Source organism: Rosa rugosa, chromosome 6, assembly GCF_958449725.1.
Source record: "Rosa rugosa chromosome 6, drRosRugo1.1, whole genome shotgun sequence".
Taxonomy (NCBI): Eukaryota; Viridiplantae; Streptophyta; class Magnoliopsida; order Rosales; family Rosaceae; genus Rosa; species Rosa rugosa.
The window spans coordinates 47,198,970-47,264,050 of NC_084825.1; the positions used below are offsets into that span (position 1 = coordinate 47,198,970).

Genomic DNA, 65,081 nt, shown 5'->3' on the forward strand with positions numbered 1-65,081 from the left:
AAAACTCCAAGAGGCACCTTAACAAGATGCAACGTAGTTTAGATGGAGCTGTTGATTCCATTCAACCTTGGTAAAGAAATTTCAACACAGTCCATCTGCAAGAGGTATGTGTCTTGCTATTGCTCAAGTTCTTCCCTCAACGTTTTCATTTTCGTTTAGTTCCTCATACAGATTTTCTGGGACCATTACACAGATGAAAACGTACAGTTCTGGAAAACCAAGCAGAGCTGATGAAAGAAGTTAAATCTCTCCGAAAGGAAAATTAGCAGCTCCGGCATGCAATTTCTCTGAGCTGTGGTGAAGATTGTATTACTGTTGGATAATTTTGTGGATAGTGCGTGTTGTTTATTTTTACAATTGTGGAGAGAAGAACTTGGGTTTTCAGGGGTAGCTGGTAAAATAGAGGCTATATGTACAATTTTTTTTTCTCTACTTTTGGGTGTGTGGTACTCTTTTTCCCTTTGTCCAGGATTTTGTCCCACTAAGTTTTAACCGGGCAAGGTTTTAATGAGGCCACTCATTAGAAACCATCTATGTTGTAATCCTTCTAGTTTTAATGAAATTCATTTTGATCAAAAACGAAAAACTGCCTTTGTGTCTGTAATACCCGAAAAATCTAAATTAAATTCCGTGGATTTTTAGAAATGATTTCACGATAGTGAGAGCGAGTACGAGGCTTGGAGAAGTTGTGGAATTAGTTCGAACGATTAATTTTCGAAAACGAACGTTATTTAGGGGCTCGCGAAAGTTGACTTTTTATACGTTCAAAATTTGGGAAAACTTCCTTCATGAAAGTCGTAGAGCTCGTCGATACGATCGCGGGCATATGCGGAACGCAAAAATCGGAGTTCGTATGAATTAGTTATGATTTTTTGAAAAAGTTTCCAATTTAGTATAAAGCTTCCATTTTCGGAAATTTCCGAAAATATTTTCAGAATTTCCAAAAATGGAAACCGGCTGCAGATTTCCTCCCGAAGCCGGAAATCGCCTCCAAACTTCCACCGGCCATATCTTCCTCCACCGGCCACCAATCTTCACCAAACTTCTTCCCTTGGCTTCGCCTAGTCCTTGCGCACCCGTATGTGGCAGCCTTGCACGGCGGCGGGGAGCTTGAGCCGATTTGAGTTCGATTGTAGTCAACGCCGGTTTTCTCCTAGCTCCGGCCACCAAAACTCACGATCCTTAGCTCCCTGAACTCGCCTCAACCTTCTGATCATCATTCTAGAAGGATCGCACCTGGAGTGATCGGATTCACGTTCGTCGGAGCTCGCCGGATTCTGGAAATTTTCCACCACCACCGAAGCTTTTGATAGGTATATCTCGAGCTGCAGTGCATCGTTTTGATTGATTCTTGAACCAGTGAGTTCTCCTTGATGTTCTTAACAACTCTCTAGAAGGGATCGAAGCCTGAAATTGAAGTTTTAACGTCGAAATCAAGCCTTGCAGGATTCTGCAAATTTCGCCGGATTCTGGAAATTTTCCGGCCACCTCGACTGTTTTAGGTAATTTCAACCACTTCCGGTCATTTTCAGCTTACATGATAGTTATGAAAGTTGTTAAGCATGATGAGAGGAAGAGGAGCAGCCCGGCCCCGACACCATTGGCGGTGGTCGGCGGCGGCTCTGCCCTAACTCCGGCGGCCCTTTTCCGGCCACCTCCGAGGGTCAAAAATATAGTTTCTGTGCATTTTTAGATTCTATATTTCAATACGATCATTTCGATATATTATACGCAATTTTTGGATATCGTATGATTAAGTTATGAATTTTTAAGTTTCGATCGATTTCGATCGTTAGATTTGTGATCTGTGAAGTTAGGACCGTCAGATGGACTTGTAGTTTTGATATGATGATCTTATGACTGTTCCAGTGGCTTTGTGTGGTCATAGGCGAAGATCCGACCGTTGGATCTTCGTATAAATGCAAAACAGTGATTAGGGAGGCGATTCGTGAGAATCCGTCCGTCGGATTTTCGTATAAATTTGTGAAGATGTTAGTAAGGACGATTCAGGAAGATCCGACCGTTGGATCTTCGTGATGATTTTTGGAGGGTGATCCTAAGGGCGATCCGTGAGGATCCGACCGTTGGATCATCATTTAATTTCAATCCGACCGTTGGATTGTCGTTTGAATATGTTTTTGAGTTATTGGCTAAGTTAAGGTCATGTGTGATTAGGTGATTGACGGTCTCCCTTGGGTGAGCGGTTTTGGTGTGTATTGTGTTGAATTGAAGACGCAGCGGGAATATCGAGGTGAGTAAAATCGCACATGGTTCATTTACGAACCGAAATTCAGTGATTGAATTCTATAGTGATTTTGTGAAAACTGTTTTAAGAAAATCAATATTTGTTTTAAATTATATGGACTTGATCGACTACGGTCCATAGGTAAGTAAAATGTATTTAAAGTATAAAAATGAATTTATCGATTTGTAAATGCATGTGAACTATAGTTGGTATTAGTGGTCATTCTTGTGTGGGTGACTACGTATATATATTTACGTGGAATATATATTGGATGTGTGGTATTTGGTGAAGTGTGGAATTGATGCGATTGATTTACAATTCGAGCATTACTCTCTAGAAGATATAATTTATCTTATAGGTTGAGTTGAGTGTGATAAAGAGTAATTGAGTAAAGTGCTATAGTTGAGTCGTTGAGATGAGTTAAATGAGGAGTCGAGTGATTTGAGGCAAATATTTTCGTAAGGGTGAACCTTGGCCAAGGTGACACTCTACGATTCAGTTAGAGCTCTAGTCTGTCTGCCTTTGTACTGCTTGGGCGATAACCTTGAGTTATCGTATGCCCTTGAGTACACTATACTGCTAGGGGGATAACCTTGAGTTATCGTATGCCCTTGGGTATGACATACTGAATGGGGTGATTAATATAATTAATCATAAGCCTGTAAGTATGATATACTGAATGGGGTGATTAATATAATTAATCATAAGCCTGTAAGTATAATATACTGCATGGGATGATTTATATAAATAAATCATAAGCCTGTGAGTATATATTGAGTAAGAAGTTGTTTGTTTTTGAGTAGTCATTGTGAGATGTGAGTTTATTGATGCTTGAAGTGACGTTGTACACTTCAATTATGATGCAAAGAAAATACTTGAGTTGAATTTATGCTTGAGTTGATTTGGTTACTTTAAATCGTGCAATCCTTTCATTTACTCATACGAGCTTTGCAAAAAGCTTACCGGGTTTGTATTGTTGCAATCCCGGTACACTATTCAAACGGTGTAGCGGGTAATCCTACAGGTCAGGAAAATCAGGAAGGTGATCGAGCTGCGTAGAGTAGCTGCATTTGTGTGAATCTGACTTTCTTTTGTGAGGTGTGTTATGCTCATTGAGCTACATTTATATTTGGAGAGAGTGTGCTGTAATCAATAAACTCCTTGAGGATTTGGTTATGTAATATTGGGTGGTGTGAGGTGTGTTTGTTCTGAGAAAAAAAAAATTTTCAGAACGTTATTGTAATAATTATTATTCATGTTTCGGATTTGAATTTGTTATTCAAAATTCGGGGCGTGACAGTGTCCCAGCTTGTGTTCTTTCTCTTTGTAGTTTATTTTTTCTCAACTTCAAAGTACTTGTTCAACTCGTTTTCACAATCTCATTGTAATCCTTGGAAGTTTGAACAGAATGTAATAGTTAACACCAAGTTACAAGAGAGCCATGCAGTGAAAATGATTTGTTCTTGTTGAGAATATATATATCCCCACATGGGAAAACTGGGACCTTGCCTATGGGTTTATAAAGGTTTGGATCACTTCATCCATAGCCAATTGATTTTGGATGTGAATCCCAGATTACTTTTCATGATATCAGAGCGGGTTATCCTACGTGTGCATACCTCACGGCCATACGAGCTCCACGTCATCCAAAGTTGTCCACGTGTATGGCTTGAAAATTTGCCACACGTGCGGGGGCGTGTTGAGAATATATATATCCCACATGGGAAAAATGGGACCTTGCCTATGGGTTTATAAGGGTTTGGGTCACTCAATCCATAGCTAGTTAGTTTTGGATGTGAACTCCAGATTACTTTATCAGTTCTCAAGAGCAAGATTTAAATTGCAAAAATGCATGATCGCTATTTCACCAGTCCATAGGATTACTCGAAGATCACCACCAATAAACTCATTGACAGATCCTTTTTGGTGATGAAGTTGTTATGGTTTCTGAGATTAAAAGAAACTGATTGTGAAGTGTCACTGAAATACATCCTGGTTTCTCACTGAAATACCCAGACAGTGGTGAGAAAGTGAAGGATACAAATAACTATATGATTACAAAAAACAAGGCTCAAACGTATTTTGCTGTTTAGGTTTTCCTTACTGGTTTGTTATGATTGCAGAGCAGTGCAGCAGCCACATTGAAGCTCCGAGGATTTGTGATCATGATGTACAGATCAAACAAGATAATGCTGATTTCACAGTAGAGATTGGCTTCTGCGAAGGATATAGGATGGGCGGGCAAAATGATCAAGTCTCAGCTCGATCAGCTCAGCAGAACTAGTTCTGGTCTCACTCTCCTGTCCAACTTCGGAAGCCTAGATCAACAAATCAGACGAGTATACTATTGAGAATGGACCTTCACTGTTGATGGAGCCCATTAAAATAGCTTTTTCTTCTGTATGGTATTCTTCTCACCCCCTATAAGCCAACTTTATGGCTTATCATAAGGCCACAAGGAAAAACTTGAACCAGCTTCAAGAACTCACAATCATTTTCAAAACTGAAACAACTCACCATGGAGGGCTTGTGGAAGTGCATGAAGTGGGAAGGAGTGGGGGGGGGGGGGGGGGGGGGGGGGGGTGGACGAGGGAAGAGGAGGTGGATTATGAGAATGTTGTTCCGATAACAATAATGCCATGCCTTTCTTCCTTGACAATTTTTAAGTGCTATTTGCCAAAAATGGCCGCCGGACTTCCTGTGGAAAACACTACTACAGAGATTGGACATCAGCAGATCTTCATATCTCGAAGACCTTTATGGCATACAAGGAAGGGTAAGTGAGGAGAAGTGGGCCAATATGTCTCGCACCCGAAACATCAAAGTAGACGGTGTTTGGATCCAGCAACAAGATCATGAAGATGCATGAACCCTACGATCGCAATTTTCTTTCAATCACCCAACAATGGTGAATGAAATAAGGTATCATTCTCTCTTTTTAAGTTTTTAATTTGAGTTATACGTCCATCCTAGTTGTAACATGCTTGGTGATACTTTGATACTTGATACCAAATAGTGTTTGGATCACATGCGAGCCTTGTGTACATCTCTGGATTTTTAACCTACCATTGCATAATGCATATTGTAGGGATGTGCATCTCATACTAGTAGTCTAGTACAAGCTCTCTGTATAGATTGGTATTGAAACTTCATGGATGGGGTGTATAGATTGGTATTGAAACTTCATGGATGGGGTGTGATTTTTTACAAAAACACCCCTTTTTAGAATTTACTATTATTTTTTTTTTTTTTTTTGAGAATATAGAATTTACTATTACTGAATCCAAGTAAAACTAAAACATATCCAACCTTTAGCATGTTGAGCTTTGGATCCTCCTAAGTAAAACTAAAACAACAATGTTAGGCCCAAATAACACTTGAATTTGAAACTCACAGTGTTTGCTTTTCTTTTTTTTTTTGTTAGAAATTCTTTGAGCCGCCATCAAAGTATCTAGGACACCTGGTAGAGAAGAGGTAGTTTTCTTTCTTCTTATGGTAAAAAGTAAAACCTTCAGATTAGAAAAAATCAAATATTTTATAAGAACTGTAATATTTTACAAGCTTCCATCCCAAGAGGTAAAAACCGAAAAAGTAGCAAAAAGAATATGTTTTCCTTCAATGATGATATAATCCTACACAAGTCCCCGGGTCAAACCCGATTCCACAACCCGTGTCCACATCCAAATACAGTCAACCCCTACCTAGTCCTCCGCGTCCGTCTCTCCGAAACGATTTCGTGACTCAAACCGTCCCCCAGAAACGTCTTCGCGGCGTCCAAGCTCGGAAAATACGTCGGCTCCAGGAATATCTGACTCAGCGCGTCGCCGGACTCCGGGCTCACCACGACCCGGTTCCCTTTCGCCTCCAAGCTCCCCATCAACACCACCAGCACCTGCTTGTACGCGAAGAAGAAACGTTTCACCGCCGATTCTACAGTCTGCATCGCCTGAAGGAGATGGATCTTCTCCGACCCGGTTTTCTCCGAGTAGAGCCTCATCGCCGCCTCCTGGATCCTCGGCCCGCCCATCGGGTCCACCTCCACTCCCAGCACGTTCGGAACCTTGTGCTTCAAGTCCTTACACAGCCTGGTGATCTCCACCAGTCCCTTCGACCTGAAGCAAAACGACTCCGTATCGTCCACCGTCTTGATCTTCAACTGGTTCTTGAGCCGGAGAAAGTCCTCCGGGTCCATTAACAGGTGGAGGTCCTCGATTTCCGCCAGAAGCTTCCAGACGCGCTCGATCAGGTAACAGTCGGTGGCGGCCTTTTCGAAGTCGCTGGACTCGACGCGGCGGTTCACGCGCTTCAGGAGCTCGTGGCAGGCAAACACCCACGACTCCAGGACCTGGTGCGTGGTGTACACCGCCTGGTTCTCTAGGTTGTCGATGTGGCTATCGTACGGGCTCCTCTTTAGCAAATGCAGCTCCGACGGCTTGCAAACGGCGTCGTAATCCAGGTTCGGTTTTCCGGCGAGGTTCGGCTCGCCGAGTCCAAGAGTGTAAGGACAGCTCCGCATCTCGCACTCGATCGAGTACAGGATCTTCTGCGCCATCGACTCCGACTTCTGCCACGCGGAGAGCCGCGGCAGCAGGCTGGCCTCGCTGGTCCGGCTGACCACCGTGCTCTGGCCGGAGCCCCTCCACACCTCGGCCAAGCTCCCGTTGCGAGCCAACGCGCCGCCGGACGTGCTCAGATCAACGATCGGCGCCGCTCCGCGCGTCTCGCTGTCCTCCTCATCGTCCTCGATCAACAAAGCGATGAGCTCAACCTGACTAGTAATAAGCGACTCGAGGCGGCGCCGCCACTCTCTCCGGTTGGCGTAGGGCCTCGGGTCGGAGAGGACGGTGGAGACGAACCGGAAAGAGATCTCGAGAGCCTGGAGAGCGGGCTTGAGAATGGACTCGCTTTTCCAGGCGGGGAAGTCGGTGGAGCACCAGAGCTTGCGGAGCTCGGGGAGGCGGAGGTAGTGTTCGTAGGTGGAGCAGGCCTGCTCGGAGGCGGGGGAAATGTCGGACTGGATTTGGGCGGCGCGGAAGGAGCCGGGGATGGAGAGGTGGTGGAGCTTGTTGGAGAGCCTGGGGGATTTGCTGGGTATATCTGAGGAGACCATTTTTGCTTTCCAATCCAAATCAACCATATTTAGCAAGATTTAGAAATATTTTGAAATTTTGAAGAAGAAGAAATTGGATGGTGTTTTTAGGTCAAATTTGAGTTTGGGCTCAAATTGAGGAGTAATGGATTAGGGAGAGGTATTTATAGGGCAGCACTCCCACAATGCTAAAGGCGTGTAGAATGGGCAGGAAATTTTGGAACGTCGCGGTTTTCGTGAAAATTAAAAATTAAAATTTAGAAAAAGAAAAAAGAAAATGGTATTTTAGGGGAGATGAAGCTTATCCATTTGACCAAACGACTGACATATACGGTGTAACGGAGCATTTGTTTGAATTTGATTTGGGAAAGGAATAATATACGACGGGTCGAGCGGTTTAAAGAGTTGGACCGTGGTCATTGTTGGGTCGGGTTCGATGAAACGCACCTACCGCACACCGCCTTCTTTGGACTTTTTTAGTTGTCACCAACTTTGATTTTCAACCTAACAAAATTCCCTGTTTCTAATCTTATCCATAATTTTCCAATTTTCTCTATGTTTTTTCAATTTTTTGTTTGATTATTTCTCACAATGAAGAGTTTTTTAATTTTCATTTTCGCTATGAAGTAAATATATATTTAATTTATTTAATAAAATTCTGTATTAAAATTTACGGTATAAGATCCAACAGATAACTAGTCATTAATTTATAAATGTAATATGTTTTTTTTTTGATGTAAGATTATCTATAATGCAAGTCCAATTACACAACATTTCTTTTGTTAATTGAATCCCTGAGAAATCAATTTGGAAACATATTATTTTAGGGATTTATCGACCGATTAAACCAATAGGTAAATTTAAAGAAATTTATTTTTTGAGCACTTTAGATAAGGATGATAGATTTTACGAATATTAATTGCAATAAAGCTGGAGAATGGAGATGCATAGCTTCCCAATAGTGAGGAAACAATTTTATATTAGGGCTTGTGATTTTGCCAGCCATTACAGATGGATAAGTTTACATATATTGTATCGAAGATATTACATAAAATTTTATAATATGTATTTCTTGAGCACGTCAATAGTTGTAGGTTTGTAACCGAACCTTTCTGGTCAGTTTCAGATAAAATTATCCTTGTGGCTTCCTTCGTTCCTGGGATGCTTCCTGCTTTTTCTGCACGTTTTGTCCAATTTCGGATTGGGGTTTGATTCTTCTTCTGTTTTCTTCGGGGAAGAAAATGTGGTCTATTTTATATATAACTGCTGGTCAAAATCTTAAGAAGGTGACATGAGCATTAAGTGTTTTTAATCACGCACTTAAGCCATTGCTATTGAAATTAAATTGAGGCTCTGAGATAATGGCCTTTCAGTTACATTTGAAGGTGTACGTATGTAGACCAGTTTTCTAGGGTTATCCACAACCCTAAAATCAGGGGCCTAGCTCCTGGGAATTGATTGAAGACAAAAATGCCAACTGGGTGTTACAAAAGTGGAGTGATGTGGATTAGGCTTTAGCAGTCTGTTAATATTTTGCATTCACATCATCTCTATTCGAGTCTAGCTAGTGTCATTGATATTGCGAATCCATTTTGGCCGTAGTCCGTAGAATACATAAATCAAGTTGATTAGGGTTTTGTTTTCTTTTAGAATTACTTGAGTCCAGAGTCCAAAATGTAGGATTCGTTTTCCTAATTTGCTGTGAGATTATTCTTACTAAAATCATGCATGTATCTGTCAATTTTAGTGTCCAGTCTTATCGAGCAGACTATTTCTTCAATGAATCCTAAGGTTCCACGAGTTGTATTAAGATTGATTACAGACATGTGCAATTGTGCATGATGACTATTCTCAAGGGTTGATATTGTTAAGGTCAAGAGTCATAGTGACAAACATATATTAACAAATCAGTCACACAATTTAATCATGAACACTATATATCTACCAGTCAACATATATACAACCACGGATGAAAGTCACTAAAATGCAACATACGATTGTCAATGTACAATCTCAAAAGTCATCTATTAGTATTGATCCTAATAAAATATGTCGGTGAAAAAAACACCGTTGAAATTGTCATTAAATTTTCGTAGCTTCTTTACGCAGCCCTAACCAAAAATAGTAAAACTTGATGGAAAAAGCAAAGACAAAATTAAGAAGTAATAATGGAAAAAGAAGCACAATGGGTGGACTATAAGTCTATAATATCCAAAACCCTAGTGGAAAAATTCAATTCAAACTATGGGGGCACAGCTAGCCATTCTTTCCGTTGGGTTTTGGATAACCCTCCTCCTTAGTACTTGTCCCATTCCCACCACCACCACCTTTTTTCAAAGGTTGGCTTTCGCCGTTTCGAACCTTCACCTCACTTTGGCTCCTCGCTCCATTGGACTCCTTCTTCTTCCCGCGTTTACCGCTCCAAAACTCCACCGATTTTCTCCGGCCACGCGTATCGGGTCCTGATTGGTCAGCGGACTCCATCAGTGCCCTCCAACTCGGCGACTCTTGGTGGCCAACTAATCACGCGGGGGGTAGCCATGTGAGACCCGACACGTGGCGTGTCCGTCACGTGCGCCACCCACTCTGATCCACTTCACATGTCGGAAACGCACACGTGGGAGGATCACTGTTCACCGGCGGTGCCTAACAACTAGTAACAAGCCCATTCGGATGCCCGCCGCGTGGGGTAACTAGCTAGGGTTTTCATGTATAGTTGGGAAGATGGTAATAGTTAGTTGGCTTAGACGTCAATGCTCGTGTATGGTGTTGGTGTATGGATTTGGATGCCGACTTATAAAAGCAAAGCACACAAAGAGAATGCCAGATGTTCGGAGCACCTAGTTTTTAGTGGATTTGGATTCTGGGCATCCATGAGTAGTAGGGTTCATTTGCACTCAACATTTCATTTTCTTTGTTGATGGATGACTCGGTATAAATTAATAGCCATGCCCTCATCCGCAAGCAATTTAAACCGATAACATTATTCGAGTGTCAGAAAAAGAAAAAGCATGTTTATTTTAGCAAAAGAATATGTAATGAAAGTAATTTTGATAAGATGATCATCTCGCTAACTAAAGGTAGCGTATATTTAGCTCTCGTTTGAGTACTCCTAACCTAATTTAGTGCTAACTAGATCTAACCTAGTTTCGTATATTTAATGTGAAATATGATAACAAATGCTAAAACAAAAATCAAACCATTAAGTTTCATGTTAACCGTTAAAACTCATTAAGTCTCGTTAAGAAAGTAACAAAATCTTATAAACTTGGTGTAAAAAAAGAAGCGCACATAAATCTTATACACTCGGGGTTTCATTTTAAAAGTTGAGAGTTGAAGATGTTGTCATGAAAATTGAGAAATGGATTACGATGAAATTAGTGATATGCATTAGGGTTTCTAATATATATTAGATAAAGAAACTAAATTTACAAGAATATCCTTATATTAATGGTTCTTATCATGTTAACGGATTAGCACTCAGCTAAACCATTAAAATTCTTGTTCTTATCGTGGTGTATGAAACCAAACCGATCTACCTCAAACAATGGTTATAATTCCATTCGTGTTCGTGTCATGTTATTGTATTGTGTGTAATTTTATCAGATCTAATGTTAACCCAATTCTCAACCCTTACTTATGACTTAAGCTAATCTAAAGGCTTCATATATTCCTATTGATTAATATTTGTCCCTTTGGAACTTCTTTATTGATGGATAACGTAGTTGCCATTAGCTGCTAGAATATATGTTCCAGCTTACAAGAACATGTCAATGGATATCCTCCATATGGGAGAAATGATTTTTTAATTAGAGGGATTTTCTACTGGCTTTCAACAACTAGATTTTTATTTTCTTAAATTTTTTATTCTTGAAAATGTATGAGCAAAGATGACTGGGGACAAAAACGTGTGCTGCAATATTTGACTTTTAGAGGGGAAGTCAATTGTCGGCTAGGAGTGGTTTCCTAGCAAGGAAGCATGTTTTGAGGCAGAGATTGGGGCTATAATTATTAATTCCTTCCCTTCCGCAATTCTATCCAGTTACTTTCGATCTTTGCTGATAGGAATGAATCGGAATCTCAATCTGCTACAATGTTTTAGAGCTTCTGTTTCAGAAGCATCTAGCTAGCTTAGCAAGAATAGTATATGTTCCAACTTCTTGACCCAGAACCAGAAGTATAATGAAAACGATGTGAGAGGATGAGAAAATTGTACAGATGGCAATTCTGTGTGCGCTTGATCATAGTCAACTGGAGATTAAAGTATATTATAAAAGTCAGAGATGGAGATTAAGCTAACTAGGTCGACGAATTTTCTATCAGTTACTTTGCCCAGGTCCACGTTTTGTGACTTGAATTATACCAGCACCATTAAACCACTGTTACAGATCAACTTAAAGGAAAAAAAATTGACTTCCATTCATGAATGAAATGAATATGCTATATATTATTGTGGGCATTGTAGCTAGATCTACTTTGATCTGAGAGTGATAGAGATTAGGGATCGGGAGGAGAGAAAATGACCATATGATGAAAACAGATATTATCTGAAATTGATTGTTGGAGCTTTGCATCAAATGTATGAAGCACTCACGCAACGAATGCCACGTTAGGAAACACAAGTATTTGTTCTTCCATGCCTTGTTTGGATCTCTATCGATTGAATACACAATATATATGTTCATGAATTGTTCTGATCATTTTCTCTCGTGACGACATCATACAATTTAATTTAATAATTCTAATCAATTTGATAATACACAGGAAAAACTCTTAAATTCGAACCAATATAATTCAATTATTGGCTTTTGACCTGGATAGTTCTTACATGTGAGATTCATGTAAAACTTTACGATTGTTGAACCACTTACAAGAAAAGAGATCATTCTCGAAACCTCTCATTTACACGCGAACTTACTCTAATCGATAACGTCCAAAAGTGTACTCACTAAACCCATTAAACTTCTCTTACCTTATTGGTTAATTGCTCTATCAATCATCTTGTTCTGTGCAGTAGTACTGGAAGCAACCCTAAAGAATATCCCAGAAAAAAGGAGAAAAAAAACAATACGTACTATAACTTTACACTCCCGTGTAGAACTCAAACTCGATCCTCTCTTGCACATCATAAATCATTTCCCCAAGTGTCTATTTCCAATTTTCTAACGGTATAATCAATTAGATCATGTCTAATTAACCAAAGAAAAATTAATAGAATAGATAAACAAAGTTGGCCGGTTTAGTTAAGATTTCTTGTCTGTCTAGCTCAATATTTCGACGTCGGCCATTCTTGCGTCATGACCCATGAGACTTGTAAACCTCATAAAATAATCAATTATTTATGCTTAATTAAGATTCAGAAATCATGGCATGCACTGTTGCAAATTAGTTGTTGTGTGAGATAACTTCTAAGTTTAAAATATCCAAAACACCACCCCTAATTAACTAATGGCGTTGTGGCTGCACGATGTGAATGACTCTCTTCGATTTAAACAAGGAAAACAAAAAAAAGCAAGATAAAGACCAGAACACCATGGATGTTGATGATGTCCAAGTTTCTAACAGCTCGATGATGCATGTTTTAGTGGGAATGCTAGACATTACGTGCTGGGAGTGTTTTAGGGTTGCAATTGTTTTGCCTAGCTTTTGAGAGTCAAAGGGTCATAAAAATATGTATGAAAGTGTATTTGGCCGGAGGAAGAGGGAACCGATGGGACTAGGTTAAGGGAAATGCTGGGGCACAAGCCCGACCATTTTTTATGACATGGTTGTTTAGAGGATTAGGAGCTGACATCTTACAGTTCCAACAGTGTATGAACTCTTAACTCGCAATTAAGCAAAATCTTCCTATTTGCAACTCTATTGTAAAAGAAAGTCCTAACATGATATGTCTGGTTACATCCCTAGCTTTTCTAACCGAAGAAAAAAGGCCCAGGCCATAGCAAACCCATCCTATGACATGTACCATAGGAATTTCTATGTGTGGAGTAAACTAGGAATCCTTATCAAAGTAGGAATGTTTTGTCCGACATGACCGGGAAATGTGATCCAGAACAATTCAGAGTTTCGTTCTTCGGTGCAGAAGTGTGATCGAGAAATGCGATGGCATCAAAATCTGTAATCACAGAGAGACGAGAGGAGACAACGAAACTTGATAAATCATGCATTACACATTAGTTGTTTCTACTTATGAGCCAAGTTCAAAGTGCAGAGTCCGAAATGTCCAACACCCTGGTTGCTTTGAGCATAGATAGGTAGATTGAGATTTGTCACAATTCTAACCCTGGTTGCTTTGTGTGCATCATGTTAAGGCTTCCAATCTCTACACACTGATCTTCATAAACAATGAACAAGATAAAGGCCGTGCCTGCTAATCAGCCCAATGGGACAAATACACAAAAGAGCAACTAACAAGACCACTTTAAGATTGTGTTAATATTTATTCAGACACCTTACCTGCGTATTAAGTCACCGAATTGAATAATGAGGCATCAAATAAAAGAGTCATTATGAGAAAAACGAATATCATGTTCTCGTTTAATATACATGGTGATCGGGTTACAGTTGAACGGGCTAACTGATCAGTTGAAGAAACAAAGAACTAGCTAAGAGAGCCCATTGAAAAGTCACCAACTTGTGAGAGCCCAGCCCAACAACTGAGCTTCATGCACCCAGCTTATATGTTCATATGCTTTCATGTGATCACCCTTCTTCTTATGAACTCTTTCTTTCCTGCCAGTGTTGCAAATGCATTTGGAAATGAAATGGATCGCGTGGCTTTACTCAAACTCAAAAAACCCATAGCCACCGATCCAAATGTGTTCTTGAACTCATGGAATGAATCTCTTCACAGAGTAGTAGCCTTGAACCTGCTACAAGGCCATGATTTAAATGGCACTATAATACCTTTCATTGGAAGCCTCTCCTTTCTTAGGTAAATCAACCTCTAAATCAACAGCCTCTCTGGCAACATTCCACACCAAGTTTAACACTTGTCCCGACTGCGCCATCTCAATGTCAGTGAGACTATGTTGGAGGGGGAGATTCCAGGTAACTTGACCTACTGCTCTGAATTGAGCAATGAGCATCCTTAACTTTCAAACCATCTAAAGGGAAAAATTCCGCCGGAGTTTGATTAATTGTTGAAGCTAATGAGATTTAATCTTTCCACCAACAATCTGACAGGAGATTGACCAAGAAGAAGCTGAAAACTGGTGATCCATTTACTACTTTCTGATATTAACAAGGACTTCTTTCTATATGTAGTCATATGTTGCATTTCAGTAATCAGTTTGATTTATACATCCCCTGCATATCAGTCGATGTTAATCAAACCTTCCTCGTATTTATACAATCTGTAAATAATCTCATTTCCTTTTTATCTGAGTATAATGTAGAGGAACCTATTATTAAGATAACGGCGCATTTCAAAGGTGCATTTCTTGGTGCTTTTAGTTCTAATCTTGATATTTCAAGTTTAGTAACAGCTGAGATAATGACAGTTATTAAGGTAACTAAACTAGCTTGGCTTTGAGATTGGAAACATGTGTGGTTGGAGGTTGACTCAACACTAGTTCTTTATTTCCTTAAATCACCCAATTTGGTGTCTTGGCAATTTCGAGTGGAATTGAGTAATTGTTTGCACTGCATCTCTCAAATGCAATTCTGATGCTCTCGATCATATATTTCGTGAAGGGAACCAAGTTGCAAATGCTGTTGTAAAATGTGGTCTCACTTCAACTACTATGGTCTGGTGGGACTCACCCCTAAATTTTGTTGTTTCTCTTTGCAATAGGAATTTTATTAGACTTTCTCATTTTTGCTTTTGATATATTATTCTAACCCAATATTTTCTTAGATGGGCTAGCCCAGACCTATTTCGATTATTCAATCAGCCAGCCTGAGTATGGCTTGAAGCTCGGACGGACCCATTTTCCTCTAGCAATATATAATAGCCTCAATGTTCATGTACATGGAAGAAACAAGTTTCAGCTAAATTATGTGAGTGCTTGATAAATCTTAGGTATGAGTTGTTTATTCTGTGGATTTCCCCTCACAGCGGATGGAGCTAGCAATGTTGCAGCTTAGTTAAGTGCTGTACTTATGAAGGACTCATGGATTTAGTCCCTATTTATTTGAAGGCTTTGGATAACTGAAGTTAGCTAGCTACTTCATGATGTTATTAAGGGGTCACTCCTTTTGGTTGTGACTTGGAGGTCAAAGTATCCACTGAAGAAACTTTAAAGACTCCCTGAACCGTGGACGACGCTAGAAACTAGTCCAAAGTTGAAACAAATATGATTCTAAAGCTACTGCTGTCAAGTGTCAAGTATCAACAGCAACCTTGAGTAGTCTTTGCCTTAACTTGTAATTTGGGTTAAAAGAGCTCAAGTCAATTTCACTAGCTAGGCAAAGAGAGACCTTCAAACCCTTTAGAGACATGATGGTGAGATCAATCTCACAATTGCGTGAGATCAATCTAAGTTATAGTCTCTAATTTTCTCTAAGAGACTATGACTGAGAAGAACCATCTATACAACGTACCTCAAGCTCCTGGTCCTCGTCCATACGGGTTATCAACCATAATTGAACCAAAACCAGAAACTGAACTTTAGCATATAAGTCCAGCAAGTGAAACTAATATTGATCCATGTATATATGATATACAAATTTCATGAGGTGATTATTATTAGTTACTACAATTTTATTCTCTTCGTAGCCGGATAGACTTCAAAACAAGCTCTTATTTTGTATTCCGTGAAATTGGGGGCGACAGAGAAATAACAAGCTAGCAAACAATATTTCTGCGCCAGTAGGCCAAGAATAGACCATAACGCAAAGAAGATAAATATGTTCAGTCATCTTTGGTACTTGTGAACATAACTCTGTTCATATAGGTTGCAATATTCTTCTGTATATGTGGATAGACCATCGAGATAGCAGAACCACTAACTAATTTCCAATAAAATTCTTCTATCTATATCCTATTTTATACCAAAGACAAAAATACTACATTAGATTCCTGCCCTGCCTTGATCCTCAACCATATATACTTGAACCAAAACTAAACCATAGCTTGAATTTAAATAAAGATAACAGTCGGCCAGTCCATTTCAATTAAGATACAATCTTAATAGACATTACCGACCAGCTAGTCTGCAAGTGATTACTTATTTCCCAGATTTTCCCAAACCTCGAACTAATTCAAAGTCATCCTAGTCATCTGTTTTATCTAATAATATCGAATAATGCACATTGCCCAGTGCTGTTGTTAGTTTTCTCTAGAAGAAAAGTAGCACTAATTAGTGCAAGGCTGCTTCCAAGTCTCTTCCGCTACCAAAATTTGACGTCCACCATCCCAAGGCCATTTAAGTCCAAGTCTTTAGTCTCTCCCTGTTCCCTGCGTCAACAACACTGATAATAACCGATGAGCCATAGCTTAAGACTCTGCTCTATGTAAAGGATGTATTAAATACCATGCACATTTTGAAAGCCTCAACTTGATTTGCCTTGCCTACTAGCTTCCTGCTGCTTACACAAACTGAATGGAGAGTTTCAAATACCTTCATGTCCTGACCCTTCTCCTTTTCACCAACCTTCTCCAACCTAGCACTGTTGTAAGTTCATTCGGCAATGACACCGATCACTTGGCTATGCTGAAATTCAAAGATTGCATAGGCACCGATCCACATGAGTTGTTGAACTCATGGAATGACTCCGTTCACTTCTGCAAATGGCAAGGAATTACTTGTGGCAGACGGCATCAAAGAGTAACAGCGTTGAACCTAGCTACCAAACGCTGATTTGCATGGGACCATATCACCTTACATTGGCAATTAACCTCTCCTTTCTCAGGACCTTCAACCTTCTAAACAACAGATTCTCTGGCAAAATTCCGAAACAAGTTGATCGTTTGTTCCGACTGCGTCATCTCGATCTAACTCTCAACATGTTGGAGGGGGAAATTCCAGTCAATCTGACTTTCTGCATGGATTTAAGCTTCATCAGCATTGGATTAAACCACCTTACCGGCAAAATTCCTTCAGAGATTGGCTCATTTAGGAAGCTTGAGTATCTCATTCTAGAGAAAAACAATCTGACGGGACCCATCCCACCTTCCATGGGGAATCTTTCTTCACTCAAAGGATTTTCCTTCAATGAGAACAATTTGGTGGGCACTGTTCCAGAGGAGATGGGCCGATTGAGGAGCTTATCTGTTTTGGCTATTGGTCCGAATCAACTCTCTGGTATGATCCCTCCTTCCATTTTTAACATATCATCTATGACCAGCATCACAATTACTCTAAATGCGTTTAGGGGCATTATTCCACCTGCAATAGGCCTAAACATGCCTAATCTCCTAGAAATAGGCATTGCTGGAAATGAGTTCTCCGGGCCAATCCCAGCTTCTTTATCAAATGCTTCTCAGCTTCAATTAATTGATATTGCGGAAAATAACTTTGCTGGCCAACTTCCCACAAGTCTTGGATATCTTCAAAATCTCTGGCGGCTCACCATGTATAATTGTAATCTAGGAAGTGATTCGTCTAATGATTTGGAAATCATATCATCGTTGACAAATTGCAGTAATCTGAAACTTGTTGATATGAGTTATAACAATTTTGGAGGTGTTTTGCCTAAATCCATAGCCAATTTGTCAACCCAATTGACTCACCTCTGCGTGGGAGTAAATCCCATATCAGGAATGATTCCTGAAACGTTACCGAATCTCAACAACTTAATATTCTTAGCCATGGATGGTAGCCTATTCACAGGTGTAATCCCTGCTTCTCTTGGTAAATTCCAAAAGCTGCAATCATTGAATTTAAGAGGTAATAGATTATCAGGACAGATCCCATCTTCTCTCGGCAACCTCACTCAATTGTACGGAATCGACTTATCAGCAAATAAATTACAAGGAAGGATTCCTCCAAGTATTGGAAATTGCCTATATTTGCAGCTGATGGCTATGTCAGAGAATATACCATCACAGGTGATTAGTCTGTATTCCTCTATCTGGCTCAACTTATCGCAAAACTTGCTAACTGGCATTCTACCTGTAGAAGTGGGTAAGCTGAAGAATATCAATACACTGGACATCTCTGGAAACAATCTGACCGGAGAAATACCAGAAACAATTGGGAAATGTCAGAGCCTTGAATATCTTTACCTACAAGGGAATCTCTTCCACGGTATGGTACCTTCTTCTTTGGCTTCTCTGAGAGGTCTTCAGTATCTAGATCTTTCACGAAGCAACTTGTCAGGACAAATTCCAAAAGATCTACGGAGACTTACATTCTTGATATATTTGAACCTTTCGTTCAATAATCTGGAGGGTGAGGTACCGAAAGAAGGAGTTTTTCGAAACATGAGTGCAATATCACTGGATGGAAATACCAAACTTTGTGGTGGTGTTTCAGAATTGCAGCTACCAGCATGCCCCATCAATGTACCAAAGCAGAGAAAGTCACATGGTTTCAAACTAAAGTTCACAATTTCTTTAGCCGCGGGATGCTAGCTCTCTTCTGTTTGCGGTCATCTTAGCACTTCATTGGAGGAGAAAAACTCAAAAGAAGAAACCATTATCTGTAGTCTCATCCATCAGCTTTCTTTCAAAGGTTTCATACCAGACACTTCATCAAGCTACTGGCGGATTCTCTCCAAGCAATCAAATTGGATCAGGAGGTTTTGGCTCTGTATACAAAGGGATTCTTGATCAAGAAGAAAACAATGTTGTTGCTATTTGTAGAATCGTGTAAATCTTATGTAATTATGATTCCTATTTAGGTAGGTTATCATGTAATTATAGGAATATCTGTTTCCTATTAGGGTTAGACGACTCCTCTTGTCCTTGTATATATACCCCTTTGTGGATGAATAGAATTATTATTGAAAACCCTAAATCAAAGTATTCTTTTCTACTTGGTATCAGAGCAGGTTCAATCCTTTGAACTTGCCTGCATCCTTTGAATCCTGAATCCTGAATCCTGAATCCCAAAGCACACCACAAACCGCTGCGTACCACCACCATTAAAATCAAGTCATCCTTGAATTTTTTGAAACCCTAGAAAAACCAAACCTGAAAAAAAAAACCCAAATTCCTCCATGGCCGGACCTGCAATTGAAGGCGAACAGTCAAATCCCGAGACGACAATGGTGTCAGCCTCACCGATCATCCATCACCACTACACCACCCAACAAGACAATTCTGCTTTCCCCACAAGTGTTGTCTTGAATGAATCCAACTACACCATATGGGCTCCTCTTATGCGAATGCGCATTGGAGCACGAGGGAAGGTTGGTTATCTGACCGGAGTAAAGGCTGAACCCGCCATGAATTCTGCAGAGTATGAAGCTTGGGCCACAGACAATGAAAAGGTGAAAAGTTGGCTCATTGACTCCATGGAATCCTCTCTCATGAACCGGTATATTCGTCTTCCTACTGCAAAAGATATTTGGGAAGCTGTAGAGAAAACCTTTTATGATGATTCTGATGAAACCCGAATCTTTGAGTTGAACAAAAAGTGTTTTGAAGCAAAACAGAATGGAAGGCCAATCCCGACCTACTACAATGAGTTAGTGGCAATGTTCCAGGAGATTGATCAAAGGGCGGCCTCTCAACATGATAATGTTGCAGCTGTCGTTCAAGAAACTTCAGCCATGTCCCGGATGCGTGTTCACATGTTTTTGAGTGGACTTGACCAAGAGTATGATCAGGTGCGTGGAGAAATCCTGCGCAAGGAGCCTAAATTCTCCTTGGAGCAGAGCTATGCTTACATTCGCAAGGTGCAATCAGAGAAACAAGCTATGGGGCGTTCTGTGCAAACTGAATCTTCTGTGATGGCTGTTCAACGCCGACCCGGTCCTCCTCCAGGCTTCTCAGGTCCTTCTCCACGCCGTCCTCACGACAAACCAAACCCATACGCAAACAAAAAATGTGTTGTCTGTGGGGAATTAGGTCATACCAAGGAGCGGTGCTATGAAGTGATTGGCTACCCTGATTGGTGGGACTTCACCAGGAAACCGCGAAAGAATCCGGGCAAGGCGGCTATTGCTACTACAGAGGAAGAGCATCTAGACAATGCCTCCGCTAATGTAGCACAGTCAGGTATGAAGGGTAAGGTTACTTTGAATAATACATGGATAATTGATACAGGTGCATCTGATCATATGACCAATGACCCTAGTCTTGTGAAAAACCTTAGACGTTCCCCTCAAAATATTGTCTCTACTGCTGATGGTACTCCTACTCCGGTCACTAGAGAAGGCTCTATTGTTATATCTGATACCCTAACCCTGGAATCTGTCCTAGTTGTTCCCTCACTAGCCTATAATCTCCTATCTGTTGGTCAAATTATTTTGGCACTTACATGTATTGTGACCTTCTATCCATCTTTCTGTGTGTTTCAGGACATTCTGACTCGGCGGATTCTTGGTTATGGTGTTAGAAGGGGAAAATTATACTACCTGGATCTGACAGAGTCTGGAGAAAAACAGAAGCATCTTTTGGGGCAAGCTAATCAGATTAATGGGGTAGAGCATGCAAAGGAAGCTGTATGGTTATGGCATCGCCGTTTAGGTCATCTATCTTTTAGTTATCTTAAGAAACTGCAGCCTCATTTGTTTTCGGTTGTCAGTGATTTAGATTTCCATTGTGACATTTGTGAACTGGCCAAGAGCCACCGTATTTCATATTCACCAAGTCTTAATAAAAGTCCCGTTCCTTTTATGAAAATCCACTCTGATGTCTGGGGGCCTGCAAAGATTCCCTCTCTTTCTTGAGCTCGATATTATGTCACATTTATTGATGATTGTACTCGCATGACGTGGGTGTCATTACTGAAGAATAAGAGTGAAGTATTTGGGTTGTTTACTGATTTTCACAAAATGGTGACTACTCAGTATCAACAATCTATTAGAGTGTTTCAATCTGACAATGGTGGAGAGTTTGTGAATGGCCCTATGTTTGAATTTTGCCGGTCACAGGGGATTCGTCATCAAACCTCCAACTCTTATACTCCTCAACAGAATGGTTTGGCAGAACGGAAGAACAGACAGTTGATGGAAGTTGTTCGGGCTTCATTGTTTGGCATGAATGTACCTCGGTCTTATTGGGGAGAAGCGGTGAAGTCTGCAGCATACCTCATCAATCGTACTCCTTCCCGGGTAATTGAGTTTCAGAATCCCCATCAAAAGCTTCATACACTCTTGACCATCCCCTCTCTGCCTAATTTGGAACCCCGAGTGTTTGGTTGCACTGCTTATGTTCATATACCAAAGCCACACCGAAGCAAACTTGATCCCCGTGCGAAGAAGTGTATGTTTGTAGGTTATGCCGAGTTTCAGAAGGGCTACAGATGTTATGACCCGCTCACTAACACCGTACACCTCTCTCTTGATGTCTCATTCCGTGAATCTGAGCCATATTACCCATGGGGAACTTCTCGGTCTTCCCTTCAGGGGGAGAAAGGTTGTGAAGGGAATCCTATTTGTGATTTTGATGTCTTTGAAGACTTGGAAAATTTGGAGGAGCGATTTGAAGGACGAACAGCCAAAAACGATCGATCGCCAGGGACAAACGATCGATCGTTTCCAGAGACAGAAACTTCCAGTGGACAAAACGATCGATCGCCAGAGACAAACGATCGATCGTTTCCAGGGACAGACACAAACGATCGATCGTTTGGAGAGAACGATCGATCGTTACAACAAACAGGGACTGAGGCAGAAGCAGACACCACAAACGATCGATCGTTTGAAGCTAACGATCGATCGTTTCCTGATATGACGGGTTTGGAGAATTTGAATCAAAATCCAGATGTATCTGAAGCTCACACACAAGATATTTCCCCTTCTACATCACCAACTGAAGATTCCGCTCAGAATGATCCACCTCAGGTACCCCTAAACTTTAATGAGTCTTCTGGGTTAGAAAGTGTTGAGTCTAGGAAATCACAAAGGGTTACCAAGGGAATCCCAAAAAAACAATATGAACCAGATATCAAAGCCAAAGCTAAATACCCCATAGCTAACTTTATATCTAACCATAGGATTTCCGGGTCACATGCACTTGTTGTTGATCAATTATCTACTGTATCTATTCCTAGTAACGTGCAGGATGCATTGAAGGATCCGAAATGGACAAGGGCGATGAATGAAGAATTGGAGGCCCTTCAGAAGAATGCAACATGGGAGTTAGTACCTATGCCGGTTGGAAAGAAGACTGTAGGATGTCGTTGGGTGTTTACTGTGAAGCTCAATGCTGATGGAACTATTGATAGATACAAGGCTAGGTTGGTTGCCAAGGGATACACACAACGTTATGGAATTGATTATGAGGAGACTTTTGCACCTGTGGCAAAAATCAATACTGTTCGGATCCTAATCTCACTTGCAGCAAACAAAGATTGGCCCTTGCACCAGTTTGATGTGAAGAATGCGTTTCTTAATGGGAATTTAGAGGAAGAAGTGTACATGGATGTGCCTCCTGGTGTTAAGAATTATCCAAGTGAAGCTGGCAAGGTGTGTAAATTGAGGAAATCGTTGTATGGCCTGAAGCAATCTCCAAGAGCATGGTTTGGAAGATTTTCAAAGTCCATGAGAGCTTTTGGATACAAACAGAGCAATTCTGACCATACCTTGTTTATCAAGCGGAAGAATGGCAAGATTACAGCTCTTATTGTGTATGTGGATGACATGATTGTTACAGGGGATGATCCGAAAGAGATGAATGAGTTGCAAAAGTATCTGTCAAAGGAATTTGAAATGAAAGATCTGGGACAACTGAAGTATTTTCTGGGTATTGAAGTTGCGAGGTCTAAGAAGGGAATTTCTCTGTCACAGAGGAAGTATGTTCTTGACTTACTGGCTGAAACGGGGATGCTGGACTGCAGTCCAATTGAGACACCCATTGAGATGAATCACAGACTTGCCATTTGTCCTGATCAAGTTCCAACTGATAAGGGAAGGTATCAACGTCTTGTAGGAAGGTTGATTTATCTTTCACATACTAGACCTGATATTGCTTATGTTGTGAGTGTTGTCAGTCAGTTTATGCATTGTCCTAGTGAAGAACATATGGATGCAGTTTTTCGGATTTTGAGGTATTTGAAGATGGCGCCAGGTAAAGGATTACTGTTCGAGAAAAAAGATGAATTGGAAGTTGTGGGATACACAGATGCAGATTGGGCTGGTGATAAAACTGACAGGCGGTCTACATCTGGGTACTTCACGTTTGTAGGAGGGAACCTTGTCACTTGGCGTAGCAAGAAACAGAAAGTTGTTGCCAGATCAAGTGCAGAAGCTGAATTTCGAGGTATGGCACATGGAGTCTGTGAAATGTTATGGATTCGTAATGTCCTGAAAGATCTAGGTTACAAGCTTAAACAACCTATGGATTTGCATTGTGATAATAAAGCTGCAATTGAGATTGCACATAACCCAGTTCAGCATGATAGAACAAAGCATGTGGAGGTTGACCGTCACTTTATCAAAGAAAATCTTGACAGAAAGGTTATTCGGTTTCCATTTGTAAACTCAGAAGAGCAGTTAGCTGATGTTCTTACTAAATGAGTGTCCAGGAAGATATTCGACAGCTCGGTTGACAAGTTGGGCATGATAGATATCTATGCACCAACTTGAGGGGGAGTGTAGAATCGCTGTAAATCTTATGTAATTATGATTCCTATTTAGGTAGGTTATCATGTAATTATAGGAATATCTGTTTCCTATTAGGGTTAGACGACTCCTCTTGTCCTTGTATATATACCCCTTTGTGGATGAATAGAATTATTATTGAAAACCCTAAATCAAAGTATTCTTTTCTACTCTATTAAGGTCCTCAACCTTCAACTGAAAGGTGCTTCCAAGAGTTTCATGGCAGAATGCAATGCACTAAGAAATATCCGGCACATGAATCTTGTGAAAATCTTAACATGTTGCTCCAGCACAGATTACAATGGTAATGACTTCAAAGCTCTAGTTTTTGAGTATATGTTAAATGGAAGTCTAGAGGAGTGGCTGCACAGAGAAAACCAATCTAGGAGCTTGAATCTTCTTCAAAGATTGAATATTGCTGTTGATGTGGCGTCTGCGTTGTGTTATCTTCATGACCATTGTGAACCACAAATCATTCACTGCGACATGAAGCCGAGCAATGTTCTTCTTGACGATGACATGGTTGCTCGTGTGGGTGATTTTGGGTTAGCGAGACTCATCTCAACGACCGCAGACTCCTTTGACGATCAAAGTAGCACAGTCGGGATAAAGGGAACCATTGGCTATGTTGCTCCAGGTAACAATGTTCCACTACTTAAAATTCTTAAATTTTATCTACATGTTTTTTGAAGATAAATATGAACATAGACAGAATATAACGAATAGGAGCATGGCAGCTTATGTTTAAGCCCTAACAAATGTCTAAGTACATGTTGGCAAGCAATGTCTAAGATATGACATCTCAAAGACTGTAATAAGACAAGACATAAATGATCTCTTTCTCTAAGATATATAGAAAAGATATTCATGATGAAATTGATCTGTCTTTCTATCTCAACCAATTATTGAATTCATGTTGTTTAATGCATTTATACATTACTAACCATTGATAATGAAAAGGTTCTCATGCTAGTCTGATCAAGAAAAGAAACTTTGCGTACTACGGTAGTTAGGTTCCAAATTGTACACAGAGAACTGATAGACATAATTGTTTTATGAATTGCAGAGTATGCAGTTGGTGTTGAGCCATCAAAACAAGGGGATGTTTTTAGTTATGGGATCCTTGTGTTGCAATTGTTCACGGGAAGAAGACCTACCGATGAAATGTTTGTAGACGGTTGCACTATCCATACTTTTGTGAAGACGGCCATACAAGGAAGACTTATGCAAATTGTGGATCCTACTCTTATTGTCACTCTAGAAGAGACTGCAACTTTAACAACAAACAATGAAGTGACCAGCATCTGTGGTTACAACAATGAAATCGAAGCAGATGAAGACAACATTGACAATGAGAATTTAAGCAAGATGAACACTTACGTGTGGAAGTGCATACTTCCAACCCTTAAGATTGGACTTGCATGCTCGGAAGAATCACCAAGGAATAGGATGTCTATGGAGGAGGTCCACAGGGAGCTACACCATATTAAAAATGCTTACACTAGTGTTGACAGCCGTCGAGAGAGGCCAAGAAGAAGCTAATTAAACAAGAGGTGCTGTTATTTTCTTCTTTATGATATGTGCAACAAAATGATATTTTTTGACTTTTTTCATTTCTTTTCTTATTCATCCATTCTTTCATTTCTTCTTTATCACTGCATAATCCTTATGGTTTTTTTTGTTCAAATAACTTATACAGTATGGCATGGGAAGCTAGGTGTCAATATTCTCTGAGTTGTACTACTGGAGACATCTACATGCGAGATAATATTCTGATAGTGTGGAAGAAATAAGTAGTAGCTACTATAAATTGTGAGTGCAGGCTATGAGTTGTTTATTGTGTAGATTTCTCCTAAAAATCGATCGAGACTAGCAATGTTGTAGCTTAATTATGTGTAATAAGTGATGCGTGTAATCCAATTGGGTTTGTGAGAATTCTCAGAAAAGGTAAACCATTGTAACTATAATTTTGTTTTGCGTAAATGGAAACTTAGTTCAGAACCTAGACTTGAATTAGATTCAATTTAGTGTCCAAAATGAAAAAAATATTTGTTTTGCGTAAATGGAAACTGAGATCAGAACCTAAACGAATCCAATTCAATTTAGTGTCCAAAATGAAAAAAAAAAAAAAAAAACATTGCCTATGAGTGTTATCACACGTACATGTCAATATGTCACAACCCACATGAATCCCACATTAAGAAATACAATCTTACCTACCGCTTTATCACCCACCACTTCTTATTATGTTCGATGAACAATCCAAACATTAAATTGTTTTCCTTGGCCGGGATATAAGGTCCACAGCACGACACTCCTTCATTTATAATATTAAAAATCTTTGGGACTAGGCAAGAGAATGAACCATATCACTCCATCAATTCAAAGTGAATGTGCACAGGTGCACACATTCTGTTCTTATGTCCCAAGTTCAGTTCAAATAAAGCGCTCCAAGCCATCAACATGAACACCAAGGAGATAAAACTAATGAACAATACCAATAAATCCTCAAATACCAAAACATAACAATCTCAAAATCATAGCATAATTCAGGAAATGATAATTCCCGCAGAACAAAATACAAACGTCATTGTCAAAGTCTTGTTAACCAGTAATTACTTAAACATAACTACTTAATCAAACAAACTGAAACCCATGTCATCATCGGACTCCTCAGCAGGCTCTTCCTTCTTCGCTTCCTCTGCAGCTGCAGCAGGGGCAGCCCCACCACCGGCAGCTGCGGCAGGAGCAGCCACGGCAACAGCAAACTTGGAAGGATCCTGCATTCATTTATCACAATTAGTACATGCAATAAAAAGGAACATATTTCACAAGTAACCCTGCTAAAGCTATAGATACAGAAAGTATAATATAAATGTGTTATTACCTCGAGATACTCCTTGACCTTATCAGCTTGAGGGAAGGAATACTCAGTAGCCACAGCAATTGCCAACACATTCTTGTATGCATTGAGGAACATATGTGGTGCAGCTGCAATTGTTGGGTAGGAAATGGCCAGTGCCAATGCTGTGACATTGGAGACACCAGAAGCAAACTTAATCATAAGATCATCCTCAGTAAGATTAAGCACCTCTGGGCTGAAGACAGATCCATTGTCATACACCATCTGGACAACAAGACCATAAGAGAATGGCCTGATCCCAAGCTTGGCAAGAAGGGCAGCCTCAGAAGACCCCACCTTGTCACCCTTCCTGATAAGTTCAACAGGGGTAATGATTTCCACAGTACCCTTGTTAATCTTGGTTGGAATGTTAAGCACCTGAAATGGGAAATGTGTTAAGAGTCAAAAATTCAGAGTCGTCAACAAATAAATAATACAGTGATCCTGAATGTTGCAAACCTGGAAGAAAGATGTCTGGGATGGGTCGAGACCAGTGTTGCCAGGAGGAACAACGACATCAATAGGAGCAACCAAACCAACACGAGCAGGAGCTCCAACCTATACAATCATCAAAATTAGCTATGAGATTAGGCAATTTTGGTGAAATTTTATTGCAACACCCCAAACACACTCGCATATTAAATAGCAATCCAACAAACAAACTATCACAGTAACCTAAACTAAACAACATTTTGAAGAGTAATATATCTAACAGAGTATTTCACTAGAATAACAAAACCTGAATTTTGATAAAAAAAAGATATGAAACAAAAAATTACAGTGCCAAAACAGCTTTATTATAAATTTATCAAAGTTCACTGCCCTTGTAAAAAATCACACTTCAAATAGAATTCAGCTATGCAACAAAGTATTACAGTGCACCAAGCAAAGATTTTAACGATAACATATCTCAGTATTATTACCCAGTACAAAATCACCCAATCTCCGCAAAACAGTTATAATCAAGTCATAATCTAGAAAAGTGAACATAAAAATAGTAACACTTGTGTCTCAACAGTGCCAATAAATACAAAAATGCAAGCAACCAAAACATCAGCAAAGAATTCAATTTTTTTTATAATTTACAGTGATATCAGTATCACTAGCACTAATTTCATTGCATCCGTTCCATAATACTTTTTACACTTGGATGATTAACACGAAAACTTCAAATTCAACAATTATGCTATGCTAAACAGCTTTATATTAATACACATAAGCCATCAAAGATCAATACAAAACCACTAAAACCAAATCAAAACCAAAAACCGAGTAAGCTCACCTTGTACTTAGCAACCTCCTCACTGACTTCCTTCAAATCACCCTTGGTGAAGATCAAACCAACATTACCCTAACACCAAATCAACAAACCAAGTCAATTTAACCTTCACTACCTTCACTAGAGTCAAAAAGTAAAGAAAACCAGTACAGTAAAAACACGCAGTAAAAAACTGAAAACTCACCACAAGGAGGGGGACGAGGTTGAGGTAAGCATCGTTACCGGTCTTGGCAGCATGAATCTTGATGGACCTCTTCATCATGGTGTTCTTCCCCATGAGCACAGTGGAGTCGCCGCGGAGACCCTTGCGGATGTTCTGGAGCTGATTGGAGCCGACGTTATCGGCGGCGACGATGAGCACCTGGCCATAGTCCTCGAGAAGCTTGCAGAGCTTGGCGTCGTAGTTGATCTTCTTCTCGGCCTTGGAGAGCTTGCCCATTGTTGACGATGGGTGAAACCTAAAGGTGGGGGTTAGTGAAAAGATGAGAGGATTAGTGGGGCGGAAAATCGAGGGCCAAGAACGAAGCTTAGGGCTCGGTCAAGGCGGACAGCTACGGCGCTGTCTCTTTAACCTCTCACTTTTCAGGGGAGAACGCTAGGGTTTTGGGAGATCTGGAAAACCTAGAGTAGAGGCGCGGGTAGAAGATGAAGTGGGGGAGAGGGAGGGTTTATATAGTGGTTAGGGTTTGGGGGTTTTTAAGGAGACCTAGATCTGACGGTTGTGGTTTGTTGTTGTAGAATTTGGGTCTAAGTGTGGTTCTTAAGAAATTGGACTACGGGCCTTGTGCCTTGGGCCTTGGGCTATGAACTATGCCACAAATTTAAAGAGGGACTTTACAATATCAAATATCAAATGCTACCAAAACGGTATTTGTTAATATGATTGATCTTTTTCGATTCAAAAACGGAAAAACCAAGGAATTGCACCAAATTGAAATGAATTGACGGAAATTTAACCAACCAGTTGATCAATCATCTAAATTGAACTAAACCAAGCTTGCATTACAGATTTTTATTAGTTCTTAAGAAATTGGGCTACGGGCCTTGTGCCTCTATGCCACAAATTTAAACAGGATTGGCCCATTTTTGATTTTTTTTGCACCAAACCGAACTGAATTCACGGAAATTTAACCGAAACATACCGAACTGAATCTGTTGATTGGGTATCAAAAATAAATCAAATCGAGGTTGAGTTGCAGATTTCGATTAGTTCTTCAGAAAAAAGGACAAAAATTAACGGAACAATTGAAATTTAAAAGAGACCTAGATCTGACGGTTGTGGTTTATTATTATTGTGAAATGGGATCCGGTGGTTTCGGCGGTTTTACATTTGAGCGTGGTTCTTATGAAATTGGGCCTTGAGCTATAAACTATGCCACAAATTTACCAAGGAATTGAACCGAATTGACGGAAATTTAACTGAAACGTAACCGAACTAAACCAGTTGATCGATCATCTAAATTGAACTAAACCAAGCTTGCATTGCAGATTTTGATTAGTTCTTAAGACAATCAGATAAAAATCGACGGAACATTTGAAATTAAAATTTACAAAATCATTTTTTTATAAGTGAGTAATTCCTAATGAGTAATATTCTATCATAGAAACTCTCAAAACATTTTTTTTTTAGGGGAATGAAAGACTAATTCATTGATTGAGCATCATTACAATCGTTGATTAAACTAGCCTCCACAGACGGAGGAATACCTGAAAAGAAATCTATTTGAAAATTATCATGCTTGGCCTCCTGAGCCAAAATGTGGGCCACACCATTGGCCTGTCTAGCTACTTTAAAAACACGGGTTGCCAAAGCTTCATGTAACAGAACACACAGGTCAGCTAGCAAAAAACCAAGCTCCGAAAAATCCAATTAAGAAGAAGACAATGCTGACACCAAGTCCAGACAATCCGTCTCCACAATCAAGGGTGTAAGATGATTATCAATGGCCAATTGCACCCCCAATATGATCAATGATAAGAGCTCAGCATGTCTAGCTGAATGAGCAATCATGACAGAATGGCGAAACCCATGAAGGAAATTCCTTTCATGATCTCTAAAAACCCCACCTAAACCCGTACGGCACAAAACATTCAACTTCACAAAGCCAACTGGTGGTTTCGTCCATTTGGGTACCAGTTTAGCAGCCAACCCCAATCGGGTAGCAATACGAGCTCTTTAAATTCTTCCAACCAACCCAATGTCAATGGGACAATCTCCGAGGTCTGCTTATAATCCCCCTCCCAAACTTTAGCATTTCTATTCCTCCAAGTAGCCCACAAAATCATCAAAGAAGAGGCAAAATTCTGAGGATATGACGACAAGATGACCGTGAGCCAATCTGCCACAGTTGAAGGGGCCGAAACAAGGGGAATATTGGCACCGTGAATCAAACTAGTTGTCACGCCCCGAATTTTGAATAAAGGAATTCAAATCCGAAACGCGAGAACAAACAATCACAAGAAGACTCTTAGAAATTTTTTCAAATAAACTAAGCAACAAACAAACTGAACTCACAATGTCAATACCGACTCGTTCTTTAGAGTCACATATTACATTACAATAGTTTACAAATTAAACTGAATATCAATTCAACGTGTAACCACTCTCACCAACTCACTACACATCGGAAGACTACAAGTGTAATAACCCGAAACTTAGTATCACTGTAGAGCACTCTAAGATACCTTAAACTTAGAAATAATCCAAGTATCTTCTAAGCATTTATTTTCCCGTTTAGAAACCGATGATACCACATGCTATACTTACAAGTTATAATAGAGTTCTAGGAACTTACTAAAATACCTTAGTTCGTATTTCTTGTATACACTCGATATTTGTTATTGAGCCCAATACTATTACCTATATTATTTTTGTGATGCATGTCATTTTAGTACTAGTTATTGCTAACACATATTTTGAATCTTACGAAATGACATATCAATCTTCGTATTAGTTTGAGAAAATGTGTATCTATGTGTATATATGTATACATGATTCAAATGCCAATACATCTAGAAGAACTAATCTGATTTTTCTTTCTAACAACCATAACATTCCTTGGAAATTTCTTGGAAATTTCCTTGTAAATGCTTTGTAGACTTTCAACTCACTTTTGACTTACAAGTAAGATGCTAAAGATTAATTTTTAATGCATCTTTCTAGTCTTTATAAACATGAAGCTGAATCATTTTTCCTTCAAGCCTTAAGATCAAGTGCAAAACTGATTTGGAAGTCTTAGTTGTAGAGAAAACTCACCTCACAAATCCTTCATCCTTTTCTTTCAAGAAACTCCCTTTGTTTTTCTCAAAGAAGTCCAAGCTTGGATCCAAGACCAAAATCTTCACTTCACTTCTGAGTTTCTTAAGTAAGTACATGAATACATTCCTATATTCTTTTGCCTTTAAGATTTATCAAAGTGCATAACCGATGATAAAATGGAAAAGAATCTGTTTTGCTGCAGTCATATATTTTCGTGTTTGATAAAAGTTAATCTTGTCAAAAATAATTATATTTTCAGTTTCTTCATGAAAAATCCTTCAGTTTAGGCTTTTGAATCACTAAAAAAGGTTAAGAAATGAAGAAGTTATGGCTAATCAAAGTTTTCAACTTTTAAACTAGCTGCCGAAAATTCACTAAAATGAAAAGTGTACTTATATTGTTTTGATCAAATATCTATCTATGATATATTGTTAATATGTTATGGTGTTAAGTGAAAAGAGAATCGAGCATGCATTGTTTTGAGGTTATTTGCACCTATTATTGCTGCAATATTTGTTGATTCGATAAAAGAGATGTGACTATGTGATATTATTATGAGTTTTACAAATATTGATATATGTGTCTGTTGTGTGTATACAAATACATACTTAAGATTTGGTGTGAACATATAAATGGTTCTCGGTACATTTTTACTTGGTTGTTCAGTTTTGATTTCTTATAAGACACATTAGTATAAGAATGTAAGCTGTACTTACTGGGTCTGTGTTACTCATGATGCTACACCTTCATGTTTTCAGGTAACGAGTAGATGCATGGGGAAAAAGGGGATGAACCTACTAAATAAAAGAAAGTTTTTCCTACTACTATTTCAAGAGAATGAGTACTGTAATATATTTTGCTAAACTTTGGTATTGTACAAATAATGATGTCATTTTCTAATAAAAGTACTATTCAGATATATCTATATATAGTCTTTTACTTTCTTTCAAAAAGGAAGTTCTATTTAGTTTGGCTCACATCCCAAATTCGGGTACCATATTTCAGTACAATATTGGTCTCAAGTTTGGGGGTGTGACAACAAGTATAAGCGCCCTTCTACACCCACGTAACGGAAAGTCCACCTCAGCTTCGATAACGATCACCCGATATTCTAACCTGCACAATAAACCCTACACCATAGAATAGTGCACCGGGAATGTAAACAACAAACCCGGTAAGCTTTTCAGCCCATATGAGTAAACTCAATTAAAATGACTCACGTCACTCATGCTTATAATTTCTCAATTCGTGAAATAATTAAAGCAACAATATTTAATTCCACAAAACACAACCAAACATCAAGTTCATATCATATCATATCATCACAACGACAAATCACACTCACTTCCCTTCAACATAAAGCATTTGTCAAAACGATGACCTCACAACTCATTTCCCAATCACTACAGATCACAACCCACAACTGTACCCACAATAAGAATTAAGTAAAATCAGTAATCCCTGCATAGAAACTTAGTTCAGGAGATCACATGAAAACAAACAAAAGAAATCATATAAATCTCTGCATAGAGTTTAGTTCAGGAATTTACATTAAAACAAACAATACAAAAAGCGGTAATCCCTGCATATAACTTAGTTCAGGAGATTACATAAAAACAAACAATTCAAAAGGTAGTAATTCCAGCATATAACTTAGTTCAGGAGATTACATAAAAACAAACAATTCAAAATGTAGTAATCCCAGCATATAACTTAGTTCTGGAGATTACATTTAAAGAAAACAATAGAATTCATAGAAATCTCAATCTCACGTAAACACAAACGAAAAACCCCAAAAACCTTCTCTGAACTACGACAGACTCGAGCTCAACTGAATCGTAACCTGTCACCTCTGCCGAGGTTCAACCTTACGACCAAACTTCAGACCCTTCGGTCCTCAGAATAGAAATCCAGGTTACCACTGTAACCTTCAAACTTCAGACCCTTCGGTCCTCATAATAGAAATCCAGGTTACCACTGTAACCTTCAAACTTCGGACCACTTGGCTCTCATAATAGAAATCCAGGTTACCACTGTAACCTTCAAACTTCGGACCCTTCGGTCCTCAGAATAAACCCAGGTTTAACACTGAAACCTTCTGACTCACAATTGTCACATCAAAACTCCAAATAACTTTTTCAACAATATAATCATCAAACATATACATATCCCAACACCACACCATCCATATAGAAATTCCACGTAAATATATATATACGTAGTCATTCACGCAGGAATGACCACTAATACCAACAATAGTTTTATAAATTATACTTCTCGAAAATCATTTTATATCAAAACATTGTTTTAACTTACCCATGAACCGTTGTCGATCAAGTTCATATATTTTAAAACAAATAATTTGTTTCGAAAATGATTTCTCATGCTAACAATAAAATATACTAAAATAAAACATAACTAATTTATCAACCGAAACACCGTGAGATTTACTCACCTCCAAATCCTGCTACGTCTTCAATACAACCCAAAATCACAATCACAACCGTCCGCTCAACCAAAACCATCAATTACCTAATCAAAATACGATCCTAACTTAGCAATTGATTCATAACACACTTAAACGACGATCCAACGGTCAGATTCTCACGGATCGCCTTTGGGATCATCCTATCAAAATTATACAAAGATCCAACGGTCGGATCTTCGCGGATTGCAAACCGAAGATAATACGTAAAACCGAAACCCTAGCATGCATCAACCTTCTCCAAAAATAACCTTATAATATATCAAAACGACCGTATCGACGCGTAGATGCATAAACTGAAAACAGAACACAAAAATATGGTCTGACGCGCCGCCACGCGCCACCACAAGCGACGGGTCAGCAGGCGGTCAACGCCGGGTCAACCACCTCCGATGCAAAAGTCGTCAACTACAAACTTGTTCAAAATGAAGAGATGAGCCACTTTCATACCTGAAGCTAAGTCTGGATAGGCTTAGATCGTCCTAGATCAAGTCTGGAAGTTTGATTAATCTCTGCCGTCTGATCAAGATTCAAGATCCAACCAGAACCGTCAAAAGCTTCAAACCTTGATCAATCACTCCTCATGCAAAATCGTCCTACAAGGTAGGTATGAGGATGATCAGAGGGAAGAGACGATCCCAAAAATGTCAACCAATCGCCGAGGGTATGCCGGAAAACCCTTTTTCTGACCGGGTTCGATCGACTCAACCGTGGTCTTCGATCTCGGTCTGGGAGCGACGGCGGGGCGAGCTGACACCACAGAGAGGATGATCAAGCCGATCCGAGTCGGTCTGGTCCGGGTCCGCGGCCAAAGGACGAGCGACGGTGCCGGAAAACTCGGGTCGGGTCGACGGAGACCCGTCGGGTCTGAGGAGAGAGAACGGAGAGAATTTGGGGGAAAAAATGAGAAAATGGGAAATTTTGGGATTTAATGAAAAATCCCGGAATTTCTCATATTTATAGAAATTTCTCAAATTTTCAACCACTCATAACTTTCTCATACGAACTCTGATTCTCACGTTCCACATGTCCACGAACTGTATCGACGCGCTCTACGACTTTCGTGAAGGAAGTTCTCACAGAATCTAAATGTATAAAAAGTCAAACTTCGTAACCTCCTAAAACGTGCACTTCGAATAATTATTCGTCTAAAAATAATTCCACTCCACCCTCGAACCACGAAATCATACAAACGAACATCTTATTAATCCCAGGAAACATTTAGGAATTAATAACAAATTTCCGAGGTCTTACACTAGTAGCATGGGGACAGTCACGAGTCGCATGGAGAGGAGTCTCAACTTCTTTGTCACAGAGTGGGCATTGGGTATCTAAATCAATACCGCGTTCACTAAGCCTACCCCGGGTAGGAAGAATATTAGAGGCTGCTTTCCAAGCACATATCTTCACACTGCTTGGAACCGGAGCTTTCCACAGCTAACGCCAAAGAGTAGCGCTTGGCTTAGATGTGGATGAGTCATCTTCAAGAATCCTACTCCTAGCTACATGGTAGGCCGACTTTACCGTGAACCGGCCTTTTTTGTCTCCACCCCAAATCCATCTATCCTCATGAACCCGAGGGCTAAGAGGGAGAGTGAGGATCTTCTGAACAATATGAGCAGGAAATAATTCAGATAATAGAGTAGAGTTCCACACACCTGGAGAGATGATAAGATCAGCGACAAGAGCTGCTCTACTCGAGAAGTAAGCATCCAAATCCTCACCCATCAACCACGGATCCCGCCAAATATTAGTAGACAAACCATTCCCAATGTGTCGTTTAATGCCCGCTCTAAGTATGTCTCGACCTTGCAAAATACTTCTCCATGCATAGGAGCCTAACTCAGCTTCCCAAAAGTTACTATGGGGAAAGTATAGAGCTTTGAAAAGTTGACCAATCAAGGAATCAGGATTTTGGAGTAACCTCCACCCTTGCTTTGCTAACATAGCCAAGTTAAAAGCAAAAAGATGTCGAAAACCCATACCTCCCATACTCTTAGGTTTACAAAGTTCATCCCAAGCCCGCCAATGCATAGCTTTCTTGTCTTCCGTGCTACCCCACCAAAATTGTGCACAAAGCTGGTGGAGTTCTTGAATGAAAAAACTCTCAAAACATTGAATCATCGTCTCTTATTTAAATTAAACTTTGATTTCTATTGCTGTTTCATTTGGATGTAAGTAGATACAATATCTTAAATTACAATTAAAGATACATGATAATTCATTAAATTCAACACAGTCTAAATTATTGAAAATATATTAATTAATTTTTAGATTTACCGAGCACATTCGATTAGTTTTAAATAAATTTCATCGGTTCAATTAATGGTTAGTGCTAAATCTATGAAGCAATCTCAATCGTCCTTCACGGTCGTGAGTCAGCTCTTCACACGATTTTACGTAGAAAAATATGTCCTAACTCTGTCGGTAACCTGGTCAAAAATAAAGCTTTCGTGGGTAAATAAGATTAGTGAAACGACCAACGGGTAATTAGCTCTAGGAGTCTTAATACTTCGCTGACGTGGCAGAATTTCATTCGGCGCCACCACATAAACGACCATACGTATAAATTGGCCTCGGCCACTTTGCATCTGAGGCTCTGTCGTTCCTAATGGCCTCCACTTACCGTGATCGGACCTCCGAGTTCCGATCACTCTCCGACACCCTCCAGAAAATCGGAGGAATCACACCCGTTAATCAATCTCAGAATGCTCATTCACCGTCCAGATCTCCCGCCCCGGCCTCTTCCGGATCCGAATTCAACAAGAAGGCCTCGCGGATCGGGTCGGGGATCCACGAAACCACTCTGAAGATCTCACGGCTCGCTCAGTGTAATTCGATTTCATCCCTATCTTCTTTTCCATGGTTTAAATATTGTGATTTTGGATTTATGATTTTATTTCTAGCTGTTTCGTAGCTGAGAAATTGTAAGAAAGTTACAGAATCGAAGTTCATATTTAACGTGTTGATTTACTTTTACCTGGAAAAAAAGTTAAAATTCAGCTTAGGTTTAACTTTGGCTCTTGATTCTAGCTAGGGAGCTGTTCTGGAGTTTGGAAGTGCTTTTAGGAATTGGTGTACTTATTTTTGCAGTCAGATGTAAACCGATTTTTATTTCGATGGAGTATGCATGTTATTAGTATCACATTTGTATTGCTTTATCTAATAATGTTGCGATTTTTCGAGTTTTGAAGGAAAACTTTGCTTAGAAACCCTAGTGTTGTAATGTTGTTAAAGCAATTTAAGTTGCTTGTGGTTTTATTGGCCGGTTGGTACTGTGCCGATCTAAGGCTTGTGCTTTGTGTGTGTTAATCTGCAGTGGCGAAGAGGTCGTCCATGTTCAATGATCCGACTGTGGAGATTCAGGAGTTAACTTCTTTAGTGAAGAATGATATTACGTCTCTGGATGTGGCTCTTACGGATTTGCAGACCATTCAAAACATGGAGATAGCTGATGGGAAATATTCTCAGGATAAAGTTGTTCATTCGACAGCAGTTTGTGATGACTTGAAAGGCAGACTTATGGGGGCAACAAAAAAGCTTCAAGATGTGTTAACCACTAGAACAGAGGTTAGTGCTAGCTTGATTTGTATTTTGTACACTTATTCGGCATAGAGCATTTCTTTTGTTCATAAGTATTATGGTATTCCGTTAAGTTTCTAAGATTTGTTTGCCCTGCAGAATATTAAGTCCCATGAGAACAGGAAACAGATATTTTCCACCAATACCGCAAGAGAGAACCCTTTCAAGAGTCCTGCAAAAACTGTGACTGAACCTCCTCCCTGGTCAACTTCATCAAGTGCATCTGGCAGTGTACAGCCATCACAGTGAGTATTTTTATAAAAGATCAACTAAGATTAAAGTCATTACTGTGCCAAAATACAGTAGACCTTCCACATTATAGTTGTTGGTAAATTATTCATTGCCTTATTTCTTTCTTTCTTCAGATCATCAACAGAGGTTCAAGTTGGAAACCAACTGAGGTATGCTGGCTCCAAAAGAAATTGTGATTTTTCTATGTCTTTTGATCATTATTCTCCTACCAGTACCAAGTAGAGCATTGCTAGATGCATTATTGCACACACTTTCAATCAAAAATATGATAAACACAAATATCCGATCACCAGCCTCCTTTGTTTTTTTTTTTTTTTTTATCTTCTATTGTTGCATTAATATGCATTTACTATATTGCTTTTTGGGGATGGTAATGGTTGAGTAATAGAACAGAAATATATTACCCCTAGAAGAAAAGGAAAAGAGAATAAGTGAAGTAGGAAAAAAAAGAAGAAGCAAAACTGAAGAATTTGACGCTGTACATTGTTTGTGACATATTGTATGTGTATCAGTGTGTTTGCAAAACTATCAACTTTCTCATATGGTCATTAGTCACAGAGTATATTGGCTGCCATGTCTGCGTCATATCCAATCATCTAGACTTTCAGCTATGTTTCTGCTTATAGTGCAGTACTTTCTGATACCATCTCAGAATTATATAGAGGGCCTTCATCAATTTGGTGATTGCTCGATTAGCAAAGGAATGATTAAGTGGAGTGCAGCTATTAGATTCCAGTTCGAACTGATAGAATTGCTGCTATATAAGTAATTTGATTTCATCTTGTCATGCCTCAACTGGACCTGTCAATTTTCTGTCTTCTGAATTTTCCATATGCCTGAATATTTTCCCTAGTTACTGCAGTTTAGGTCTTAAATGATTTTGTTTGCTGAATCCATATTCAATAGAGATTCTTATGGAAAATAACTGCTTGCTTTAAAATTTGCCAAATCAGACGAAGGTTAGCTGTAGATAATCCTCCATCTCAGCAGATGGAAATGTCCATGTTACAGCAGGTAGTTCCACGGCAAGAAAATTATACAGAAAGCCGGGCAACAGCTCTTCAAAATGTAGAATCTACAATTTCCGAACTCAGTGGGGTCTTTACACATTTGGCTACTATGGTTGCACATCAAGGGGAACTGGCTATCAGGTTTGATCTTCTTGCCTTTTATATGCGAACTGTTGTCATTCAATCTTTTGTAGGCCAAGTAATTTGGACCTTAATTTGGTGATGTGTTTCAAGCTATCATTGGATGATGCACTTTTAATGGGCCGGATCATTTTATTCTAAATTTGCATCATTGATATGAGCAGGATTGATGACAACATGGACGAGTCATTAACAAATGTCGAGGGTGCACACAGTGCTTTACTAAGGAATCTCAACCGAATATCATCAAATAGGTGGCTGATCATGAAGATATTTGCCATTTTGATATTTTTCCTGATTGTCTTCATCTTCTTTGTGGCTTAAATCTTGGAACCAAAAACACCAGCAATAGAACTCTTGCTGCACGGTATACTCAAGCTTCTCCGTCTCCATGTGTGCCTCGTCTGTTGCAAAGTGGATTGTTGAAAGCACGAAGCAATTCTTTGTTCTGTATATTTAATGGGCATGCCCATTTTTTCAATTCTTAGGCATAGTTGGTGGTAGTAGTAGAAGTAGTAGTAGTAGTATCATTCTTATTATCACACATACAGACAGACCATAGAGCAACTGTTAGGTATGGTATGTTTTTGAATCAACTGAGACAGCTTGCAGTTTGTGAGTTGGTGAGAAATTGGTATGAAGTTGATTGTTACTTTTGTTGTTATTGTGGATATGAAATGGTAGTTGTTTTCTCGGGCTGTTGTCAGGGAGAAAAATGGGCCAAATTGTGGGTTAAGTTTCTTGGACCCACAAGCCTAACTCTTCAAGTCTTCATGCGGATGACCAAGACAAAACGGGCAGTACATTAGGCATGTATAATTGTGTAGTCACACTTTGCCAAAAAAAAAAATAATAATAATAATTGTGTAGTCACATGAACAAATTTACCAAAACCTTGAAAATTTGGTGTATGATGTGAACCTGTAACTCCCCTGTAGTCAAAAATTCATGGGTGGGTGCTAATCAAGCCCATACCTTCAGTGTTTTGGGACTAATGACAAGACTTTGATTTTGTACACATTACAGAAGGATAGCGACATGCATTTTGAGTTGACTTTGATTTTGCACACATTACAGATGGATAGCGACATACATTTTGAGTTGTCTAAACTTTGCAAATAAATATCTTTATAGATAAACAACAACCTCTGCAAGGATGGTTTTATTATAAACAAGTATCGATATAGATGATGTTTGTACAAGAAAGTTCTTGTAGAAAGATTAAGAGAATGAATGATTCCGATCATTGAATTACATTATAGAGTAGAGATCCACAAAATAGGAGTAAGGAAATGGTTTACTCTAAACAACGTTCGATAGATCATGCTTTCCAAGAAAGTTCTTGTAGAAAGATTTACAGAATGAATGGTTTTAATCATTGATAGAGAGTGAACATCAAAGATAAAATATGCAACTTTCTGATGCAGAACGGATGACGGTCCAATTCGAAGAGCAGTTTGATCGTGCAAAAGGAGGAAAACGAAAGTTACTAGTAGCCACGTCATAGCTTGGTGTCCGATTGGAGCGTGCCATAGCTTTCCGGAAAGGGAATCGCGCCAGGAACAAAACTTGTCGCTATGCCACGACGTGTGGGCTTTTTCGGGCTTCCGGGGTCGTTTAGGGCCTCAAAAATGCAATTTACTGTTTTTTAAGAACTTTCGGTTTCCTAATTTGTTTTGGGTTTGTTTTATTTTTACCCGTGGGCTTTAGGGTTTCATTGTTAGTCACCCTAGGGTTTTATTTTCTCATATATAAGCAACCTTAAACCGCTGCAGAACTATCTTTTATCATATTATCAATCAAATTAAGATTTATCTCTTTTATCTCTGGTGGACTCCAGAACCTTTGTTTTAGGTTTATCGCTTGTAAACCTTAGGTGATCTTTCCGACTGCGTCACTTTCACTCTGATTTCAAGTTATCTCTGCGTTTCATTAGGGCCCTCATGCAGAACCTTTCTCTTTCTCAACTGTAGCAGAGTCGGCAAAATATGCCCAATGCTTCTGAATGTTATGTTCTTTCCCAATGCTTCTGACTGTTTCCTCTTTTGTTCAACGCTATATAAGCTTTTCCCATGAAATATGAAGAAGATGACAGCAACCGACCCCTAATTACAAGGGCTTGCGTCTTTGCTGAAGTGGGAAGCACAGGACTCAACAAAACGAGGAGGCTAGCTAGGTCAGCACTGAGAACAGAAGCTACAAAACGACAATGAAAATCGAGTTTTTGCTGCTCTTTTTCTGTGGACAAGATGAGCTAGATGCAAAACCGACGGGAAGCCATTAATGGCAGACACAAGTCCAACAAATTCAAAGCCTGCAACTCCATGATAGATAGTTTAGTATTCATGGTAGAGCTAGGTGGTTAGCTAAAGGTGGCCTTTGAAAAGACTCGGTGCAAACTAACACATGGCCAAGCAAGGAAAAAGCGGGTCTTGTGGAAATGTGGTGGTGATAATGTGGTGCAACAAAGAAAAAGAGATATTGCAGAGGTGAAAAGGATGGATCTGTTTGTAGTGGACAAAGGGTACATGGAGATCGAAGACGATGGGCGATCTCTGATCTGCCTGCTCTGATTTGAAATCGCGATTGCACATTTTCCTAGTTTGATGTAACCTTTCCTTGATATTGTAGCAACTTGACGGAAAGATCTAAAGACTGTTTTTGGTTGCTTATAGGAGGATCTCCTTAATTTCGTTTTGTGCTTGTCCTCTTTTGTGGTTGGTGTATTGAAAATTCTCCCTCAAGTACGCTCATCAACCTTGATCGGTGGTTACTTTAACTTACCTTGCATATCAAGGAGAGTATCAATTTTGTATATAACAAATTTTGTATATTACCTACCTATTGTTAGGCTTGTATAGAGGAGGTCTTCAGTACATCGGTTTGACCATTGTAACCAAATATTAGTTTGGAGAAAGTGAAGTCACTGAGAATAGTTAGGCCAAGTGGTGAGAGGATGTGAGAAATTAGATTAGGGTTAGGTTTAGGTCAAGAACCGGAGTTCCTCCGATGTAAACGCAGGAGAGGTGCTTTGGGTATAGGTTGTAGCTGATTGTCCACATGATCGGGTGGTCGAACCATCCTAGTAGTTCGATTTCATAATTTCAAATTGCTAATTTATTATTAACTAGCCTGGACCCGATTTCACTCTAAATCTTACCGTGTTCACTTATACTTTATTATTGACACTTTTCTTTACTCCTTACTGCCAAATTTCTCTTTATTCATCCATAAGACATAATCTGCCTCAATATTCAAGCTAAACAGCACAATACAAATCATATAAGTGCAAGAGCGTGATTACTAGATTTTCATGCTGCTTCATATACAATGATCATTGCTATGCCACGTAACAATTCCTTGAGAATATGCTATTATTACAGACATTTTCTATACCATAGATCGAGTACTCATAACGATGTGTCAGCAGCTTCAAGAATCAAAGGCACATAAGCAATTGAATAAACCCTTCACAATTATTCCAATCATTGATTATATGCATCAAAATGTTGCCTCTTGCGCTCTTTATCACAGATTGAGTTTTGGTGTGGCCCTGTGAAGCACTTTGGAATGGGATGGAAATGATAGAGAGCACTAGTCAGCATTACTAGATTTTGGTCCTACCCTAATAATCAAATTCCATTAATTTTAAAACAATGTTTTAGAACAATTAATTAAAGATTAGAGCCTTTACTAAGTCCATTCTGTGTCGTAGGATGCTTAATCACCGAGAAGGAATATTCCGAGTGGAAAAAAAAAAAAAAAAAAAAAAAGTGCCGTCTGAAATATAAAGAGGCTAGGAAAGCTTGAAGCTTACTGTTTTCTATTCTGGAGATAAATCCTAAGAGAAGCTTTTGCAGATATGGAAAACCAAAAGCCAAATAATTCCAATCTATTCCTTTTCAGTCAGTATTTTGAAGGAAATATTCTTCAGTTTGTGGGGTTATCCATATATGAATATGAATTCCTTCTAATCAATCATGGCATGGTTGGACCCTTTTCTTACGTATGAGTTTGGTATTTCGAAAATCCATCACTCGTTCACCATCCAAAATTTTCATGCTGGTATGATTAGAGATGAAGTGGTGGGTACAATTTGCTATGAATGTAGTGATGGGTGGAGTTATCACCTGTATAATCATCTAAGACCTAACTTTTCTTTTTGAAGTCATAATATATATATATATATATATATATATATATATGAACTCTATCCGACTAATGCGTAGCGTAATTTAAAATTGACATAAAGTGAACATTGATATTTACACAAGAAATATGTTTAATTAGTAACTAATACCATACATGAAATTAGTAGAAAATGAATAATGAACATTATATGATATTAGAATCACTTTTTTAATTATGTACGCTGTAAATAAGTCGAACCGTCATCAATCTTGAATCTATGAGTCTGATGAAATTTTGAAGTTCATATCATGATTTTGTTAGCCTTACCTATATATCCAATTCATTTGTTTTCTGTCCTTTATCTAGTTATGGTTTGTGGTCTAACAATTTTTTGTTATAGGATTGCATGTTCACAATATATATAAATAAAGAATTAGGCAAGAACAAGTCACATAAGTTGGTTATGTTAACGTTCATCCGCCGTCAGAAGAGACTAGACTCAATTGACTTGTGAATTGTGATAACCCATAAGTTGCATATATTCTGTATGTGTGGTTAGAGAATGTTGTTGTTGATATATGAATGCAATAGCCACTAAAGTATGATCCTCTAGCATTGCTTTGGAAGTTTTCTATGCTTGATAAACCTACTTGTACTGCTAAATGTCCTTCTTAATCATTTCTTATCTCATCAATCCCAAAACTAAAACTTTCTTTATATCGTTAGGCATGCGTGACATGTAATATATACTTTAGTATTTCACAAGGGTAAACATTGGTTACTTTCCTAACCCGTAAGGTTTAGGATGATGACCAATAGGTGGCGAGCAGCCATGCAAACTATGCTTGATTAAGATGAATTATTAGTGTGAGTCATATGAGAAAAAGGGAGACAGAGAGCATATTATTGAGAAAAGCTTAATAAAGATGGAGAGGAACCAAGAGAAGTGAGAAGGAGGAGGACCCTCCACCCACCGAGCATGTTGTGTTATGTTCATTAATCTCGTGATAGTGCTTGAAATATAGACGTTAATGTTGATATTGATAGAGATTAAAGTCCCCATTTAAACGTAATTGGATTCTCTGGCTAACTTTTTGACTGCATGTCAAAAGAGGTAGTAGTAGTTCACCAAATTCTTGAAGAAACAGAGTTTCCTCCACAAAATTTGAATCAACGATCACTTCCAAAATTTGAGTTGGCTTCTGATACGACTCGATAACAAGACTCGAAACCCGCACGAAATAAAGCGGGTTGAACCCGCACGATTAAAAAGCGGGTCGCCCGTGGGTCAACCCGCCATGACCCATTTCATAAATGGGTCGGCCATGGGTCAACCCGTCAACATAAAGTGAACCCGTATAACCCAATTATGCTGTACTTCTACTTGAAATTTTAGACGTTGGGAGTATTTGATCATAGTATTAAACAATTTGAAATATTTTACTTTATAATTATTGGATTTAATTATTTATGAATTATATATAATTATTTATATTCTTTATCTTGTGGACTTTTTTAGTGAATTTAATCAATTTATGCCTTTTTTTAGTTAAATGGGTCACATTATTAACCTTAAATGGGTCATTTTGTCTAACACTACACGACCTATTTATTAAATGGGTTAAGCGGGTTGGAAATGGGTAACCCGTTTAATAAATAGGTTGGGTTTGGGTTTAAATTTTTGACACGATTATTAAATGGGTTGGGTTTGGGTTTGTCTCTTGCGACACGATAAATACCTTGACCCGACACGAACCCAACCCGGCACGACCCATTGACAGCCCTACTTGTGAAGCACAATAGTTAAAGAACAATTCTCAGGATATTCACTCTCTCTTGTGATTAACGCATAATAACTTTTTAATTTTCTAATCCAATCATTCAAGTTGTATAATGTAATACAAAGATTAGTTCTGTAAAAAATCAATCAAATTGAAGACCTTTTAATTATTCATTTATATGAAATACATGGACGGTTCATCATTATAGCAGTAAGTGTTGTTAGAACCGTCCATTTATTTGATTCAATTAGATAATTAAAATATTTCCGATTCGATTGATTTTTTACAGAGATGATCTTTAAATGCTAATTTAAGATATGGACCGTTGGATTATAAATTTATTAAGTAAAAGTGAGTTAATCGATAATAGGGGTGAATATGCTTGTTCACCCAGGGGTGAACCTAAGAATTGTTCTTAGTTAAGAAACCTAACCTACACCTTATAATTTGCGATGTTTAACGTTTAATGAAATTGTAATTGTGAAATTTTAAATTGTCTTCATATATATATATATATATATACAGATCCTATCCAGAGCGGAGCTCCGCTTTGAAATTAACGTGTGAAGTTTGAGTTTTGGGTCACTTTTCGGTCACATATTCACATCTCGACCGTTCAGTTTTTAGGTACTAGTGTATAGATCGTCTCTGCAAATTTTCAGCCAAAATGATGATCGTTCAGACATTGATAACTGCCTTAAAGCTAATACGGTTCAGGTTGACAGATTCAGTCCGTCCATTGGTATAAGCGAGTTAGATACCTTAACGATCATCAATTTGGCTGAAAATTTGCAGAGATGATCTATACAGTAGTACCTAAAAACTGAACGGTCGAGATGTGGATATGCGACCGAAAAGTGACCCAAAACTCGAACTTCACACGTTAATTTCAAAGCGGAGTTCCGCTCTGGATAAAATATATATATCTTTTATATATCTTCTAAACATTTAAATATTCTATTAAACGTAACTATTCGTGCTTGGATAACGGCTCAAAATTAATCTCATGGAAATCTGATTTTCCCTCAAGAGATTCTATCACGTGAATAGCTTTAACGTTAATTAGTCATGACGAAGACGACGAAGCAACCATCTCTTTTTCTTGGTAGTTGGTAGTCTGAATACATACACTACCAAGTTGTTCTATAAACTACTCTAGGCATACATACTAAGTTGTTGATTTAAACTAGTCATCAACGCTACTGTCACACTTCAATTTCAAAATTTAGTAAAGTGTTAGTATTTATTAATTACTTTAGATAAAATAAAATGTTAGATATACATGTATGGAGTTATAACCACTTTCTAGCTTATTAGTTATGAAACCTAACGTACATCTTATAGTTTGTGATGTTTAACGTTTAGCGAAATTATAATTATGAATATTTTAAATTACATTCAATATATATATATGTCAACTAAATATTAAAATATTCTCTCAAACGTAGGTATTCGTGCTTGGCTAAGGGCTCAATATTAATTTCATGAAAATCTCATTTTCCCTCATGAAGTTCTATCACTGAGAAACGCTCTTTAATGAAATTTTGTATTTTAATTTATCATGACCCACAAACCATTTTTCTTTTTCTCTTGGTAGGCAGGATACCTATCAATATATCTGGTAAACTACTGGTCATACATATTAAGTTGTTGACATAAAATAATCTTTAACACTACAGTCACAGTTTCAATTTCACAATTCAGTAAAAATGTTAGATTTCACTGTTTTAGATAACTTAAATTTTTGCATAAGATAGAAAGTGTAGTTAATCCTAATATATACATGTATTGTGTGGACTACCAATGCCAAGTATAATTTTTAAGGTGTAAACTTTATTGAATTTTTCTTCTGGTCAATCTGATGCATACTTCCCATTTTCCCAATATATTAGACTGCTTGTAGGCACATGTATTTACACTAATGAATGACTGAGATAGGCAAATTACTGAATTAAATGGGACATTGAGTATTAATGAAACTATAGGTAGGTTCTAACTAATAACTTGTCATCATCACTCTTTCAGCATGTGAAAGGAGTCCTTAGTCATCAAAGGGCTCCAGAATTGACATACATAGATAGGCTCCAATAGGTTTTACCCATTTGTTAATTATAGAGATAGTGACTTAATAAGCAATATTTAGAGATGTCTTAAGAGTGAAGATCAATTATCATAATCACCTTGCAGTTGAGGTTAATTAGAGATTTACTGATCTTGTTGTTTGCTTGGAATAGAATTTGAACCTAGTATGATCATTTATCATAATCACCTTGCAATTGGAATAGAATTTCTTATCTCACTTTACTGGAGATAAAACTCATAAATGATATTTCATTTAGATTTTCTATCGAAAAAATAAATTTAAAGGGCCAATGAAATTTTATTTTAACTTTTTTTTTTCATCAATATTTTTGATGTTTTCATTCTGAAATAGTAACAGAATAAAAATAAAATTTTGAAAGGGATAAAAAGGAAAAAGGGTTAGTAGAGAAGCGGAAAAGAAAGGCATTCATCTCGATTTTTTTTTAGGGGAACAGAATTAGGTTCCATTAAATAATGACATCACTGCGTCAAGCTAAAGGGTTTCAGAGAAATTACTCATAATACAAGTACAAGCACAATATTGACTGTCAGAGCAGCCAAACACTCCTAACCAAAAACCTAAAAGCCTAAAGGAACTGGAAGGAAAAAAAGAACCTCCCTAACCCTAAATGGAGCAGAGCTCACTTATTTGAAAAAAGAAAAAACAAGTTACGCCTACACAATCTTCAATCAAAGCACTGCCTTGGAACTTTGACGCCTAAAGACCTCAAGGGTGTACATCGCAGCACCCAAAACAGGGACAGCTTCAATCAAAAATAGCATAGGCCTACATCACTCTCCAAAGGCCCACACCAAGCCCGATATAAAAGGAAAAGAGAGATAGTGGGCTAGCGCAGCTAGGTTGCATTACTGCAACCCAGGCAGGCAGCGATCCATTGGCCCATCATCCACCCACATCCCCTCAAATCGAGATGTAGTGTCGGCCCTTGAGGGAGCCTCCGCCCGTCAACAATCCGGCGGTCGACCACCATCCTTCACCATCGCTGGTCTTTAAGAGAAGCCCTTAGACACCGACCTAGACTCAAAAGATCACGATCAGACTGCCTCCCTCAAGACGCAGACCGTCGCCCTTCTCAGATGCTGCAAACACCGATGAAAATCGCTGCCTCTACTGCTGCTGCGATTGACGACACCACAGCACTCAGACCCGCACCCTCTATCGCCCTCAGCCGAATGTTGCTGCGAACTGGAGCCTTACTGCCTAAAAGTGGACTGTCGAACACCAGAGCACCTTACGTCGTCGACCAAGGGACTACACCGCTGTCTCCCGGCCATCGCCGCCTCACTGCTATCTGGTCTGGATACTGCACAGTCGCCGCCGCCACACGAAACCCTAGGTTTCGCTCTTGAGGTCGCTCCGTATTGCTTGAAGGCCTCCAATATGAATTCCATGAGCAAGCCATTCATCTCGATTAATATGGCAGGTAATGATAAAATGCACAAGATATTTTTCTTTTTTTGTTGGTTCAATTCGCTAAATCATGTTTTACATACAGAATCCATGTAATAAAATGCACAAGATATATATATTTTTTTAATACTGAACCAATAAGACACATTATTGAATTGTACACGTCTCAATTTCCCCCTATTTAATTACCTTGTATAAAACTTTTCCTCCTATTTTGCACCCCAAAAAAAAAAAAACGTTTTCCTCCTATTTCCTTCCATTTTTAAACGCATTTACAACATAACAGACCAACAGTAATATGACAAATTTTTCTTTTTTGGTTTAAACTTAAAAGTTAAAACAGTAATCGAAATTTTTTTTTTTGTTGGTAAAAAAAACAGTAATCGAATTGGCTTGGTTGGTGACATTGAATCTTCTTTCAGAGCTTTTTTAAGCTTCATCTCTACAATCCCATTCAGGATTCAGCCATTATAAAAGTGCTCCATCATTCATGCCACACAGAAAGTAGAGAGAGAATAGAGAGCCAAGTACACTGACAGAAGCTATCTAAAGTCTCTGCATCAGTTTAACAGAAACACAGAGACAGAGAAGGGAGATAGTCTATTATATTCAGCATTAGTGCTCTACTTCTCCTCCTTTTCTGTCAGATCTCTATACCCTCTCAAATCACAGGAATCAATCTCCCCAAGAAAACCAAACCCCTCGAAGCTTTTACTTCCTCCCTCCCTTTCACCTCGAAGTCTTTAAGAGGCGGATACACCTTTTTACCTGTGAGTATCTTCTTTGACACTACCCCAGATTTTGTTGCAAATTCAATTCTCACACAAAAAAGCCAGCATTCAATGTTTGGCTGCGTCTGAGACAAGTCTTTCTACTTACAAGTTTATATTTAAGTCTCTCTGTAACGTAAATTCTTGGAACTTGAAAGTTCAATAATACTCTCTGCAGGAAAACAAAAGAAAGTAACGGACTGCTCTGGTTTCTTTGTTTCAAAGGTTAAACGAGATAAACCAGTCTCTGTTTTTTACTGGCAAATGGTATTTGGGAGTTATAGAAAGCACCCTTGAAAAGCTCTCAGGCTTTCTACATTATAAATACCAGATCAAACTTTCTAAACAAGGTGAAACAACCCTCCATTCTCTTCTTCGTAAGCAAAAGACCATGGCTTTTCACTCTTATTTACGTTTTGGTTTAGTTCTCTCGGGGATTTAACCAAACCGGTTGTGTGCATCTTTTTCAGGTCGATTTTGTCTGTAGAAATGATACCTCAGAAGCAAGCAGAGGAGGCCATAGTGAGCCAGAGCATTGATCATGAAGACAGAGACGAAGAAATCCCAGATCACCATCAAACTGGTTTCAGCCTCAGCAACTTTCTCTGGCATGGTGGCTCTGTTTATGATGCCTGGTTCAGCTGTGCATCAAATCAAGTAAGAAACTTTAACAAAAACCCAACTCGGAATTTCTGCTTTTTGAGTACCCTTTTCGATTCTGAGAATTGGCCTTTGATTGTTTTTTGCAGGTTGCTCAAGTTCTGCTGACACTGCCATACTCCTTCTCTCAACTTGGTATGCTTTCAGGCATCATATTTCAAGTGTTTTATGGCATTTTGGGGAGCTGGACTGCTTATCTCATTAGTATTCTGTATGTTGAGTACCGAAGCCGAAAGGAGAAGGAAAATGTTAACTTCAAGAATCATGTCATCCAGGTTAGTATTCTTCCAATATAGCCAAAACAAATTATCAACTTTATCACAATTCCAAGAGGCCTAAAACCATTTTTGATTCACTTTTTGTTTTACTTTGAAAATTGTTTGCAGTGGTTTGAAGTGCTAGATGGTTTGTTGGGTCCATACTGGAAAGCAATTGGTTTAGCCTTCAACTGTACTTTCCTCCTCTGTGGATCTGTCATTCAGCTCATAGGTTGTGCAAGGTCTGTAAATTTAACACAATTCTTTTATGTTCATTTTAATCTAGAGGTAAAAAGGAAATGGGGTTTGTTTTCGGGTTTGCTCAAGGATTAAATTCATTTTCAGTCCCTGTGTTTTGGTCTAATTTCAATTTCAGTTCCTTTTTTTTTCAAATTGATTCTTTTTGGTCGTTGCATTTCCGAGGAAGTCATCAATCTTGGTCACCGGAGCCAAATTCCGTCATATTCCCCACAGCTTTCTGAAACTGAACATGGTTTTTGGTTCAGTGATTCTAGCTACAAAATGACGGAATTTTGGTGGTAGCTAAGATTGAAAAAGTTGGAAAAACACAATGATAAAAAAGGCCGAGTTGGTAACACATGCATGGAATTGACCAAAACACAATGGACCACAAAAGATTTTACCCCTTTTTTAATGCACTAATTTTTGTTTCTATAATTACACAGTAATATCTACTATATAAATGACCATCTGGACAAGAGGACATGGACATACATATTTGGAGCTTGTTGTGCCACCACTGTGTTCATACCCTCATTCCACAACTACAGAATTTGGTCTTTCCTTGGTCTTGGAATGACCACCTACACTGCTTGGTATATGACCATTGCGGCCCTCATTCATGGCCAGGTGATTTAATCAAACGATCCGAATCGTTCCCGATGAGTTTTTGTGTTCTGTTTCCTCCATTGATTCGAGTTAAATGTGTTTCTCACAGGTTGAGGGTGTAACACACTCAGGACCAGATAAGTTGGTTTTGTACTTCACTGGCGCCACCAATATACTATACACTTTCGGCGGGCACGCCGTCACCGTGTGAGTGTTTAGCTTAACTTTGTGTACTTTAAATTTTCTTAGTTGAGATAATAATCATGATGTTCCCTCTGTGTTTTCTGGTCTCTTTTCAAGATGGTGGGTTTTTTTTTAACACAGTTGCTTTTAAGATACAGCTTTTGCTTGCCATTAATGGGTTGGTGACTTGGTGCAACTGTGCAGAAGAGAATATGACGAGAGGAAAATGAAAATGAGATATCATATATAATGTGAATGAAAGAATATAATAGCTGCTTACCAAAAACAAAAAAAAGAATATAATAGCTGGAATACTATGGTGATTGTGGACCTTGTGGTACATATTTAAATATTCTACATTTGTCATATGGATCATATTGACTTTGAGTCACTAACACACCTTAATGTTCTAATCCTAAAGTTGAATCGTAAAGTTGAATCTTTTCAGTAGCTTTTGAAGAAATACAGAGGTTATAGACTTACAGTTTGTCATCATATGGCTATTAAATCTATGAAATTTTTTATGGTATACTTTTCCAGGGAGATCATGCATGCAATGTGGAAGCCTCAGAAGTTCAAGTACGTTTATCTGTTTGCAACCCTCTATGTATTCACCCTAACCCTTCCATCTGCTACTGCTGTCTACTGGGCCTTTGGTGACCAACTCCTCGATCACTCGAACGCCTTCTCGCTCCTTCCCCGGACTAGGTGGCGTGACGCAGGGGTTTCGCTGATGCTCATTCACCAGGTGATCATCATCCATATATAATATACATGCAACTAATTTCTTGAAATTAAGTAGCAGTCAACTTATCCCATGCCTAACCTAAAATTGTTGCTTTCTTAGGCATTTCAAACATATAGACTTTGGAACATAACATGTCACATTGTCTAGCATTAGAGGATTTCTCTATTCGTATGTATGTTGATGTATTTGGATCCACCATGTGGTTGGTGTATGCATGCAGTTCATCACTTTTGGGTTTGCTTGTACGCCATTGTATTTCGTGTGGGAGAAAGTAATAGGAATGCATGACACGAAGAGCATTTGTCTAAGAGCACTTGCTAGGTTGCCGGTGGTGATTCCCATATGGTTCTTGGCCATCATATTTCCTTTCTTCGGTCCCATTAACTCCGCTGTTGGAGCTCTTTTGGTCAGCTTCACTGTTTACATTATACCCGCTTTAGCTCATATGCTCACTTACCGATCTGCCTCTGCTCGAAAGGTAAATTAGTACAGTTCAGTCCACTCCATTGAATTGTACGCAGTATCAAACAAGCCTTAACTGTGTAACTTTGATTTGTGTATACAGAATGCGGCAGAGAAGCTTCCCTTCTTCTTTCCTAGCTGGACTGGAATGTACGTGGTGAATGCATTTATAGTGGTGTGGGTGTTGATAGTCGGGTTTGGATTCGGAGGATGGGCTAGCATGACCAACTTCATCAAGCAAGTCGACACTTTTGGGCTGTTTGCCAAGTGTTACCAGTGTCCACCGCGAGTCTCAGCTGCTACACCACCACATCCATTGCATCACTAAGCTCAGTTCTCATCGTCATTTAGTACATTGTGTGATGATTTGCCTCAGCTTTTGTGTAGCCTTCAATTATAAAAAGTGGTTCTCTTTTGTGAATGTGAATGGTAAGGTTTCTTTTAGAGTTCAGTCAAGCTGTTCTTGTATGTGTTCTCTTTCAAGTAATCATGATAAAGGATCAATGGTTATTATGGGTTTCAATATAAAGATGGATGGTGTCATGGGGCTACAAATTTTGAAAGCTCCTGTCTTTTTTACTTTTGGTCACAAGTTCTGTGCTCTCTTTTTTTTGTTGGTCAATAGTTCTGTGCTCTCTATGATTCACACTTTACCATCAAACACCATGTTCCTAAATCCAAAAACTGAAAAACGTATTGTGATGATGAGTGATGAACAATACCAGTTCATGCTTGTACTTTTGCTGTTTGGTTTTACTGAGAAAGTGTGGCGTATGTATAGATTGGACCTGAAATTTGAACAGAAAACTGAATTTGTAAGAACTAAGAGGAGCTTCATCCCCATATTGTATACAAGGAGCTCGGTTACTATGACTAATTAAATCATGAAACATGCTCTAATCCAAGAAAGTTACTCTAACCAAGATATCCTTGGTACCTATGTCACCTCAATAGAAACAAGGCGAGAAGGTGCCATAGTCGAGTCTAGCTTTAGTGACCAACGATGCACAAGCAAAATTCGTTTCTTAAATCAATTATCTATAACTAATACTTTCGAAGTCCTTACATTGTAAACTCTGGTTGTTCCAGAGACTTTTCTCTATAATTTTATTTTCTTGCTTCAAAAAAAAAAAAACTTTCAAAGTCCTTTAGAATAATCTTACAACATAATATGTCATTCTTTAACAAGAAAGAAAAAAAAAATTCACTTGCAGTTTATCATGTTCAGATTACTTCAAACAACGGGGGAGTAAGAAAAGCTTTGCTAGGGTTTAGGAAAAGAAAAGCTCTCCTTCCCTGTCCGGCGGCGCGCCCATACAGCGCCGTCGTCGAACGGGCTCTGTCGATCTTTTTGAGTCCGTGTGAGGCCGTGTGGTCATAGATCGGCGCGATCTCATGCTAGTTGGGGAGATTGTGGGGTTTGTCGGTGTGTCGAGGGAGGAGGAGGTTGCTATCGATGGCGGATCTGAGGTCATTCCCTGCTGGTCTGGTGGGTGGGTGTTTCTGCTGGCACAGGGTTTGGGATCGATTGAGTGTGACGAGCTTTTGGGGGCGAGGTTGGCTGTTATGCTGCTTAATTCCGGTCAATTGGTTCCGATCTATTTTGGGTCATATGGATCTGATTTGGGGTGGAGGTGGTATGGTGTTCCTCGCTCGCATGAAGGATATGATGGGGCAATGGCAGAGGCGATCCGGCTTAGGCGGTCCTGTGGCGGAGACGGTGGCAGTTCGGGGGTGGTAGTGCTGGGTTTGAGTCAGGCTTCGATGGTCGGCGGTGGTAAGGAATGTTTGCGGGGAAGATGGAGGGCAGGAGAGATGGCTGGCGATCGGAGTAGGGTAGACGGAGCTGTAGTTGGGCCGGGTCTAGGTTGTTGGGCCCTTGTTGGTGGGCTGTTGTTACTAGTGTTTTAGAACTTAATTTTATTTTTGTTTTGTTTTGTTGGTAATAAGTCACTACCAAGGTTTGGTTAGGACGCACTGCAGGTTGTGACAGAGACAATTTTCTCTTTGGCCGTCTAGTGGGTCGTTCCTGTTCTGGAGTTGGGTCAGCAGCGATGGCGAAAATGTCTAGCTAGACAATCATCCTTGGTCTTCTAGTGGGTCGTTCCTGTCTGGTTTCGGGTCAGAGGTGATGGCGATTTGCAGCAGTAGTGGATTGACGGTGTTGACATTAGGGTGGTGACGGTGTTAGGTTTACTTTAGTCCCAGGTCTGTCGGTCCAGCTATTCAATTTGGTTGGGTTCGAAGTCACAACGAGTGTAGGCTTGGTCGATCGAAGGCAGGTCGGGTGGACTCTGGCTGGCGAGTTAGTGTTGACAAAGTTGAGTGTCAAAGCTTCACTGCTTCTGCACATGTTGTCCTTGTCATTTAGTTGTTGCGCAAGTTTTTTTTTAGTCGGAGCCTCGTTGGCTCTTTCAGTCAGTCATTTTAGAGTTCCAGTGTGAAGTCTAGTGGTCATTTTTGTGTAAGAGATGTTGCCCAAAATCATTGTAACCAGTTCATTATTAATGAAGTTTCTTCTTGATAAAAAAAAAAAAAAATTGCTTTGTAGTTCACTGTTTTACAAATCGCCTCCTACATAAACTCGAATTAAAATCGATTTTATCTTCTTTTATTGGCTTATGTTGGTTTCATTTCTCAATCAAATCTTCACGCTTGTCCTTTTTATAGGTTAGACTTCGCCAAATATGAATGGATTACGGTGGCCTCATGTGATGTGTAGTGAGACTTAACAGTGTACATCAGTGACAGTGTGACACTAGTTGCATATGCCATGCCATGCCATGACTAAAATACCTACATTAACATCCAAGCATAGATTCACTAGTTCTATCCTTAAATTTATATATACAATATCGAGTTTTATTCATATCATATTTATAGACTTAAAAAAACAAAGCATATATAGAAATTAAATGAAGATACTCATATATGCTAAGCAATAAAGGCAAAATTGTAATTCTATGTGTTGCTCGAGCAATGCATGTAGAACAATTGTGAAAAACCAATTTAATTAGGTATTGGGCAAATAATGAATGCAATACGCTGTCTTTTTTAACATGATGAACTATTCAAAACGACATCGTTTGAAATTTATCAAGACACGAAAAAGTTGCGAAACATCCACGTATTTAAACACTCGTCAACCCTAACTCACAAACTTACACGCCGTCTCAGTCTTCAAGACTCCTTGCTGACTTCCATCGCACACTTGGGCATGTCAAGAATCAGAAACACCATTTAGGTACTAAATATTTTTCTTACAATTCTTCAATTCAAGTATATCATTTCCGATTGTTTTTTTTTTTTTCGAAATTTGTGTGTGTTTTTTTAATCAAATTCACTCCTTTTCAATTATGAACAAGAAAAATATCTTTTGATCTATATTCATGTGATGAATTGAGATTAATGTTGTGGTCTAACTTGGAATATGAAAAATCAAAGACCCTTTGAAAAAAAACCAGAATTAGTTAAAACTCAAAAACATACTATGAATCAAGCCCAACAACCACCCTCTTAATTTATAATTCACGTACCTTGAGAGTTGAAACCAGCAATCAGCAATCAGAACCTGGAATTTAATTTTATCAAGACTATTAACTATACAAATGTTTTGTTTTTTTGCTCCGATTAACAAGAACAAAGAGTACAGTCACCATCTCATTGGCGCATTCTGAAACGACTCAAAACCTCAAGAAAAAGTAAAGCCTTTTTGCTTATTCATTTCTGGGTCTCTCTGTTCTTCAGGTTTCAGAGTGCTCTAAGCTTGAGCTTCACAATGGCTCCAAGAAGAGGTCGAGGTGGACCACCCAAGGTATTGCCTTTTTTCCCTTGTCAAATTTTTCTCAGTTGTTCCTGCATTTTCGGAGTCTTTTGTTTAATGCTTCTTCTTTGTTTGAAGACTTCTCGTATGGCTGCCGCCGTTGAGGCCATGGCGGACATGGGTTTCGAGCCCAAACTGGTCCGTCAGAAGGTGAACCGGTTACTAAAAGTGGGTGCTTTTTATTTTTTGCGTTTGAGAATTGATCCCCTCTCATTTTGTTTTGTGAAAGCAAATTGCTTTGGGGTTCTGTTTGACATGTGAGAAGGGTTTTGGTTTCAGAAAGACCTTTATGGAGAAGAGGGCTGGCGTTTTATTGAAGAAGGTTCTTACAGTGTACTACTTGAAGCCCTTCTGGAGGAGCAAACAGATGGTGATGAAAATGGGGTAATGTCGTTTAATGCTTGTCTGAAGTGAAATACTAAAAAGATGGGATCTTTGTTGTTTGGCATCTCTAGAAAATTTGATGGATTTGACTTGATGTGTTTCTGTGTTGTGGTTTGCCTTTCCCTGCGTTGTTTAGTGGTTTCTCATTGATGTAAAAAAGAAGGCCCATTTGTCTGTGCTTACTTTAGTGTTCTCATTAAAAAGTACCAATTTTTTCATCTCAAGCAAGATTCTCGAGGGATTGTAGCTGTTAGATTCTTGTGAATTGAAATTTTGATGAGGATCTTGCATGGTTGAGTGCCTCCATTGTACTTTTACTAGCTTGTGTGGCTTCTGTGAGTGGATATATAAAGCCATCAAAGCAAATAGTTCCATGATTGTCTGGATCTCTTTTGTTTTCCTCAGTAGACTACGTGGAATGTGGATAGGTTTGTTTACCCTATTGATGTTTTAGAGTACAAAGCAGCAGTTTCTTTTGTTCGGTAGGAAAACACTGCATTTTGTCCACTGTAAATAGATTGATATGTTATACAATCAAAGGAAACATCAGGACTAGATGTTAAAACTGCATTCAGTATATTGCTCTGCTCTTAATTACCTATTGCAAAAGCTATGAACATATACTCGAGACTCTTTTTCATCTGTGCCATGGTTGTGTGTATACTCTGTGTTTCTTTGTATTGTCTTTGCAGTTTACACTATTGGTAATTGATTTCAGAAGAATTTTCCAAATGTTTCTTTCCTGCAGTATTGTATACTAGTGTTGCATATTCTGTTGTATACTTGTGTTGCATATTCTGTTGTATTTTCCACATTTAGCTTACTTTATATCTTATTTTTGGTCTACAAGAATGCTTCTCCGGAAAAATCAAAAGGTGGAAAAGATGCTGAAACTGCAGGAGCTGGACCCTCCTCGAGCAAGGTTATTCTACCTTTGATGTGAATGATATATTACCATGGATAGCATTGCCTACAGTTAGCTTAATTTAACTTTTCACTTTCCCAGAATGCTTCTCCGAAAAAATCAACCTGTGGAAATGACGCTGAAACTTCAGAAGCTGGACTATTAAGCAAGGTTACTATTATACCTTTAATGTTATGTAATAGATTACCCATTGATAGCATTACATACGTATAGCTTACTTATTTTACTTCATTTTCACTTTTCAAGGATGTATCTTTACAAACTGATGCAAGAGGTGTAAATGATACTGAAACTTCAGGAGCTGGACTATCCATAATCAAGGTAATTATACCTTTAGTGTTACCATGACAGCATTACATATGTTTACCTTTACTTTATTTTTCACTTTTCAAGGATGTGTCTCCACAAACTGATGCAAGAGGTGTAAATGATGCTGAATCATCAGGAGCTGGACCTTCCTCAAGCAAGGTTATTTTACCTTACAGTATGTTACCATTTATAACATTGCTGGCATTTATCTTACTTTGTTATTTTTTATTTTCCTAGGTTGCTTCTGTAGAAAATGATCCAAGTGGTGGAAGTGAGGTTGAAACATCAGGACCTGTACCCTCCTCCTTAACCAAGGTTTTTCTTCCATGCTCAAACCTTGAGACTGTGAGCAGAACATTAGAGAGCAAGGATGATCTGGATTCCTCATCACATAACGAACCTTTGACCACTGCATCGCCCACTCAATTGCCTGGTAAAATTTTCTTAATATTTCTAGAACTTTATATATGTTTCTAACTGTATTCCTGAACTTCTTACTTTTTTATTTCAGAATAACTAGATCTAGTATTATTCCCCTCTTGAAGTCCATTAGTATAGCGGTCCATCTTGCTATGAGCATAGATAATGACAGTAGGCTACAAAGATGATGCTAGTTTTATCCCATTCCAATAGATTCTCTGCATAGTTGAACCTATACATTCCCAGAGAGAAACAATTTGCTAAGCCAGTTAACTGTGTCACATTCTAGTCATAGGAAAATTTTCTGTTTTCCAATAATGCAAAGAAGAATTTGAAGTCTCCCTAGTATTCACCTGTTTTGCAATTGCTAGTTCAGACATTTTTTAAAATAATTTCAATGCTCTTATAATTTCAGTTCCATTAGATTATGAACGTTCACTTATTTTGTAGATGCTGATAACTTTCTCCTACCTACTGAAGGAGAAATACAAGGCCAGCAAGGTACTCCTGTTACCCACTCTGTACAAGAAGTTGATACTCTTCCAGCCAGGAGGCGTAGACCATACCATGGTTGGGTTGGTTGTGATGATGATGATTTTGTGGAACAAACAGAGGCTCCATTGCCAGAAGTGTTGCGGAAAATGTTTATTCTGACTGTTGATTCTGGTAAGAGAAAGCGCAAGAGAAGGTGGGATGTGAAGCCTGAGAATATGTGAAGCTCACTCATTTTCTCTTTCATCCTATCAAGCTTTTAACCGTTCTATAGGAATGTAATCTTTGTATGTAAAACCTCAGATTTGGTGACACAGAAACTAGGTCAATTAGATATTCAGATCTTCTTTTGGTGGCAGATATAGATGCACAATTGATGTTTGCTTCTGCCAACTGGTGCAAAACTTTAGAGAAGAGAATTGAGAACCAAAATTATAAGCTTTTGGAGCATGTAGAATGTGGTTTAAGTTTGTGGGTGGTTTGGAAATTTCCTTATCGTTTCAACTTTATTGTTCTGCTAGAATTTTTTCTGTGGAAACACCATTGGTGACGACTTTTTATCGGCAAAATTATTATCTATACACTATATTATTATTTAGAGAAGAGACTTTGTTAGTCAAAATTGAAATCTTTGACAGATATAATCCTAAAAGATTAAAAAACTTTGAGAATAAATTAAGGGGAAATGATGGAAAAGGTCACATTAGATTGTGAAATGATAAAAAGGTCAAATAGTTTCCCACTTGATAAAAAGGTCCATTATAAATTGTTAGTAATATGATAATTATAAAGTAGATTTTTATTAAAAAAATAAAAAAGAAATTATCTCATAATCCCCACTTTTCTCTCCCACTATTTTCTTTCTGCAATAACTACCACTGAATCTATTTCTTCTGCAATAACTACCTTTTTTTTTTTTAACAACAAAAATTTTTCATACACATGCAGAGCATGTGATTGCAGACTAGTTACAATATGTGGGAACACCTTGGCTATCCTTTTTGTCTGCAAAAGTACTACTACAATTTAATTTTGATTTTATGTAGGAAAACTTTTACCGATCACCTTCCGGTCGGGACATAGGTTTATAGGATCACATTAGGCAATGAATTTTCATCGAAAACATAATTATTACAATTTTTTTTTTTTGTGGAAACACTTTTTGATTTCATTTGGTTTGCAGAATGAAAAATTATTCATTTGTCTTTCTCATAGGAAGATAAATCAAAATTTTCATAAACTTTCTATTTCTATATTTGATGAGTAATTAATGCAATGAAAAGGTAAGGAGAAATGAATCATTTAGATGAGTAATTAATGCAATGAAAAGGTAAGGAGAAATGAATCATTTAGGGGTATATGGGGGGATTCACTTTCTCCAACTTTTTCTTTCACAATCCATCTGAGCTAATCCAGATGGAAACGCTAGAAACACAAAAAAAAAGAGACAGTTATGCCAGACAGTAGAATCCCTATCTCTAAGATCAAAAGAGGCTAACTTATTAAGTACAAAATTAGCTTCATAAAAAATATGCCTAAATCTGATAAAATCAAAAGAGGTTGCGAGCCTTTTGTACAAATAATTTTAAATGATAGGCCAAGCTAGTCTGTTTCTTTGTTTCTTGGTCTTTTGAGTTTTGACCCCTTACTTACCAAAAAAAAAAAGGGATGCGAGCCTTTTGTACAAATAATTTTAAATGATTCTGATTCCTATAATATTCCGAGGTTCAAATTTCAATATCAATTAAAAAAAAAGACAAAAAATAGAAAAAGATATGATTACGCGCCTATTAACCCAAGGAACCGCAGAGCAGATATTTCCTCTGTAAGTTTTCTGTAAGGATAAGACACTCTCTGAAGCTTCAAACTTTCCAAACCTTCTGAAACCCATTAAACCCTCCTTAAATCCCAGCTTCAATGGCAATTGGGTCTCATCAAGATTAAACCTTTTCGCTACCCATCAATCCATTATGAACTTATCCGCAAATTTTCGCGGGAATTTCGTCCCCATTTCCCAGTGTAGCTCCTGCTGCGATCTTCGGTTTCAACCATATTTAGCTTCTTCTTCATCCTCTGGTTCTTGGCCAAAACGGTGTCGTATAAGCAGCTTGAAGCTCCACCACATTTCCAGGTAAGTCTTAACTTTTCTAAGATTTATTACCCAAGTTTTCATTTTTTTTTAGCTATTATTACAATGATTGTTGTGTTTTTGGTTATAGAGGTGAATTTAGAGTTTTGAGGAAGCGAGAAGTGGGTTGTAGAGTTAGTGAGACGGAGAAGGAATCAGATAGCAATAATGATGAGGTGAAAATTTCAAGTTGGGTTTTGTAGGGAAGCAATTTTTACTGTGAAAGTTTCCAACTTTGATTGGTGGTTTTATGATTTATGTTGGTGTTTGTAGGAGAAAGAAGGTCATGAACATGAAGGTGGAGATTCTAGTGAGGCCCAACTAGATTCTCAGCCTATTGTTGCTAACCAAATAAACAATGAGGCTGAAAACAAGCCTCAAGATGGTGTCCAGGTACTGCCTGTTAATTGAAGATTTTATCTTTCATATTACATGTTGGAGTTTCTCGAATTTAACTCGTAGATTGTGTTTATCCAAGAAATTAGACAAATTCATTGATCGGTTTTTTGCATGTAGAACTGGTAAGTGAGTAGCTTAATGTTTCACAGTCAATGGTTATACATGAAAATGCTGACCGTAGGCCTAGGAAGTTAGTCACTGGACTTCCATATGCGTTGTTTATTAGACATGAGTTTAAGAGTGGTTCAGCATGAAATCCCCCATCACAAACCTTCATCTATAGGCGAGTTGTATAGTAGATATCAGTCCCTTAAAGGAGAGCTTATCTGCCTGAAAGTTGGCCTTTCTTTCTTCAACTTTTGTTTATCATAGAAGTGAGAATACACAATGCATTTATTTTGATCAGCAGCGTATTGAAAATGAACTCTGTTGACTGTTATTGTGCTAAGGTTGTCTTTGAAACAGGATGTTGATAACGTAGAAGTTGCTAGTGGATCACCTCTGCCAGGTGTGAAGGTGATTATGAAGTTCTTTTACTGTTCCTTCACTACAAGATGCATCCTCTTTTCATGTCATCTTTTAACATCTTTATCTTAATAATTCCGTGCACAGCCACAGCAAGGTGAATCAATCCGGATTCCAAAAGAAACTCTTGAAATTTTCAAGAACCAAGTTTTTGGCTTTGATACTTTTTTCGTAACAAGCCAGGATCCATATGAGGTGAGCTGACTGGTTACAGTTTCTTTACCTGGTAATGAAGTTCTTTCTAAACTTCAAAGAGAGATTTGGAGATTTTACACGCTTATTGTGGACTTTAACATCTCCTTCAGAAAGGATTTGAGAAAATGCCAATCATTGGATTGCTATTTATATATGCTTTGTAGCCTCTGTGGATTAACATCTGATTATTGTGTAACTTCCTCAAGGCTGGAGTATTATTTAAAGGAAATCTGCGAGGGAAGGCTGCTAAAAGTTACGAAAAGATATCAAAGAGAATGAAGGTATCTCTCTCTGATACTTCCTTCATTTTCACTGCTCAAAATGTTTGATTGATTCTCTGTTAACATCTGCAGACTGTTTGCAGGATAAGTTTGGGGATGAGTACAAGCTTTTCCTTCTAGTCAATCCTGAGGATGATCAACCTGTGGCGGTAGTAGTTCCACGGATGACATTGCAGCCAGAGACAACTGGTGATTATCTAGCTCCTGCTTTTTTACAGGAATTCTCATAGAAATTGTTGGAGCTAATTAGTGTCTGGAACTTATGGTTCGTTAATGATCGATGGTTTGTGGTCAATTGTTGCAGCTGTCCCAGAGTGGGTCGCAGCTGGTGCTTTTGGACTGGTCACATTGTTTACCTTACTTCTTCGGAATGTTCCTGAATTGCAGGCCAATTTATTGTATGCAATTTCTTTCGTTGTACATCATTATATATGCTTTTGAACATAGCGCACACTCATGATGATCTGAATACATTAGGATATTTTTCCCTTTTGCTGATTTTTTTTGAAGCAGATATCTGCATAATGTTTTTTCTCAATATATCTCTGTTTATGTGTGCGCGTACATGCGTGTAATTACCTTGAGCCAAATGTCTTGTTGAAGGAAAAAGAATAAGAATTCAGCTCCACTTTACCTTAGTGTGCTCTCTTCCTCAAGCTGGATACTCCAGTTTCTTATTTTTGTCATTTGTTTATTATTTTTTTCATTCTTCTTAAAGCTGAAGTTTTGAACTATAGGTTGTGGGTTTTATGTCCAGTGAAATTTTGAAGACTACCTAGGAAACATTGACTGGTTTTCTGTCATTTGATTGATGATAGTTTTCTGTAATGTCCCAGTTCGGCGTTTGATAATGTTGAGCTGTTAAACAAAGGCTTACCTGGAGCCCTTGTAACTGCACTTGTTTTGGGGGTGCATGAGCTTGGCCACATTTTAGCTGCAAACAGCACTGGAATCAAGCTTGGAGTGCCATACTTTGTCCCCAGTTGGCAGGTAATTTTCATAAGCAGAACGCTCCTCCGACCCCCTTTAAAGGGATAAATCTCTGTTTTCATCTACTAAATAAATCTCTGTGTAGTGTGCATGCGAAGCAGTGCCTATATTGTTAATATAGTTAAATTTAATCTTTTTAGTAAGTTAAGATGTTGTATCTATACGGGACTCTTAATGAAAAACAACTCGTACTGGCTGCTACACTAAGTGCAATAATCATAAAAACTGTCATCTGTGATCATCTACTTGTCACAAGTTCAAAGCGATGCTAAGGAGTAATATACAAAGGATAGTCTAACTTACACAATGCCTGCTCATCATGACTTCATGAGTCTGTATTGTGCTTGTAGGTGCATAAAATACTAGTCTATTTTAATTTTCTTTTATTCAAAACTGATATAAATTCTAATGAGCTATTTTGCTGGCAGATAGGCTCTTTTGGTACAATTACAAGAATTGTAAATATTGTACCCAAGCGTGAAGATCTTCTGAAAGTTGCAGCAGCAGGACCTTTAGCTGGATTTTCCTTGGGCATTGTTCTTTTGCTTTTAGGGTTCATCTTACCGCCCAGTGATGGTGTTGGTGTCATTGTTGATGCTTCTGTGTTTCATGAGTCCTTTCTTGCAGGGGGTATTGGTAAGCACTTTACTTCCAAAATAAAATGCATGCAGAGACATTGTGTAGTAATGTGTTTGCATGTTCAAATATTGGTAGTTTTCCATTTCAATCACCAAATGTCTGCGTAACAGTTTGTGAACAACAGTATCTAGTGCATAACATACTTTACCAACCAAGTTTTTGGACTTCTTCACTTCGAGCTTTGTTTTAAGTTAGATGAGACATTGACTGTGACATTCACTTCTCTTATAGCAAAGCTTCTTCTTGGTGATGCACTCAAGGAAGGCACACCAATATCTGTTAATCCTCTCTTGATATGGGCATGGGCTGGACTTCTTATCAATGCCATTAACAGCATTCCTGCCGGAGAACTCGATGGGGGAAGAATATCTTTTGCCATTTGGGGAAGAAAGGTATGCACCATCTAAAGTTCATTACAAGTTAAACTGGAAGCACGGAGGCTGAAATCTGATATAAAATACCACTTGATTGTTTCCTGTCACAGGCTTCAGCTCGCTTCACTGGTTTCTCAATCGTGCTGCTCGGATTATCTTCACTAATCAATGATGTGGCATTCTATTGGGTAGCTCTGATATTCTTCTTACAGAGGGGGCCAATTGCTCCGCTTGCTGAGGAGATCACAGATCCTGATGACAAGTATGTTGCCGTAGGCGTGTTAGTTTTGTTCTTGGGGTTGCTGGTATGCTTACCATACCCGTTTCCCTTCACAGATGACATGACCAGTTTGTCAAGTTTCTCAGGGTTAACAGATATGCTCTGAAGCATATTTTCTCATAGGATCATCTGAGAAAATGATAGATACATACATATTGGCTCAGATACTAGTTTGACACATACATCATCAATCATGTCCAAATGGATACTTGAGTTTATTATCTTTTATTAATACATAGCAATAATTTTTTAGTTCTTTTTACCTTAACTGTCATTATATAAGGCCGCTTGCAGCTGAAGAAAGTGGAAACAATGGGTTGGAATATTTGTTCTTGGTCTTCATTTAAAATTGGGTCCAAGTCCCAGAGTGTTGCGGACTTTGTGGGCGTTTCAGTTTGAATGAAAACGCTTCCACATTTTCAGATGTTTTTGACTTGGACCATTTTTCATTGGGATTTGATGGATAGAAATCTAGAATTGAACCCAATTGCCCAAAAAAAAAAAACCAATTGCTCTAAGAAGCAAAAACCAACTAAGAACATTGTAGTTGATCATCCTTGTGCTTATCGTGAATCGACATGATCTTTGAGCATAGAATCCAAGAGGGTTGGTAGGTATTTATTATGGTTACGGTTTGGTTTGGTAATTACTGAACGGATGGA

At 38.6% G+C, this 65,081-nt stretch overlaps 9 protein-coding genes across 14 annotated transcripts; 7 read left to right on the forward strand and 2 right to left on the reverse strand.

The window, feature by feature from the left end:
- Positions 1 to 5,761: 5,761 nt before the first annotated feature.
- Positions 5,762 to 7,481, reverse strand: LOC133714616 (nematode resistance protein-like HSPRO2). Its single transcript, XM_062140769.1, has one exon. It carries the CDS (start codon positions 7,380 to 7,382, stop codon positions 5,943 to 5,945), a length of 1,440 nt encoding a protein of 479 aa, XP_061996753.1. The 5' UTR covers positions 7,383 to 7,481; the 3' UTR covers positions 5,762 to 5,942.
- A 9,379-nt stretch (positions 7,482 to 16,860) lies between these two features.
- Positions 16,861 to 19,072, forward strand: LOC133717590 (LRR receptor-like serine/threonine-protein kinase EFR). The gene has a single exon (XM_062144308.1). It carries the CDS (start codon positions 17,068 to 17,070, stop codon positions 18,850 to 18,852), a length of 1,785 nt encoding a protein of 594 aa, XP_062000292.1. The 5' UTR covers positions 16,861 to 17,067; the 3' UTR covers positions 18,853 to 19,072.
- Positions 19,073 to 19,455: 383 nt separating this feature from the next.
- LOC133717591 (uncharacterized) lies at positions 19,456 to 21,048 on the forward strand. Its single transcript, XM_062144309.1, has 2 exons — positions 19,456 to 20,442; positions 20,745 to 21,048. Exons 1-2 carry the CDS (start codon positions 19,488 to 19,490, stop codon positions 20,780 to 20,782), a joined length of 993 nt encoding a protein of 330 aa, XP_062000293.1. The 5' UTR covers positions 19,456 to 19,487; the 3' UTR covers positions 20,783 to 21,048.
- A 2,399-nt stretch (positions 21,049 to 23,447) lies between these two features.
- Positions 23,448 to 25,989, forward strand: LOC133716891 (probable LRR receptor-like serine/threonine-protein kinase At3g47570). Its single transcript, XM_062143536.1, has 4 exons — positions 23,448 to 23,470; positions 24,149 to 24,627; positions 25,057 to 25,543; positions 25,690 to 25,989. Exons 1-3 carry the CDS (start codon positions 23,448 to 23,450, stop codon positions 25,530 to 25,532), a joined length of 978 nt encoding a protein of 325 aa, XP_061999520.1. The 3' UTR covers positions 25,533 to 25,543; positions 25,690 to 25,989.
- Positions 25,990 to 26,469: 480 nt separating this feature from the next.
- LOC133715494 (large ribosomal subunit protein uL10) lies at positions 26,470 to 28,828 on the reverse strand. Of its 2 annotated transcripts, XM_062142007.1 has the most exons (6): positions 28,356 to 28,828; positions 28,175 to 28,243; positions 27,352 to 27,450; positions 26,878 to 27,270; positions 26,618 to 26,770; positions 26,470 to 26,573 (listed from the first exon to the last, which is right to left on the reverse strand). In XM_062142007.1, exons 1-5 carry the CDS (start codon positions 28,608 to 28,610, stop codon positions 26,624 to 26,626), a joined length of 963 nt encoding a protein of 320 aa, XP_061997991.1. In that variant the 5' UTR covers positions 28,611 to 28,828; the 3' UTR covers positions 26,470 to 26,573; positions 26,618 to 26,623. The 2 variants fall into 2 exon arrangements, with proteins under 2 accessions (XP_061997991.1, XP_061997990.1); XM_062142006.1 differs by having other exon boundaries at positions 26,470 to 26,770; positions 28,356 to 28,827.
- A 7,671-nt stretch (positions 28,829 to 36,499) lies between these two features.
- Positions 36,500 to 39,564, forward strand: LOC133718131 (syntaxin-31). Its single transcript, XM_062144946.1, has 6 exons — positions 36,500 to 36,746; positions 37,235 to 37,485; positions 37,597 to 37,742; positions 37,863 to 37,898; positions 38,703 to 38,900; positions 39,065 to 39,564. Exons 1-6 carry the CDS (start codon positions 36,527 to 36,529, stop codon positions 39,222 to 39,224), a joined length of 1,011 nt encoding a protein of 336 aa, XP_062000930.1. The 5' UTR covers positions 36,500 to 36,526; the 3' UTR covers positions 39,225 to 39,564.
- Positions 39,565 to 48,773: 9,209 nt separating this feature from the next.
- LOC133715296 (auxin transporter-like protein 2) lies at positions 48,774 to 52,834 on the forward strand. 4 transcript variants are annotated; one of them, XM_062141740.1, is made up of 10 exons: positions 48,774 to 49,096; positions 49,255 to 49,446; positions 49,567 to 49,753; positions 49,846 to 50,031; positions 50,143 to 50,255; positions 50,700 to 50,883; positions 50,972 to 51,069; positions 51,586 to 51,793; positions 52,014 to 52,271; positions 52,359 to 52,834. In XM_062141740.1, exons 3-10 carry the CDS (start codon positions 49,586 to 49,588, stop codon positions 52,581 to 52,583), a joined length of 1,440 nt encoding a protein of 479 aa, XP_061997724.1. In that variant the 5' UTR covers positions 48,774 to 49,096; positions 49,255 to 49,446; positions 49,567 to 49,585; the 3' UTR covers positions 52,584 to 52,834. The 4 variants fall into 4 exon arrangements, with proteins under 4 accessions (XP_061997724.1, XP_061997722.1, XP_061997721.1 ...); XM_062141738.1 differs by having other exon boundaries at positions 49,275 to 49,473; XM_062141737.1 differs by having other exon boundaries at positions 49,275 to 49,446.
- Positions 52,835 to 55,826: 2,992 nt separating this feature from the next.
- Positions 55,827 to 59,162, forward strand: LOC133717245 (uncharacterized). Of its 2 annotated transcripts, none has more exons than XM_062143927.1 (9): positions 55,827 to 56,069; positions 56,157 to 56,246; positions 56,358 to 56,462; positions 57,313 to 57,384; positions 57,469 to 57,537; positions 57,634 to 57,708; positions 57,781 to 57,855; positions 57,934 to 58,129; positions 58,567 to 59,162. In XM_062143927.1, exons 1-9 carry the CDS (start codon positions 56,034 to 56,036, stop codon positions 58,830 to 58,832), a joined length of 984 nt encoding a protein of 327 aa, XP_061999911.1. In that variant the 5' UTR covers positions 55,827 to 56,033; the 3' UTR covers positions 58,833 to 59,162. The 2 variants fall into 2 exon arrangements, with proteins under 2 accessions (XP_061999911.1, XP_061999912.1); XM_062143928.1 differs by having other exon boundaries at positions 58,597 to 59,162.
- A 1,236-nt stretch (positions 59,163 to 60,398) lies between these two features.
- LOC133718417 (probable zinc metalloprotease EGY2, chloroplastic) lies at positions 60,399 to 64,681 on the forward strand. Its single transcript, XM_062145249.1, has 12 exons — positions 60,399 to 60,739; positions 60,828 to 60,912; positions 61,010 to 61,129; positions 61,601 to 61,651; positions 61,748 to 61,855; positions 62,062 to 62,136; positions 62,220 to 62,325; positions 62,441 to 62,534; positions 62,973 to 63,126; positions 63,555 to 63,762; positions 63,997 to 64,157; positions 64,250 to 64,681. The coding sequence occupies exons 1-12, from the start codon at positions 60,579 to 60,581 to the stop codon at positions 64,523 to 64,525; spliced, it is 1,599 nt and encodes a 532-aa protein (XP_062001233.1). The 5' UTR covers positions 60,399 to 60,578; the 3' UTR covers positions 64,526 to 64,681.
- Positions 64,682 to 65,081: the final 400 nt, after the last annotated feature.

Bases quoted from the DNA above. Each gene is read 5' to 3' on its own strand.
- LOC133718131 (XM_062144946.1), top strand. From the start codon at position 36,527: ATGGCCTCCACTTACCGTGATCGGACCTCCGAGTTCCGATCACTCTCC. The intron at 37,743-37,862 runs GTGAGTATTTTT...TTCTTTCTTCAG, and splicing joins GGCAGTGTACAGCCATCACA to ATCATCAACAGAGGTTCAAG. The intron at 37,899-38,702 runs GTATGCTGGCTC...TTGCCAAATCAG, and splicing joins CAAGTTGGAAACCAACTGAG to ACGAAGGTTAGCTGTAGATA.
- LOC133716891 (XM_062143536.1), top strand. From the start codon at position 23,448: ATGGCGCCAGGTAAAGGATTACT. The intron at 23,471-24,148 runs GTTCGAGAAAAA...CCTAAATCAAAG, and splicing joins GCGCCAGGTAAAGGATTACT to TATTCTTTTCTACTCTATTA. The intron at 24,628-25,056 runs GTAACAATGTTC...TATGAATTGCAG, and splicing joins CATTGGCTATGTTGCTCCAG to AGTATGCAGTTGGTGTTGAG.
- LOC133717245 (XM_062143927.1), top strand. From the start codon at position 56,034: ATGGCTCCAAGAAGAGGTCGAGGTGGACCACCCAAG. The intron at 56,247-56,357 runs GTGGGTGCTTTT...TTTTGGTTTCAG, and splicing joins AGGTGAACCGGTTACTAAAA to AAAGACCTTTATGGAGAAGA. The intron at 57,709-57,780 runs GTAATTATACCT...TCACTTTTCAAG, and splicing joins CTGGACTATCCATAATCAAG to GATGTGTCTCCACAAACTGA.
- LOC133715296 (XM_062141740.1), top strand. From the start codon at position 49,586: ATGATACCTCAGAAGCAAGCAGAGGAGGCCATAGTGAGCCAGAGCATT. The intron at 50,884-50,971 runs GTGATTTAATCA...TGTTTCTCACAG, and splicing joins CGGCCCTCATTCATGGCCAG to GTTGAGGGTGTAACACACTC. The intron at 51,794-52,013 runs GTGATCATCATC...GTATGCATGCAG, and splicing joins CGCTGATGCTCATTCACCAG to TTCATCACTTTTGGGTTTGC.
- LOC133717591 (XM_062144309.1), top strand. From the start codon at position 19,488: ATGGTGTCAGCCTCACCGATCATCCATCACCACTACACCACCCAACAA. The intron at 20,443-20,744 runs GTATGAAGGGTA...TGTGTGTTTCAG, and splicing joins CGCTAATGTAGCACAGTCAG to GACATTCTGACTCGGCGGAT.
- LOC133715494 (XM_062142007.1), bottom strand. From the start codon at position 28,610: ATGGGCAAGCTCTCCAAGGCCGAGAAGAAGATCAACTACGACGCCAAG. The intron at 28,244-28,355 runs GTGAGTTTTCAG...ATTTGGTGTTAG, and splicing joins ACCTCGTCCCCCTCCTTGTG to GGTAATGTTGGTTTGATCTT. The intron at 26,771-26,877 runs GTAATAACACAT...AAATGAATGCAG, and splicing joins AGGTCAAGGAGTATCTCGAG to GATCCTTCCAAGTTTGCTGT.
- LOC133718417 (XM_062145249.1), top strand. From the start codon at position 60,579: ATGAACTTATCCGCAAATTTTCGCGGGAATTTCGTCCCCATTTCCCAG. The intron at 60,740-60,827 runs GTAAGTCTTAAC...TTTTGGTTATAG, and splicing joins AAGCTCCACCACATTTCCAG to AGGTGAATTTAGAGTTTTGA. The intron at 64,158-64,249 runs GTATGCACCATC...TTCCTGTCACAG, and splicing joins TTGCCATTTGGGGAAGAAAG to GCTTCAGCTCGCTTCACTGG.
- LOC133717590 (XM_062144308.1), top strand. From the start codon at position 17,068: ATGGCAAGGAATTACTTGTGGCAGACGGCATCAAAGAGTAACAGCGTT.
- LOC133714616 (XM_062140769.1), bottom strand. From the start codon at position 7,382: ATGGTTGATTTGGATTGGAAAGCAAAAATGGTCTCCTCAGATATACCC.